Source organism: Pseudonaja textilis, chromosome 11 (genome assembly GCF_049901715.1).
Source record: "Pseudonaja textilis isolate UNSWEBS1 chromosome 11, rPseTex1.2, whole genome shotgun sequence".
NCBI lineage: Eukaryota > Metazoa > Chordata > Lepidosauria > Squamata > Elapidae > Pseudonaja > Pseudonaja textilis.
Window position 1 is genome coordinate 944,957 of NC_142000.1, and position 61,074 is coordinate 1,006,030.

Sequence of the window (61,074 nt, forward strand, 5' to 3'; positions counted from 1 at the left end):
AAGGATGACCAAGGCCTTCCCTCCAAGGTGGTTGAGGTCTTCCTACTCCCCGATTGCAAGGTGTAGTTGATGTTTTGATTGCAAACATCTGTGGGCTCTGGCTTGCTTGGTTTAGTGGCTGTCTGCGTGCTGTCCGCTGGCCTTACAAGAACCTAAAGTGCAGGGAAGAGCAAAAGCGGGGAAGCAGACGGCAGCTCCGGTGCCAGAGCCACCCAAGGAGGAATCTGGCGGTCGCCCCAAGGCTCAGCCCTTTCTCAAGACACCAGAAAAAGCGGAGGGTCCCCTCTGCCACGGAGAGCCGAGGCGTCTTCTCTGCTGCGCTAAAGCTTCCCTCCCGCTTCGGCTGAAGCATCTTCCTGACTCAGGTGTCGAGAGAACCTGGCCGCTTCCCTTCCTTGGCTTGGCAGGGCCCTCCAGTCCCCCGCAACGTCTCAGCCAGCGGTCGTCTTTGTGGGGTTGAGGGTCCCCCACTTCTGGGTGGGAAGCCGCCTGCAAGAAGGGCCGGGGTTTCTTCGCCCTGGCTTCATTGTCAAGGTCTTGAGGTGTTAGGCTTCTTACCCAACCGGTGATGGAAGGGAGGGCCAAAGGTAGCAGCCCTTTCTCACCTTGGAATGGGTGCAGCTTCCCCTGAACTAGAAACTTGAAGACGGAGTGAATAGTCCTCAGAATGTAGTACTGGCTGCGGGCTACTTCTGCTGCCTGCCGGCCGTTCGGCAGTTCAAACCTCACCGGCTCAAGGTTGACTCAGCCTTCCCGCTTAGAGGGGGCTGTGAAGCACTGAAGCGGTATGTCGATCTAGGCTATGGCTATTGCCTGGCTGAGACCCCCGTGTGAGGTTTCAGAAGGTCCCTGACAAGGCCGTAGGCTTTTTTTTGCGCATTGTCCACATGGCCACACCGGCATGCTGCGGACAGGCACTGCCAGCTTTGCCTGGTGACCAGGAGGCTGACCAGTCCTGGGGAGCTCCTGAGACTGAGGCGCATGGGTGGCCAAGGGGAGAGACCCGTGTCCAGCAGGCCTGCTTGTTCTCAAGTTATGTGAATTTGGATTGAAATGCGCTAATAAAAGGGGGGGGAGGGGTCTAAAGTGAAAATGCAGGTTGTTCAGAGTGTTGTATGTGCAGCCCCTGAGGCCATGGAGACGCTGACCTTGAAATGGCCTGAACTGGCATTTTCCCCTTAAGCCTTTTAGTAAGACTAACTGGTTTTGAGTTGTTCTCTCCCTCCACCCCACCCTGCCAGCCCCATGTTTTGTCAACAGCTCCTTAAGGGAGCACCTTGGCCAGCTGGAACAAGCCGGCCACCTGGAACAGAAGGGCACCTGAAGGTGAGCAGCCTGGCTGATATCCCAGGAAGCTCCCCGAGGCCTCGGATGTGATAGATTTGCTTGGGGCATGAGAGGCATTCGGCTTAAGTGGGCCTGGGTGTCGAGTTCTGTCAACAGGCCTGCTTCTTGCCTCTTGCTGGGGCAAAGATAGATTCTCTCATTGGCCCCAGATTGTTTTGTGAAACAGGTGCCTAGGCCAACCCTTCAAATCCTAGAAGAGTCACTGAGGCCATGGAGGCTCCCTCCACAGTAGCTGTTAAGGCTCTGCTTGACCTTACCCAATGAGGAAGAGTCCACCATGGTTTTGCCACTGTTGGCTGTTTTGCTGTGTTGTGCCCCCTGAAACAATGAATTTCTGGGTGATACAGAACCATCAAATGCTAAAGGAGATCTTAAAGGCAACTGGTCAACCATCTGTCCTGAGTAGCTTCTTCAGCAGATGGCCACATCTCCTGAGGCGGGTGGTTCTATTGCTGAAGAGACCTGATTGTTAGGGAATCCTTCTTGGTGTCTGACAGACGTGAATCCCTTGTCATCTGGGTACCATTCCTTGCCCCGATTGTTGGACCAACTTTAAACATTCCTTCCCTATCTTCTGACACACAAAGACACGTTTCCCCACGATTATCAAAACAAAAGCGAAGCCTATGCAATAACTCCAACTGTTCTTCACATGGATTTCCCTCTAGGTCCCTTGTCAGTTTGGTTGCTCTCCTCTGGACAAGCTCCATTTTGCCAATTGTCCTTGAAATGTGGTGCCCAGAATTGAATGCAATATCTCATGTGTGGTCCACCCAGTTCATAATGGAGAGGAATGATCACACTGGACCTGAGAGCGCTTGGAATTCATTCAACAGCAGAGCCATTAATGTACACTTGGTGGTGGGTACAGGGGTTCAGCCAGCCCAGTGTTTATTTAATGGTTCAGAGTCCAGCACATGTTCTGGTCTAGCATCTCAGGGGAGGCTTTATGAAATGCTGAAGTCAAAGTACTTCATGTCCAAGGCATTTCTGTGGTCAACCAAACTGGTCTCGATAGCAAGAAAATAGATCAGATTGGTTTGACATGACCCACTCTTGATAATCCCCTCCTGGGTCCTGTCAAAGTCCACAAACCAACTGCTTAATCATCTTTCTCGTAACTTTGCCTGGTATTTGTATCGGTCACACCACTGCAACACTGTGAGTGGTCCTGGGTGCTCCTTGTTGTGGCCTGGGGCTACTGCCACTATGCAATCTGCATTGGCTGTGGGGTCTCTACCTGGCTAGGGGCCAGGTTATTTGAAGGACCCTCTTCTCCCAACCAGACCCACCTGGCCCACCAGAGGGGAGGCAGGGAAGGTTACCATCAGGGGGGTGTTATAGGTGTCTTAAAATGAGGACTGATAGACTGAGAAACAGTTCCTTTTCCAAGGCAATCATGGTCTGGAACCAAACAGCACGTTTGTGATTTAGTCCTATGTATAAAGTGGCATTTTTAAACTAAATTAATATACGTTTTAAATTGGTTTTAGACTAAGTTTTTAATTATTACTATTATTTCTTTAATTATTTTAATTTTTAAATATTCTGTAGTGTGATTGTGATGTGGTGTCTGGGGCACTGTGCTGGAGTAGCTTTCAAATTTCATTGTATTTTGAATGCAATGACAATAAAGCCTATTCTATTCTATTCTATTTCTATTCTATTCTATTTCTATTCTATTTCTATTCTATTCTAAGGAGGTCCAAGGCGGGACCAAGAAGAAGAACCTTCTCTGTGGTGGCCCCCTTCCTCTGGAACATCCTCCCCAGGGAGATAGATTGACCCCAGTTGGACTCTTTTGCAAGGCCCCCAAGACCTGCCAACAGGCCCAGGGACCCCAGAACAAGTGAACTGCTTGCTTGTTGTCACCAGAAGGATGGAGGGTTATCGTTTTCTGTAATGGGATTTTATCCTTTATCCCAGAGTCACTGAGAGGGAGTTGGGGGGCTATATAAATGTTCTTAATATCTGAGGGACCACCTCTTTCCTTTGGTTCCTGCCCACCTGCATGCCACATTGTGGGACCCAGGAAGTGGCCATCTCTACTGCAGCCCCAGCCCTTTGGGATGATTTCCAGATATCTAAAGCCTGGATGTCCTCCCTCCCTCTCTGGCCCTCGATGGGCATCTGGCTGACCTTCCTGGGGCCTTTCCTGGAGATTGGCAGCATCATGGCTTCCTCCGCTCCAGGGCACAAGCTGGCACCCTCCTCTGGGCACGCCTCACAGCCTCCTCTTCCTCAGGCTGTGGCCACGTTTTTCTCTCATTACTTTAGCAACATCCTTAGGCTAAGGACTGGACTGGTGATGCCTCCTAAATAGCTTTCTTCAACCTGATTTGCAATTTTTGATCAGTTGCACTGAGGGTGTCTTTCAAGCCAACGAAATGTCCACTTAATTCTCATTCATCCTACTAGCTTATCAGCCAATCATGAGGAACTTTGTCAAATGCTTTGCTAAATCAGGAGGTCTTATGACTGCGGCTTCTCCACAATCCATCTAGGACAGCGGTATCAAACTCCATTTCATTGAGGGCTGGGTCAGGATTGTGTTTGACCTCGGGGAGCCAGGAGGGAGGCGTGGCCAGCCCAGCCTCACTCGTCGAGGCTCCATTTTCAGCCACAATGGCCTCCTGTATCCCTCTGCCAGCGAAAAGGGAGCCCGGGGGGGACCGCATGAGGCCTCCCCGAGCTCTGTTTTCTCAGGCAGAGGATTGCAGGAGGCCGTCGTGGCCGAAAACAGAGCCTGGGAGGGCCATGCACAGCCCCCCCCGCCCCGAGTTCTGTTTTCCCTGGCAGAGGCACTGCAGGCCAGTCCTTTGCTGTTTCCAGGGCAGCCGCGCAGGCTGGATCCAACCCACGGGCCTTGAGTTTGGCACCCCTGATCTAGGAAGTAATTAGTCAAACAACCTGGCAAGACTTGTTCTTGACAAAACCACACTGACTTCTTGTGCTCACAGGCTGATCTCTAGACTCTTCTACTTAGGTTGCTTGATGGAGCTCAGCTTAGCATCCTCCTTTCCCCACTTTTCAAATTTCCAGGCATTAAATCTCTGCTCCAGTCAAACTGCCACTTCTGCCTGTTTCCCAGGATTTTTCCATTAAATGCTTTGACCGGGACTTTAGCTCCTTTCTTCTTTTTCGTTTGCATGTGATTTTGCTCTGGAGATTTGAGCAGATTCATAGTAAAGTGCCATGACCCCGCCGCCTCTCTTTCTCCCATACAGTACATGCTTCAGCCCGGGGTGGGATTCAGCCAGTTCTGATCAGTTCTGGAGAACTGGCAGCAGAAATCTTGAGTAGTTTGGAGAACCAGCCAATCCCACCTCTGACTGGCCCCGCCAACCCCATCTCTGCCTCCCATTGAGTCCCACCTGATCGGCTGGGCATTTGGTTGCCCTGCACAGGAGAATGGAGCTGGAAAGCAGGTTAGTGTGAATGGAGATTTTGCTACTGCAAAACCTTCCCCTGCCACGCTCACCAAGCCATGCCCACCAAGCCACGCCCACAGAACTGGTAGTAAACATTTTTGAATCCCACCACTACTTCAGCCCCTTAGAGATTCCTCATGACACTTTCTCCCTTGGGACCCCAGATGGACAAGAGGAGGAGGAGGAGGAGGAGGAGAGAATAGAAAACAGAAAACAGAATACAATAGAACAGAGTAGACTTCTGAAGGCAAGCTGGTTAATTGTTGTCACTATTAGGAGAAGGAGAAGGAAGAGAAGGAGGAGAAGGAGGAACTGATGTTCTTGTCAGAAGGAATCCAGCCCACATCTAAGGGTTTTCCAGGAGCCTGCAAATGTTACACTGAAGCCCCTTTCATGGTTGTTTGAGAAATTAGGGATAGGCCATAACATTGGAGAAGGCCCCCCCAAAAGTGGGGGGGGGACCTAGGTCAGTTTGAGGGATCAGCTAGGCAAACTCCTGGAACAATTGGTTAAGCAGTCGGTTTGCGAGCAGTTAAAAAAGGAATGACTTGTTTGCAAGAACCAAGGACCCAGCAGGGTTTCCCAAGATATCAAATCTAATGGTTGTCCAGTCTAGTTCATGTATTGGCATCTTGGCCTTGAACTTCTAAGGTGGCTCTGTTGAATAAAGACGATCAGGTCGATTCTTCATTCAGCAGAGTCACCCTTGAAATTCAAGGCCCAAATGGCAATACCTTAGATTGATATGGAGCTAGTTGAATAGTTGTTAATCCCACTTGAAGTTAGAGGGAAGTGGTCAATATGGATCTCCACTACAGGCCTTGTGATGTTTAATATTGTTATAAATGACTTGAACAAGGGATTGGAAAATAAAATTATCAACCTTTCAGGTGACAAAAAATGTAGTGCACTCCTTAGATGAGAGCATCACGATTCAGGAGCACCTTGACAAGTTGAACTGATGTTAGAAACCAGCAGCACAAATTTCAGTGGGGATAAGTTCAAATGGACTGTGGACGGGATGTGGGGGGCAGTGCAAAGCAGCTCTACCTCTGAAAATATCTGGGGCAACTGGTGTGGACTGAAAGAGAAACTTGGGCCAAAAGTCTGATGCAGCTGCAAAAAGTTCTTTTTTTGTCTGACAGAAAGAAAAGAAAAGCAAATGCAAATTTGGGTTGCATCAACACAAGTAAAGCATTAAATCAAAACTCTACTTTGATCGGGCCGCACCTGGGTTGTCATGCCCTGTTTTGGGCACCACATTTTAGGAAAGACATTGACCAACTGGCATGTGCCCAAAGGAGAGCAAAGAGTCTGGAGAGGAACAACTTAAGGGGAAAGGAGGGAAGTGCTGGGCCTGTTACTCAGAGAGTCGTGTTTGTTGTTTGCAACTCTCTGAAGGGGAATCCGGTGCCATGCAGGGCAGAATTGTTTGCACTGGTTTGGCAAGACAGGACACAAAACAATGAGTTTCGATTTCAGTCCGAGCGAGGAAAAAAGCCAATCCCGGCTCAGCAATCACCCAGGCCGGGGGAATCTGCAAGAAGCTGGAGGGCCCCTGGCGGTTCCTGTGCCAGGCAAGGGTTCCATTGCAGCTCCCCTCTTGGCACAGAGAGGCTCTCTAGATGGGGCACCCCCAAAGCAACTGCAGCCCAAAGGAGGGTCCATACTGGACAAGGCAGCATGAAAATGAAATCAGCCTGATGTTAGAAATGACCTTGTTGAAAGACTTCAAGGGAGCCATTCTTTAGAATAGAAAGAGCCGAGTCTAGCTTCACTGTAAAACTAGAATTCATCCGTGCATTTAATGCTGCTTCTGGTTGCTCAAAGACAAGATTGTCACCTCCTCACCTGTCTTCATTGGCCCATAAGTGCAAGAATGCTCTTTCCTGCCAGAAACTCCTGTGTGAACGGGCGCTGCTTGTGACGTATTTCTCTCCATCTCTACTCCTCCATTTTGTTTCACTCTATCGTGTAATATACACACCCTTTGTACATTGGCTTGCATAATGGTTCTCTCGGTGTGCATCTAATGAAATCTAGAATGATTCTTGCTGTTATAAATGGGTTTCTACTGTGTAGGAAAGTCTGACCGTGGCCCAGTCTGAATGTGCAAGAGCCCCTTTGCAGACGACGGAAGACCTGGGGTGGATTGGGAGCAGCCTGTGTGGGAGTCTCAGGGGAGGGGTCTGGAATGGGAGGAAGCACCTTGGTGGTGGAGGATGGGTTGTGGGAAGATATGATAGGAGGCTGAGGGTGGGCTGCTTTCAAAAAAGAAGGTCTGGCAGTGTCCTTATTCTGCTTCTCCCCGCTTCTCAACCCCAGAAACTTCAGGTCAGCAGGTTTTCAGAGTCCCTGGCTTTCAGCTGCTGCTGCTGCCAGTCTACAATGAGGGGCAGCCTGGCCTGGGTTGCCAAGGCTGGGCTGGGTGCAAGGACGGGTTCCCTTTTCGGAAATGTGCCCAACTGGGTTTCGGGTGTGGCAGCAGCTGAGACTTCAGGGCAGGGGTGAGGGTGTGGCAGATGTCCTCAGCGAGTCTCTGATGGCTTTCAGGAGCACTGCCCCACAGTTGCTGGACGTGAGACCCTGTCCCTTAAGTTGGGCTCTGGTGATCAGCTGAGACTGTGGATGTCGTACCAGCCTCCCTGCCTCAGAGCAACCTCCCTACCCGAGTTCCTCAGCTCTCTTTCTGCTTGGTGGCCAGAAAGTTGCCCAGGCTTATGAAGGTCCTGGAGAATTTCAGTCGGCTCTTCCCAGGCGTTGGGTCTGAGATGGCTCCAGAGGTTTTGGCCTCCATGACGGTCATAGATCACTCCCGGCTCACCCAGAGCCCAATAGGGGACAATACCCAGACACCTGTTTTGCAATGGGCTATGGCAATATTAACATTAACAAATACAGCAATTTAAAAATAAAACAAAATTACCAGCACACCTTCTGCCATTTATACATGGGTCAAACAGATCTTTTGTGCAAGGAACGCTAACCAGCCTCCAGTCTGAGACACGATTGCATGAAAACCATGTTTTCTTTTTCCATTTAAACTGAGCTCAGGATTTCCATCTTTTTTCAATGTGTTTCTCGTGTACTGATAACTAGAAAGGGAAGAATAAGGACAACGTGAAAGATCCTCAATTCTCAGATTGAAGGACTAACTAGAAGGACAGAGTGTGTGTTCAAGAAGGATTCACTGACATCTACCTTCAGTTCCTTCTGTGGGCATAGTTTGCAAATTCACTGTAAATGTTTGGCAAGGTTTATAGATGTCATGAACAGCTAAATATTTAGCACTTTGGGGATCCAGTTTCAACCTGCCATACCAACGCAAGGACCTTTTCATCATTCTAAGGTTTTTATATGGAACTCCATCTACATGGAAGGAAACATGCCGTGGGATGGCACAAGATTTGGTCTTGGGCCCAGGACTCTTCAACATCTTCATAAATGATTCTAGATGAGGGGATAGAAGGGGAACTCAGCAAATTTACAGACGTCACCAAGCTTGGGAGAGTAGCTTTGGAGGATAGATTCAAGATACAGAAGGATCTTCACAGATTTGAGCATGGGGTCTTATTTGAGAAGATGCAGCTCAGTGGTGGGAAAAGCCAGGTCCTGCACTTAGGCAGGAAAGATCCAATGCATGGCTGCAGGAGGTAGCTGTCTCAATAGTAGTGACTGTGAGAGGAAGCGAGGAGCCCTACTGGAGCACCATGGTAGTATGAGCCAGAAATGTGCTGCAGTTGTCAAAAAAGCCGACGCAATCCTGGGCTGCATGATGAGAGGGATAGTGTCAAGACAACAAGAAGTGATAGTGCTACTTTACACCATACTGTGAAACAACAGTTTCACCATAATGCATCCAAATATGGTCACTGTGATATAAAAAAGATGCTGAGACCCTGAAAGGTGTGCAGAGAAAAGCAACAAAGATGGAGGCTAAATCATATGATGAATGGTTGACGGATGTACGTTTATCTAGTCTAATGAAGAGAAGGACTAGGGGTTATATGATAATTATCTTGAGGGGGTGTCACAGAGAAGAGGGGAACAACCAGTTCTCCAAAGCACCTGAAGGCTGGACCAGAAGCAATGGGTGCAAACCATTCAAGGAGAGACCCAACCTAGGAGGAGGAGGAATTTCCTGACAGGGAGGACAATTAACCAACAGAACAATTTTGATGGCCAGAGGTGTGGATGCTCCATCACCGGAAGGTTTCAAAAATAGACTGAGCAACCCTTGGACCAGGCTGGTATAAGGTCTCCTGAACAAGAGTTTAGACGTCCGAGATCCCAGGATTTTATGTTCTATGTTCTTATCCTTTTGAATTATAAATCAATTCTTGCTGTAACAAGTTCTAAAGAAATGATTGGTCTTGAGAAGCCATACTTATCCAATCATTCATGTAAGTCAGATTTCCAGCCATTCTGGTCGAGTAAGAAGCCCAAGCGTTGATTGACCAAGAATATAGGCTCTTTTAGGAAGAGACATTTGTAAAAGCTGAGGAGGACCTTTGTCAATGCCGGCCTTCCTTGAACATCAGCCCAATTCTGCTTGTTCTGCGGAAGACGACCAGAGGGACTTGAGGTGGAGGGGCAGGAGAGAGGCGGGACCTCAGCTCTAGGATTGGCAATCTCCTCATGGGTCACCAGAGCAAGGCGAGTGAACTAGGACCATGATGTCCAACCTTTCCACCTTGCAGACCAGGTGGAGGGGAGAGGAGATGATGGTCTGGTGTGAGCAGTGGGCCTGGCACTGCATTGTGGGCTGGGGAGCCCTGAACTAGAACACGACTGGTTGACTTTAAAAGCTTTGTTTTCTAATATAAGCACCCTACCTTTGCTCGCTTGGAATATAGAATAGAAATAGAAATAGAAATAGAAATAGAAATAGAAATAGGAATAGAATAGAATAGAATAGAATAGAATAGAATAGAATAGAATAGAATAGAATAGAATAGAATAGAATAGAATAGAAACAGAACAGAACATAGAAATTAGAATAGAATAGAATTCTTTATTGGCCAAGTGTGATTGGACACACAAGGAATTTGTCTCGGTGCAAATGCTCTCAGTGCACCTAAAAGAAAAGGGAAATTATTCTCTTGGGGAATCTGGAGTTAAAAATGACAAGGTTTCAACTTACTTCCCTCCTTTTATAGACAAGGCTGCATTCCCTCAGCTTGACTGTTGGATCACTTCAGGGCCACAGATCATGGCTAGCCATCCATCTGATCAAAAAGTTCATTTCTATGACCCTTCCATTACTGTAGAGCTTACAAGAATCTTATCAGAAAAAAATTCTACAAAATTACCCTACCCTTCATATCTAACCTCAAAACATCTTGGATCTTGATACAGCTTTGCAAAGCCTTCCTTTCAAGTTCCAGCTACAGTGCAACTTGTTAACTGTTTATTGTCTGGCTAATAACTCTTTTGGTAACAGCTGCTCTGCCTCAAGCCAATAGTTGTTTTATAAATACCTGGATCATTTTAAGAACTGCTGGTAAGTGGAAGGTTTAAGAAGGTGGAAGGTCCTGGTTCAAATCACCAGGACCAGATAAATTACACCCCAAGATTCTGAAGCAACTGGCAGACATGATCTCAGAACCACTGAACCATAATCTTTCAAAGATGCTGGAGCACTGGGTAACTGCCAGAGGATTGAAAAAGAGCGGATGTACTTCACATCTTCAAAAAAGGGAAAAAGTGGGTCCAGGAAACTACAGATCAATCAGCCTGACTTCAATACCTAAGAAGATCCTGGAAAAGATAATCAAGCAATGGATCTGCAAATACCTAGAGGCAAACAAAGTCGTAACCAGAAGCCAATATGGGTTTGTCAAAAACAGATCTCACTCGATAAATGTTATTGCATAGGTTGACAAAGTGACTAAGTTAGTGGATTAGAGATGCTGTGGATATAATTTATCTGGACTGCATTTGATAGAGTAGACCACAGCCTATTACTTGATAAGATAGAAAAATATGGGTTAGATAGCATCACTACCATAGATAAGATTCACAACTGGCTGACAAACCGTACTCAACGGGTAGTCTTTAATGGGTCTAAGTTTACATGGAAGGAAGTAAACAGCAGGGTACCTCAAGGTTCTCTCTTAGGCTCAGTACTCTTCAATTTCATAAACAATCTAGATGAGAGAATATAAGGGGAACTCATCAAATCTCTAGACAACATCAAGCTGGCAGGAATAGCCAACCTCCAGAAGATAGGCCCAAGATGCAGAAAGATCCTGACAAACTTGACACTGGACCTTATCTAATAAAATGAAACTCTATGTAGAGAAAAGTAAGATTTTACATTTAGGCAAGTAAAATCAAATGCACAGGTATAGAACTGGTGGTACCTGGCTCAACAGGTACCATCTGTAAGAGGGATCTTGGAGTCCTTGTGGATAAATGCTTAAATATGAACCAGCAGTATGCAGCAGCTGCCAAAAAAACAGTGCAATCCTAGACTGAATTAATAGAAGCAGAGAATGAATATAGAATGCAGAATATAGAATAATAGGGTTGGAAAGGACCTTGGAGATCTTCTAGTCCAGCCCCCCGCTCAAGCAGGCGGCCCTGCCATTTAAAATAAATGGCTGTCCAGTCTCTTCATAAAAGCCCACCATTTCTGAAGAGAAGCTGTTCTACTAGTTAATTGTTCTCACTGTCATGAAATTTCTCCTTAGTTCCAGGTTGCTTCTCCCCTTGATTACTTTCCATCCATTGCTTCTTGTCCTGCCTTCAGGGGCTTTGGAAATCAGGTTCCCCCAACTTTCTTGTTTAGGGCAGCCCCTCAAATATGGGAATACTGCCACCAAGTCACCCCTGGTCCTCTTACTCACTAGACTAGACATACCCAATTCCTGAAAACATTCTTTGTATGTTTTACTTCCAGCCCCCTAATAATCTTGGTTGCTCTTCTCTGTACTCTTTCCAGTTTCAACAACTTTTTACATTGCGGTGATCAAATCTGAATGCAATATTCTGTTATCTTAACCAAGGCATTATAAGGGTTATCCAGCACGAAGGAAGGGTCATTCATTAGTTCAGAGCGGGTAACATCAACGTGCTGGTGAGGGACATATATTAGCTGGCTCTCACCCAATCCTAGATGTTTTGCAGATTTGGAAGGAAAAAACAGACTGAAGCTGAATCTCAGCTGTCCAGAGAGGAGCTTTAAAGCCGGTGGCTCCCCTGTCTTTCCTGCAAAGCAACCATACCCTTCCCAGGCCTTCCCTTCCACCGGAGCCATGCTGGGCTTTGGGTTCCCGGCTCTTTAGTCCTCCAGGATGCCAAGACTGCAATTGGGCCTCCTCCCCGTCAGCTGCCCACCCAGCCTTTTGCTCCTCCTCCCAAGGGGGCCTTGAGCTGGCCCTTTCAGCCTTTGGCTCTCACCCCCCCCGCCCCCCGGTCCTGGCCTGTTCCCTTCAGATTTCTAGCCACCTCATTTCCCACTTGCGGTTCCCTTCCCCTCCCTGCTTGGGGGGGCCTTGGGCTGTTCCACTTGCAACCTATAAAGTTTATTTCCTTGTCTATGCAATTGGCATTTGGTCCGTATAAAATTACATTTTACAGTTTTCTTTTATTGCTAATAAAAAAGTAAATAATTTTGTTTCCTGTTGCTATTAAATACAGAAAGATTGCAATCTGGCTGGGGATGGCGGGGAGGCCAAAGGTGAACTCCTCCCAACTGATAATTGTGGGCAAGAGTGTGTGCATTGTGGAGCAATGAATGGCAGTGCCCCTCTTCACACACGACACACTGATCTGGGTCAAAGAGCAGGGGAATGTTCTGTGGGAACACCAGATGGGAGAGGAGATCCATCCCAAGAAGCCCCCCCCACCCCACCCCGCCCATCTACAGGAGTCAAATAACTCCACCCCGGTAGGCCTGCTGCCCCAGGAACAATCCTAGCCAGCCAACCAGCCCAACTCAAGTGGGAGAGGAACAGGCAGGGAAAAAGTTGGCATGTTGTCCCCAAGGTGCTTTTTCCCCAAAAGCAGCTGGACTTTCTTGGTTTTCTTCTTTGAAAATGTTTAGCTTCAGAACTGAAAAAGCTTCTTGGATGAAAAGCTAAATGCTTTCAAAGAAAAAAACCAAGAAAGTCCAAGTGCCTTTTTGAAAAAGCACTTTTGGGACAACCAGGAGGATTGAGAAGGTCCTTAGACAAGTGGGCTGGTTCTTGGCAGAACTCGTGGCATCTCTGAAGTGGCCGAGCCCAATGCATGGCAAAGAGACTTGCTGTCCTTATGTGCCCTGGAGAGAAGTCCGTTCCTTCTTCCCTGCGACAGCCCTTCCAATCGCTTGGGATGCCTCTGTGCTTTCACTCAGCTGGCACCCATTTCCTCTTCTTGGGGTTTCACCTCCAAGCTGGTCACTTGTTCCAGTTTCTCAGCATCCATCTTGCAAGCCAAACCGGACACAATAGCCAACATAGATATCACTTTCTGTGAACTTGACACTGTCTCTCTGTTGCTGCATCCAAACCTGCATTGGCTCTTTTGCTGCGACAACACACCACCGCTATTAGGACACCCAGGGCTCTCACAGGTAACACCGCCAATGTCCCAATTGTTTTTGTTATCTGTGCATCCAGAGTTTTCTATCCTACACGGGGCCCAGAAGAGAAATTCACAGAATGCCAGTGCATAGTTTCCTCCACATGGAAACAATGGTAAAGGACCACATGTTGACCATGGTGTTCAGCCCAACTGTAAATTTATCGGGTGGTGAGACCATTCATCCCATATTATTCCACTTTATCAAGATGAAGGCTGTGGTCTACTTTATCAGATGCCTTACTGAAACCCATCCTCAGTATTCTCTTGGTCTGCTAAACCAGTCACACTGTCAGAGAAAGCAATGATGTTTTTTTAAAGAATTCCAATAATGACACCAGCCAGTTCCTTTAACTCCATTTGGTCAGCAGGATTTGATTCAGGACAGCTAAGCGTTCTCTCACTTCCTCAACAATATTGACTTCGATTTCTCTTTTGCAACCCCCTCCCCGAGTTCATGCTGGTGTAATTATTTTTAAATTCAAGAGGTCTTCCGATTATCTGCTTTTGCTAGTCTGCTCTCTGCTCTCCATTTTTTAACTTATCCCTTTTGTTTCTGTTTCTTAGTGAATTCTTTACAAACAATAATGCCAGTTTCATCAGCTGTCTCCCATTTTTTCTCTTTGATATTATTTGGATCTTAATTTTTATCTTATTTTTTAGAATTTCCAACCCTGCTGAACTATTTATCACTTCAAAGTTTCCATCCATGAAATCCTTCCTACTGTTTTTCATTTACCACTAACCTGACTACCTTTCAGTGTTCTCACTGCTTGCAATATGTTGAATTCTAAAATTACATAAAATAACGTAGAAACACAGAGTTGGAAGTCTTCTAGTCTGACCTCTGCTCCAAGGATATCATTTCAGGCAAATCTCTTCTTGCAACCCTCCAGTGTTAGAGCATCCACAACTTCTGGAGGCAAGTTGTTCCACTGATTAATTGTTCTCCCTGTCAGGAAATGTCTCCTTAGTTCTAGGCTGGATCTCTCCCTGATAATTTTCCATCCATTGCTTCTTCTCCTGCACTCGGGTGCTTTGGAGAATAGCTCGACCTCCTCTTCTCTGTGACATCCCTCAAATATTGGAACACTGCTATCAAGTCAGCCCTCTTTGTAAGCCGAGACATGTGGCTGGGAAAACAGCTGTAGCAATGTGGTGGCACACTGTGGTCCATTTTAAGGTCCTAATTTCATGGCAGCAAGGATGGTAGAGGAGCCATTTTCTTCTCCACCCCTTTAACATCTCAGCAGGCAGGTCAGAGCTTCTCTGGATACAGCAGTAAATCATTCTAGGAACATAAAACACACATTGTGTGACTCAAGGGGGAGGCTCTGATAAATTGCTTTTATTGTAGATGTAAATCAGCTGATGATAAGATCAGCTACCACAGAATATACTAATCTCATCCTATTTATGTGTCATCTCCAGGGCTTCCACCCATGCGTATTTCCTGTTCTTACATAGCAAGTCGTAAGAAATTGCGGCCTACATTTTGGATGCGTCTGCAGCATTTTGATTGTAGTCTTGAGGGCTCCAGCCTTCACCATTAGTGGTGGACCTTCTTTGAGTAGTCGGGAACTGCCTTTATCTGGAGACAGTTTGGGTGAACCCTTTGTTCATTTTGACTTGAATTCTAGACTGAGCCAGCTTGGATCATGTTTCAGCCTTTTCAAAAAGGCTTGTTTGACTTCTACAGTCAGTGGCACCTGACAATCTTCGGAAAGGCAAAACTTGGGTTGTGGAGCCCTCTGCTCCCAAACTTCTCTATGTGGTCAGAGCCAGGGAGTTTCCATGGCTTTTCCTAGAATAGGTTGCTCCACAGGCTTCAATGAGAATGGTGAAGTCGACCTTAAAGAACTGTATTGTGCAGATTTGGAATAGTTAGCGGTAAAAGGAAATCAGCCGCCGAAGAACATGGTGGCTGGACACTATCAAAGCTGACACCGGCCAGAGCACAGAACAACTCCAAGAAGCAGGGCAAGGTGGGAAGATGTGCAGATACTGGGCCCATAGAATTGCCAAGAGTCGGACATGACTGAATGGATAACGTCATCATCATTATGCAGATGGCACTGAGCCAGCACCCAATGTTCCGTTCTTAAGGAGAAGTACATCAATCCTCTTTCCCTCCAAGATGACACAGAGTCTACTACCTAAATTTCTGTGGAAATGGCGCTATTAGCCCTGAGAATTTTCAGCACATACTTATCACCGCATTATTCTGGACCACCTGGACAAGAAGTGCGCAGATGGTCCTGTTTTGTGGCCATTCCAAGAGGAAGACTGGTTGTCCTCTGGCATCTTAGACTGTTGTTTCACCTCCCACATTGTTATAAGAAACCACTGGAGAGATGTAGCTACCTCAGAAAGTTGCTTCTCAGACTTCAAAGGGGCCAGATAGAAGAAGCTACAAACCCCCATTACTAGCTAGTAACAAGGTAAACTTTCAAATGCTGGTTAAGATCTACAAACTAGAAAGCAGTTTGGGGATCCATGAGCAGAAGAGCCCCCATTTCTTGCAAGTGCTGGATTTTCTGGGGAAACCCTTCTCTGTGATGTGATGTGCAATTGGTGAAACTCGGAGCCTTCTCGTTGCCCACTCTTGCTGGAGCTTCTTCCAGGGTAACTTTCCCGGCCCTGGCATCAGGCCCCCTTCAGGGAGGAGCCTCCTCACGCAAGTTGTTTGGTCCTAACAACTGACAACAGGCCAACACTTTTATTTATTGAATGTTGATTTTAAGCATTCCCTTAAAGGAAAGAATAGACGTCAGTGATGACGTGACGATAAAGATCTCCCCTTCGGGCTATTTGGCACAGCAGTTGGAGTGTTTACTCCAGGACTCATTGGACTCAGACTCCACCTCAAACTACGGATGAAATTAGGGAACATTTCTTTGCAGAAAATTGTTTCTGTCTGATGTCGGTAGCAGGAGATACAACATTTCATAAGCAGCACCCCTTCTCTGAAGCTTCCAACACAGCCAAGTGGCATTTTAGGCCAGGGGGGTAACTTTGGCTTCCACTTTGCTGAAATACTCAGGTTGGGCTGGGCAGCTGCCAAGGGTCTATCAATGCCAGATGCCACCGGGGCAGGAGGCGCAAAGATTACTATCAAGGGGCTGTGTGGGGAGAAAGCATAGAAGTTGATCGGCTTGACAAGGTGCAAGTGGTCCTCTCCCCATCTTGGCTATCCAGAGGAACCGGCTCCATGAAGGCTGGAGAGGAGGGGGAAGAGGCAAGATCCAGTTGGGGAGGGGAGCGCAGGTGCCAGGGGTGATCTCAGGCTGTCATGTTGTGCAATTGTCACTGGATCATCCTTCTGCAATATTTTAATATTTACCTGTTAATGACTATCCCAGGATGTTCTTCTCTGGACAGATCTAACTAGAGAGCAGAGCACAGGCTGCGTTTCCCCCTCGTGCCTCTTCGTTCACAGCACGGAGGAGGAGGAGGCCAGCGGGGATCGCTCCCCTGGGAGCTGAGCTGCCTGTGTCTTGGGAGGCCCGGAGCCCTGGTCGTGGGAAGGCCGCAGCTGTGCAGGAGGGGCCAAGAGTGCAGCTGCGGGACAAAGGGGTCCCTCCAGCCCCCCAACCCGGCTCAGATCGGACTGGGAATGCTGGAGGGGGGAAAAGATTTGGAGGGCAGCCCACCGGAGGCCCCGTGCCAAGGCTGGGGAAGAAGCGCCGCAAGACACCCGGCGGGGACGCAGGGAAGGCATCCCCAGGGGGCTTAAGCCACCAGCCTCCCCCCGCCCGCGCGCCCATTTCCGCAGGGCAGAGGAGCTGCTGCCCCTTCCGGAGCGGCCTCCCCCCCGCCTTCTCCGCCCGGGCTGCTCTTCTCCCTCCCCAGAAAGCCTCCTTCGCCCCTCCCCCGCGCCTCACTTCAGGCCGCTCGGCCCGGCGGGGGGACGAGGGGGGACAGGGCCCCCTTCAGCAACTCCCCGCCGCCCGCAAGGGCTGCAGAGGAGGCGAAGGCCCCGCTGGCTCGGCCGGCCCTCCCGCGCTCCTTGCGGCTCCTGAGGCGCAGCGCTTCCCGGGCGGCGGGGGCTCCGGAGGGCGGCGGCGGCGGAGCCCGGCCCCTCGGCGTCCCCACCCAGAGCGGCCTCCGGCTTCTCCCATTGGCAGCAGGGCGGGACAGCTCCGCCCTCCGCCCCTTTTTGACAACTCCGGGGCCGCTTCCCTCCTCACTCCGTCGGCCGAGGCGCGCTCGGGACAGCCCGGCGCGGCCGCCGCCTGCCTTTTGTTCGCCGCCGCCCGAGCCTCTGCCTTGTCGCGCAGCCCCGGCCTCCCGCTCCCTCCCCCCGGCCGGCTCCCCGCCCTGCCCCGCATGGAGCTGGGCTGGGCGTGCAGCCTCTCGGTGTGGCTGCTCTTCCTGGGCAGCCTGGCGCTGCGGCTCCTCCGCTCCGACCTGTTGCTCAGCCGGCTGCTGCTGCTGCGCGTCGGGCTGCTGGCCGTCCTGCAGGCGCTGGGCCAGGCCGTCCTGCCGCCGCCCCTCAGCGCCGCCCTCACGGGGGCTGCCTGCTGGCTCGTCTCGGCCAGCACCGCCCGGCGGAAGCGGATCCCCACGCGGGGGAAAGCGGTGGTGGTGACAGGTGAGTCCGGCGCGCCCGAGGCGGACCCTTCGGGGCAAGAGCCGGGGGGCGGGCTCGGCTGCGCGCTCGGAATGCGCGGGGCGGCCCGGCCAGGGCGCGGGGGTGGGAGCAGGGGGCCCCGGGCCCTTTCCCTCCTTCACGCTCCCCGGGGCCGGCCGCAGCGGGAGCCAGCCTGGTCTCCGCGCTCTCCGGAACGGGAAGGAGGATGCTGGCACCGGCGAGACGCGCTCGCTGCCCAGAAAGGCGCGCTTCTCTCCTGCCGGCCCAGACGGGGCCCCGAGAGCAGCGGGGAGCTGCAGGCAAGACCCGGCGCCCCAGACCCGGCGCCCCTTCCGACGGGTAGCTCGCCCGCCCCGCGCTGGCTCGCCCCTCGGTCCGGCGGGGTTGCAACGCGGCCCTCCGGCCCCGGCTCCCTGCCGGCCTCGCGGAGAGACGGCGCTTCCGAGCCTCCTGCCGGGCGGACGGCGGAGACGAGGGCGGAGGGCAGCGCCGCCCCACTCGGAGCCCCCGGCCACGCGCTGAGGGTCTGGCGGGGCCCGAGGGGGCCTCGCCCCAGGAGATCGGGTCAGGCGCCGCCGCGGCGGAGCAGCAGCCGGGACGTGGCCGGGGGAAGCCGGATCCTGCGCGGCTCCTTCGGGCGCGCCCCGGGGCCAGGCTGGACGAACGCGGGAGCGAGGAACGGCCGGCCGGCTCGGAGGCTCCACGAAGGCCCAGAAGCCGGCTGGAGGAGGCGCAGCGCCCGGGCTGCCCTGGCGGCGGATGCGCGCGAGTCTCTGGGGCTGGAAGCAGCCGCGGAGTCCTTTCCAGGAGGGCGGCCCGGCCCAGCTTTCGCGAGCAGAGGCTGCCTTAAGGGCCCTCGGGGGGCGGGCGGGGGGAACCGGCGGCTGATGCTGCGGGGCTGCCTTGACTTCCCCAGTGAGGATCCACCCACCTGGGCTGGAAGGGACCGTCGGGAGCCGATGGGTCAGGCTTGGCTTGGCAGGGCCTTTTCCTCTCTGCCTGGTGACATGCCTGGCGTTGCCCCTTCTTGGCCCCCTCAAACGGGCCTCTCCTCCCGGAAACCGGCCTGGAACAGGCACCACCCAAGGAGGGACCCCGGCTTGACCTCCCTGGGGCGTGGGGGTTGGGGGGGGCAGGTGGTTTTGGTGGTGGCATCAGCCGGTGGGGGACCCCAGTCTCAGGGGCAGCCTTTCTGAATGAGAACAAGGCTGGGGTGGTGACCAAGCTGAGGAACAGTTTGGTTGGTGGGAAAATTACAGTTACTAACTCTGCTGAAAAATTACTACCAACTCTGTAAAAAAATGTGGGTTAGACTGGGGGTCGCCAACCTTTTGGACCTCAGGGACCACCAAACTCATAATTTTAAATCCTGCAGACCGGAGATCCTGGGAAAGTCCCCAAAAAAGTCTTCAGGAAAATTCTCCACCCCATTTTCCTACCAATCAATTGTTCTTTATTTGGGATCGCAGGATACCGTCTCCAGCTCCAGTACTCTTCAACATCTTCATCAATGATTTGGATGAGGGGATAGATGAGGAACTCATCAAATTTGCAGATGAAAGCAAGCTGGCAGGAATAGCCAAATACTCCAGACCAGTGGTCGCCAACCAGTGGGCCGGGGACCATTGGTGGTTCACGAGAAAATTTTGGTGGTCCGCAGAGAAATGTCACCCCCAACAAAGCAATTAATCCAGGCTGCGTGGGAACACAAGGCTGCGCCACCCACATGGCCTGCAGGAACTCAAGGCTTGCGTCGCTTGCATTGCAAGCAACATGAGGCAGTGAGGGGAGGGAGGGGGAAAAGGGTGGAGGGGGGAACTTGCCCCACTCACCCCACGTGCCTGGCCTGGCCACCGGGCTGCTTCTTTCCACTTCTTTCTTCTTCTGCTTTTGGCTGCATGCAAGGAAAGCAGCAAAAGTCTCTCTTTCTCTCCCCCAAACTCCACCAGAAATGAGTCTTTGGGACCCTGCAAGGCCTCCTGCTCCAAGAGGCTGCACCAGCACGGCAAGTCTCACAAAAACTTATTTCTGGCTGAGTTTGGGAAAGAAAGAAAGGCTTCTGCTGCTTCTGCTGCTTTCCTTGCATGAAGCCCAAAGTCTCTCTCTCTCTCTCTCTCTCCCCCTGAGAACAGAACTGGAGATGGTATCCTGTGATCCCAAATAAAAAATGATTGATCGGTAGGAAAATGGGGTGAGGAATTTTCCTGCAGACTTTTTGGGGGGTTTTCCCAGGTTTTCTGGGCCGTGGGAGTTTGGTGGTCCCTGAGGTCCGAAAGGTCTCCAGACGATAGGCTTAAGATACAGAAGGATCTTAACCAACTTGAACATTGAAATTCAATGGGAAAAAAGGTAAGATTCTATATTTAGGCAAGAAAAACCAAATGCACAGGTATAGCATAGGTGGTACCTGTACAATAGTACTGAGTGTGAGAGGGATTTTGGAGTCCAAGACAACCACTTAAATATGAGCCAGCCATGTGTTGCAACTGCCCAAAAGGCCAATGCAATCCTAGGCTGCATTAACAGAGGGATAGAATCAAGATCAGACGAAGTGTTAGTACTTTCTAAGGCCATACCTGGAAATACTGCATCCAGTTCTGGTCACCACAGTGTAAAAAGGATGCTGAGGCCTTTTAGAAAGAGTACAGAGAAGGGCAACAAAGATGATTAGGGGACTGGAGGCTAAAACCTATAAAGAGTGATTGCCGGAAAGGGCTTAATTCTAGCTGAATGAAAAAGAAGGACTGGGAGGACGTGATAACAGTCTTCCAGTACTTGAGGGGCAGCCACAAAAGAGAGGGAGTCAACCTATTTTCCAAAGCACCTGAAGGCAGGACTGGAAGCAATGGACGGAACCTCTTGAAGGAGAGAAACAACCTAGAATTAAGGAGAAATTTCCTGACAGAACAGTTAGAAAAAGAAATTAGTGGAACAACTTGAGTTCAGAAGTTGTGACTGCTCCAACACTGGAAGATTTTAAGAAGAGATTGGACAACCTATTGTCTGAAACGATATAGTGTTTCCTGCCTGAGGATCTCCAAGGCCCCTTCCAACTCTCTTATTCTGTTATTCTCTTCTATTATTCTGCACTTAGAGTGGGAAGTTTCTGGTGCAAAGACCGTCAAAAGGAAAATGTGGAATACTTTTCAAGGCGATGCACTGCCAGCCAACGTACTACTCTTCCTGTGTTTTCTGATGGGGTCATTTGGGGGTTTTTGAACTGTATCTTAGAGCCGTGCGTTAGTCTGGAAGCTAATAAGCTTGCTTGGTTTGAAAGCCTTGGGTCAGCGGTCGGTTGGACCGCAGGGAGCATCCAAAGGACACTTCTCTGGTGCTGTTTGCGGCTGGGTTCAGGAGAGGCTCCGCCCAAGCCAGACCATTTCTCAGCTGGGAGAGATGCTCGGAGGGGGCCGTTCGCTGATCTTCGCTTTTACAGCCATCCAGCTCTGGTTTTCCCGTGAAAAAAGCAAGTTGAGCTCTAAGGAGACACATCTGGCCCTGCGGTACATTAGCTGCTTCTGGTACAATCTGTTGCACAGCCTGTTCCCAGGTCAAATGGCCCAGGCTCCAAATACGCCCAAGTGCTACTGCAGACTCTTTTAGGGATTCTGGCAGGGTCTTCGTCTCCAGGAACAGCTTCTGGCCAACTGGGTGAAGCCCATTTGCTTGGGGCTGCTGCTTTAGCTGCGCTGCTCCAAGTCGTAGCACTTGCCAAGGACTGGATTACATTTGGTTTTAATTAAGAATAGAAATCTGTAGGCCTCAGGTTTGCAACCATTAGCTAGTCTCTACTTAGATCAGATTCTAATGTGATTGTTGGAGTGGGAGGAGGGAATAGATTGGATTCCTTTGGTTAATAAGGAAATGATTGGGCTAGTGTTATGTGTGCCTTGAACTCTCAAATCTTTCACGATTGTCATTCTCTGGATTGTTTTGTTGGTGGGTGCAGGGTTGGGATGGTTCCAGAAATTCAGTCACAGAAATTGGGGTCCTGCTTGAAAAAGAATTATTCAAATAAAGGAACCCTGGATTTAAGCTCAGGGAAGCCCTGGTTGGAGCCTTCCAGGTGGATGGCTGCTCAGCCTTGCTTGGGCCAAGAGAATCGCGTGTGACCGTGACTTACGATGGTTTTTGCTGGAAACTGGCCTTTGCTTCTGGCTTCCAGGCAAAAGCAGCCATTGTGACCAGTGGGTTTGCTTTGCGGCCACGATGCAGGATTCGCTTAACAACCACTGCAAAAGACGTCACCAAATCGGGCCAGTCACCTGGGTACCTCGACTTATAGAGGATTATGTGCTGCAACAATTATTTCCTGTGATTTGGAAATTACACTTCAGTTCATGTAGCCTAAAATTGTATTTTTTTAAAAATCACATCCCTAGGCTGGCTCATTTTCAGCAATTAACTACAATTCCAACATGATTTTCACAAATATTATGATCTGCCTAGTAGAGAAACCCAGCTTCCCTTCCGTAAACATCAGTTACTTCCTGTTGAAAGGTTGCCCTGCAGTTCTATCTGCTTATAGCTGGTAAGACAGTTATCGAAGGTCTCTGATGGAGGAATCACGCTGTCATCACAGCTGCAGATGACTCCTCTTACTGCCAGTTTTGGTGAACTTTAAAAGAGTTTATTTATTTTATTAAATTTTTATGCCACCCATCTTCCCTATAGGGATACTCTGGGTGATTTACAGATTATAATTATTATTTTTGCTGTGACAGATTAGCAATAATGTACCAATAATCTACAGGTTCTTATTGCTGCTGGCCGTGGGCATAGCAATCCCCGAATCAGGAGGTGTTACCTATTGCTTAGGGATGCTTCCGGTCCTTGATATTTGGAGGATATTTTGGAATTGCCAGATTGAACTTTCCTAGTTAAAGGGACATGATCAAGACTGAAGGATTGCCCACGTCCTTGTGGGGAACAGAATCAAACTTAAAAATCATAGAATCAGAGGCCTGGAAGGGACTTTGGAGGTCTTCTAGTCCAACCCTCAGCCCAAGGCAGGAGTCCTTATTCCATCCCAGACAAATGGTTGCTCAATCTTTTCTTGAAGACCTCCAAAGAGGGTGCACCCACAATTCCAGGAGGCAAGCTGTTCTATTGGTTCATTGTTCTCAGTGTTATGATATTTCTCCTTAGTTCTAGGTTGGTTCTCTCCTTGATCCTATTGCATCTTATCTTGCTCTCAGATTCTTTGGAGAACAGGATTCTTTCTAACGGCCGCTCAAGTATTGGAAGACAGCTATCATGTCACTCTAATCCTTCTCTTTGTTAGACATGCCCAGTTCCCTTAACTGTTCTTCAAGTGTTTTAAGCCTCCAGCCCCCTAATCACCTTCGTTGCTCTTCTCTGGACTACTTTTTGTATCGTGATGACTGATATAGATCAGTATTCTAAGTGTGGTGCAATGTAGAGCAAGGCTATCCCTCCCCGTGATCTTGATGTTGTCCCTTTGTTGATGCAGCCCAAGACTGCATTGGCCTTTGGGGCAGCTGATATCAGATAAATTTATTCCAGAATACTTAAGACTGGAAGAAAAAAGCAGTTCAATTCTACAAATAAAACTAGATTGCTCACTGGAAGTACTTCATAATGCAGCTCAACTATTCTGAACATATAATGCAAAGCAAGTCTTGGAGAAAGCTCTGAAGCAAATCAACACTGAGGCTGGCTAGATACCTCCTGCCACCGATGACACAAGCAGTACTTTACAAGAACTTAGAGAAATAGTTGTAGGCAGACAATCCTGGCAAAACATTGTCTGTCCAGTCACAAAGAGTTGCAAAACTAACAACCTCCTCCCCCATCATGACCAAAGAATAAAGAGCCAAGAGCAAAAAGATGCTTTCCTGAAAACCTTCCTCCCTCCCTCCCCTCTGGGGCTGTCAAGGGCACTTTGGAGCTAAAAGGGTTCCACAAGATTTAGTGCAGAGGAGAAATTTAGAGGGTGGTGCGTCCCTTTGGCTCAAGGTTCCCTGCCTCTGTGCCAGGATTATGTCTTCTGCCTGCAACCTCTTGCTTTTGTCACTATAGATCTGTGATGGCGAACCTGTGGCACACGTGCCGGAAGTGACACGCAGAGCCATCTCTCCAGGCACGCCAGCCATCACCCATTGCTCTACCGGGTTCCAGCATACATATGCGCACCAGGAACCGGAAGACCAGGTGGCCAATGCGCATGCGTGTGATGGAAACTGGGAGCTCAGCTTCCCAGTGTGTGCATGCATGCCAGGAAATTGGTTTTCCGGTTTCCGGTGCTCCCCCGTGTGCACACGCACTCCCATTTCTGCACTCGGTGCCAAAAAGGCTCCCCAACACTGCTATAGATGGTGCTCGCTTAATTTCTACATCACTTTCTAGATCCCTGTATGAGGAGGAGGAAATCAGGAATGACTTCAGTCATCCTTAGATGAAATTATTTTAGGCGACTGAGATTGCTCTTCTTTCGTTTTATCTTTTTTAAAAAAAAAACAGTTTTATTAATTTTAACAACAAACAAAAACACATAAAACATAAAAACATCATCCTTTCCTTCATGAGTTTACGATACACTTTTGTTTTATCTTTAATGTTGCTTCTAATGTGAAAATTCACATTCTTAGGTTTCATTGAGGAGATTGGAGCTATCCTGGTCTGGGGCAGGAGCTCTTCCCTCCTGTGTCGTGTGGGAAATTTTAGCGGAGAGCAGCATCACCAGCCCACCCCCCCCAGGGCTCTCCCATTCAAGCCCATCGCAGGTGCCTTGCTTAAAATGTGGCAGAGGAGTCTCAAGAGTTTCTAGGACTTTAGGTGTGTGATCAAACATGCACCTTCCAAAGTGGCCTCTTAAAATGTGGAACTGAAGGTCTGATCGTTGTCTGACTGCTGAGTCGCTTTGCCCTCTTGGTGTGCCATTTGCCCTGCCTTCCCTTGCTCCGGAGGAGAGGCATCCCAGGGGTGGGTGCAGGAAAATCAGGAATGCCTGTGCGAGGGAGCGAGGATTCAGCCCTCCCTCAGGAAGCCCCGCTGCCCTTCTGGTGGCGGGAAGGGAATTCCCTGCCCTCCCTCCTCGGCAAGGAGGGGCTGAAGGAGCAGCCGTGCCTTTCAGCACCAAGGAGAGCTGCAGCCCGTTCCAGCAAAGGGAGGGGGCCGCGGCGGAGCCTTCGGGGAGCCCTTCTGGGCACCCCCGCCCCCACCTAAGGTCAAGGTCCATTCTCCTAGGGGAGGGGTCTCTGTTGAGCAGCAGATAGTGGAGCAGGAGGGAGCGGGGCCCCTGTCTGAGCTGAGAAGTTCGCTTCATGAGACGTGGTTGCCATAGGCTCCTTGCCCTATTTGGGGTGACCGCCACTCCTCCGTCTCTGGCCAGGAGTCCGAGTCCCAGAGAGTTTCCTCAGGCAACAACTGGGATGCAGCAGAGATTTGCCTGCTGGGAATCCTTTCAGCTGCGAGGCTTCCCTCCTCAGTCCCTCACCACATCTTCACGAAATCAGTTGAAGTTGCAGCAAAAGAGAAGTCTCTTGCAGCTTTGGGAGGATTGAAATAGCACATATGTTTTATCTGGTAAAACACTCCTAATTATGTCTTCTCTTATGTCTTCTGATTTTCTGAATGAATCCTTGCAGAATTTGTCTTTTTTCCCTGCAATTTCCAGGCAAAGCAGAATCACCAAATGTCAAAACAACATAAAACACATCTTGAATTGGGACCACAGCTTAGAGTGTAACCTCATGGTTCCTGGGAGAGGAATCTCAGAGAATGGGAGAACATCTCAGGTTCCCTCCTACCAGGTTTCCCTGAAATAAGACCTAGTCTTATTTTCTTTTGGGCTCCAAAATAAGCACTAGGGCTTATCTTCAGGGATGTCTTATTCCCTGCCCCCATGTACTCTCAGAGTACTCTCAGAGTACATGGGAGGCTCACTGCTGCTTGCTTGCAGCGGGGTAGGAGGCTGTGCGGTGTGCCACTGCTGCTGCCACGAGGCAGGGGGTGCAGCTGCCCCTCAAGACTGCACTGGCTTACCTCAGGGCCCCCGCAGCCAGGCCATCTATGCCCCAACACCTGCCTTGCCTCATGGCAGCACCTCCAGCAACTCCGTCCAGCAGGAGCTTGCATGGCCGCCAGCCCACTACTTCTGCTGGCTTTCATGGCCTCAACAGAGCAGGAGGCCGAGTAATCTTGTGGTGATGCGGCGGTGAGGTGAGGTGGGGCATGGAGCTGTCCCATGTGCCCCGCACTGGCTTACCTCAGGGCCCGCAGCCGGGCATATCCATGCCCAGACACCTGCCTCACCTTGGAGCCACAGCAGCATCACATCTCTCGGCCTCCTGCTCTGTTGCAGCCATGTGAGCAAGCAGAAGTAGGTCGGCAGCCCCACAAGGTCCTGCAGGGTCTTCTTGGAGCCGCCTTCCTGAGGCAGCCACTCCATGTTGGGACGCGGAGGGCCTGGCTGCAGAGGCCCCGAGGTAAACTGGTGTATGGTGTGGAGCAGCTCCACCCCCCCCCTTGCTTTGTGGTTGTGGCACTGTGAGCAACCGCATGTAGTGGGCAGGTGGGTGGCTGCGCAGGCGCTCAAGTAGGGCTTATTTTGGGAGTAGGGGTTATATTGCGTGCAGGCACAAAAACACAGTAGGTCTTATTTTCATGGAAACACAATAATACAGCTGAAGAAGGGCCTGACAGGAAACCCCTCTGCCCTCATCCTGGTCCATCTATGCAGCTGGTGTTTTTTAAGAGTGCCAAATACGTCCTTTCCAGTTTCAGCCAGGGATGATGGTGGTGGCGATGATTTCCAAACCAGTGAGTGTTCAGAAAGAAAGAAAAAGAAAGAAAGAAAGAAAGAAAGAAAGAGAAAGAAAGGAAGGAAGGAAGGAAGGAAGGAAGGAAGAAAGAAAGAAAGAAAGAAAGAAAGAAAGAAAGAAAGAAAGAAAGAAAGAAAGAAAGAAAGAAAGAAAGAAAGAAAGAAAAGAAAAGAAAAGAAAAGAAAAGAAAAGAAATTTGGCATGGTAGGGGAAACACAAAAGGGGAAAAAATGCTCAAAAATGGGCCAGAGTCAGTCTGGGAGTGCAGGAAAAACGATTTTCAGAAACTACCTGAGGCCGAATGGGCCTCTGACTGTCCCAGCTCAAGCCTCCATCCCAATCCCCACGGCCCCAGAGCAGCCCCACACCCCTCTTTTCTATAGGGACATCAATCCTGCGTGCACACAAACACCCCCAGAGATGCCAGATATACTTTGTTCCAGAGGAGAAAATGAGCAAGACCGCTGCCCGCCAAGTGGTTGACACCTATTTTCTTGTTCTCCCTACTTTGCTTCTATGGGGTCCCCCCTTCTTAAAAGGCGAGCCCAGAACTGGATACCAAAGATCCACTGACTGGTGACCAGAGAGGAAAGGTGATTCTCTTCGACTTGATCCATTTGCTTTGTTTGGATCCATTTGCATCACAGCCTTGGCCCACATTTGGCTAGGACTATGGTGCCCCGAGCCCTGGGCACACGTGTATGGTGGTGCACTGGCCCCACCTTACTTTTCCAATTTAAATGTAATACACAGATTGGCCAAAATTACCAAAATACATGGTCTTATACCATTTAGAGGTTGACGGTGATAAAGAGTGCTTTGGTTTTTGTTATTATTTTACATTGATGGCAAAATTCCCTAAGGACTGTTGGCAGACCGCAAGACAAAATGCTCTAGAAACAGCATACAATAAAAGTGCACAAATGAAAGAGAGTTAAAGTAACAAATCCTGAAATGCTGAGCAGGTTGGAATCAAGGCCAGGCATCTCTGGGAGCGCTGAGCACCTTCCACCAGGGTGGAAACTGTGCCTAAGGACCAGGGGAGCTGCTGAAAGTCAGGGCCTCCCACATCGGCTGCCCGTTGCTTTTGATCCCATCAGTCCTGACCTCCTGGGTGGCTCAGGGGATGCGGAGGCCCTTAGGAGCTCAGTGTGGCTCTGCCGAAGGCATCAAGTGGCTGTTTCACCTTTTCCTCCAGGACGGTTAGGAAAAAAGATGAACAAAACTGTGGGGAAAATATGGGAAGTTGCTGTTGGAAAACAACATTGTTTTCCGTGCAGAACCATTGTATGATTTGTGCCTCACTAGAAAATTCTATGACACACCGTTTTTCTTTTCTGGATACATCGACTGGATTCACAAAATATGGCAAATTATACCCAGGTGAACAAAATGCAACTGCTGACTCCATATTCTGGGATGTTCCCAAACAAAGCAACCATCATTGACAGACGGTGTCAGTCAAGACAAAGGCTGTGTTTCCACAACATGCTGAGTCAAGAATTGCCAGGCGCATTTCAGTTGGGTCAAGCACACAGCGGTGGGATGGAGTCCTCGGTGGGCAGAGGGGGCCCGCAGGGGGTCTTCCCAGCCACCCAGAGAGCAGCTGAGAGGGGTGCTGGAGGCCATGCGGGCCCTGGCTCTCCCGTGGCTCTGATGATGGCCTGGAGGGAGAAGGGATGGTGGTCAGATGGGTAAGCGACACGTGTACTGTAGAGAAATGGTTAAGAGAGAACGAGGAGATTCAGATCTGGACATGCTTGAACAATGAGCCAAAATGAGCAAGAAGAAATTTAACTGGAGGGGAGGCATCTGGGGAAGCCATTAGAAGGCATGAAAGGAGGAGGAGGGGGTGGGGGGGGTGGAAGATTGGCCTAGTAGTAGCACCTGTGTGAAAAAGATCTGGGTGTCCTTGGCAGCCACAGGTAGGCCATGGCTCAGTAGTCTGAGCTGCAGCTGCTAGAAAGGCAAAAGTACTTCGGTGGCCCCTCAGGATGACAGTCCAAGGACGGGCACTGCGGTGTAAAACAACAGAGACACACGGGTGTCGGGGCAGAAGAGGCCAGCGAGACAGCAAGGGGCCTGGAGGCGAAGGATGGAACAATGAAAGGACCGGATGCGTTTGGTGGAGGAAGAGAAAGTGGAAGGAGGCGGCTTCGGATGTCTCAAGGCCGGGGGAATGGACTTGGCCTCAGGAAAAGGCCACCCCCGTCACTGGGGGAGGAGGAGTACCCCAAAGGCTCTTGCAGATTTGCACCAAGCAGCAGGTGGAACTAGGTGACTTCTGATGCGAAGCTTGAAACTGCAATATAAGCATTATTTTACAACCTCATTTCCAACAAACTAACAGAACAATTAATATATGCACAGGCATGTTAATGCAATTAATATATGCATATGCACACACTGGAAATGTGATGCAATATTAAAATTTAATAGAAAAAGGACCTAGAAACGTCTATATCCCAAGTGAAGAAGCTCCAGAAAGAACAATGGCCAAATTAAGATCATCTCTTTTTTGTCAGAGAAAGGATGACAGATGGGGACAGATATGCCGGAATCTAAAGCATCTGCCTGTCTAGCAGCCTCTTTAGAAACGCCCCAGCAGCAGAGGAATCCTTTGGCATTGGAAGGCTGCCCTGGGGTTACCCACCCTCCTCAGAAGCAGCCGGGGCACTTGAAGGAGCAGCCTTGGGGCCTGGATAACGTCCACCATCAGCCGGGTGAACTCACGTGCTTCGTTACCCAAGGCCACCAGACTGACCTTCCAGAGAAAAACCAGTTAAAATGCAGAGATGACCCAGGTGGGTTCAGGGATTAGATGGCCTGTGGCTCCAGGTTCTGTGAAGGAACCGAGAGCTGACGAAACTGGATAAGGGAAGAATCGAGAGTCTGGAGGAGCCCCAAAGTTTTCAGGCGTATCTCCTTTGCCGTAAAGGGATCATGGGGCCCAGTGAGCTCTGACTCTGCCACACATGGAGGATGGGATGAAGAAAACCTGGAGGGAGACGGCATCATCTGTGCAAAGTGGCTCAGAAATCCGGCCAGAAGGGAATCCTGCTAGAAAACAGGACCCCCCGCCCCCTGTTTAGGCATGCATGTTTATTGATAACATTGGTTTGGATGGCCCCAGTTTGGCCAAGGAGAGAAAAGGTCCCCTGGGCTGGCTGGGCTGGTTCTGTGCCCTTTGGGTGGAAATGTGGGCCGAGGGAGTGGCAGCCGGTGTGCACACAAGCCCGCAGCAGCCTCCGCTTGACGTGCTGGCAGCTGGCCGGCAGCTGTTAATGGTTAATGTTGCCATAAATCTGCTGGAGAGGGAAGTTCTATCACCATACCTATCAGAGGGGGAAAGAACATCCTGTTCCTTGCTTGCCCCAGATTGTTTTCATTCTTCCCCTTTCTCTCCCACTTGGCGTGAGAAAGTCGAGTCCTCCCCTCCTCGCCCCTCTTGCCATTTTCTCCACTCCTGGGAGCCAGCCTCGTCTCTCCTGCTGCTGGGGAGGGGGGCGGTTGGAGGCCAAGAGCTGCTGCTTGGAGCCCAGGAGAAAGGACGGGCGGCTCTCAGGGTCACACAGGCCTGGGGCTGCCCCCCCCCCTCCGCTGATACATCAGGGTGCGCCCTTCAGGGTTTCCTGACCTGAAACCCAGCCGTTTCTGCTTTTTTCGCTGCCCGCCCCCTTTCTGAAATGGGGCTGGTCATAACTTAAGAAAGAAAGTGTGACGGGCGCATTTGGGGGGCTCTGCCTTTCTCCCCAGAAAGAGGCAACCCAGGGCACCGGGACGGGCCTCTGCATGGCACTATTAAGACACTGGTTGCTGTATGCCACACTCCGGTTTCATGAAGTGGCTGGTTTTCTGGGCGGGCTCAGTAATACCCTCCTGTATCGTACAACTAATGCATGCTTGCACCTTCCAAGCAAGCTGTAAGAGCGATGTGATATTAGCACGTTGATTAGACAGGTGGAGAGAACTTCCGCACTCCCTCAGCTTTGGACCGCACACAAGCTGTTCTTTAGGCTCCATGGTTGGTGAGAAACCTCAGTTCCATGCTTGATCTGCTGCCATGGTTCACAAAAGCTGCCGAGCTTTGAATGAGGGGAAAGGCAGGCCAAGGCCCAAAGTCCCTGTGGTCAGAGGGGACTGCAAACCCCTCGAGCTCCCAGCATAGGGGAGAGGGGTGCAGCCAGCCTGGGCAAGGCCCAACCCACAGGCGTGAAGGCCTTGGTGCCAGAAAGGGTCTTTCACCAGCTTGGCTGAGCGGGAATTGAAAAATCAGAAAGTTGTCAAAATAAAGAACCTCGTTGATATTGTTTAAGGTCTCTTGTCATACTTTCACTTCCAAGGCTCAGGTGCTCATTTAATTTTTTTTCTCCTCCTCCCCTCTGTGCCACTGTTTACAGCAAAGGTCTTCCTCCACTGCAGAGTCCCAGCTGTTCTGAAAACTTGGGTTTTTTTCTGGGTTCTGCATGTTCCTCCCACCTTGTGTTTCCCAGGGCCCAACAAGCAGGACCTCTGGCATTCAGGGCTACTATACAAGTACATCCCATGGGGGGACCTTGTACCTCACCCAAATAGGGTTTTTAAATCCCCATCATTATGGGAACGTTAAGCATATAATTAATTCTGTTGAAATTAATTTCCAACAAGATTTTTATGGTGACTACCTATTCAGTGCATTTAAATGTTGCCCCCATTTGACTAAAATTGTGAAAAACAGCAGGTTCTTGGGTAATGCATAATTGTCCCATAATTAAATGCTTCCTGCCCCCCCGTCCCCTTCCACCTATTCCGACATGACTCACCTTTGTGCCTTCCTCATTTCCATCTTCAAAACAACTCTGGAAGAAGGCCACGGCTCTGAGAGCCTCTTGTCCAGCTCTCCCACCTCTCTCTTTACACCCCCACCCAGGATGCGACTCAGGCTTTGGGAAGGCAGCTGCCCAGCATTTGGACAGGCTGGGACTCACTGTCTATGCCAGTGTGCTGGACCTGAAGAGCTCCGGGGCAGAAGAGCTTCGGCAGACGTGCTCGCCACGGCTGACCCTCCTGGAAATGGACCTCACGAAAGCAGAGGACATTCGGCGAGCGCTGCAGTTCATCAAGGCACGGACCGGAAGGACAGGTAATCTGCCCTCAGCGCCTCTCAGGTCCATAGAAGACGCTGCCTCCATCTATTCAGAAGGAGCCCTCCCTCTTTCCTAAGATGCTGAGGGGACGAGGACCACGGAGACTTCCCCACGTGGGAAGATGAAGGGGTGTCCAGGCACTGGCCTACAGATGCCAAAGGGAGAGTGCTCCTGTGTCCATTGGCCTAAAACCATCTCCCTCCCCCAAGGTCCTGATTTCCAAGGTCTCTGCCCCTCTTTCCTCTTGGTCTTCTGCTGTCTCCAGCCCTGGCCAGCGTGTCCCCCTGTGTGGGGAGTTGAGCTGAGGACAGCTCTTCTGCCCATAGAAGCAGCGATTAGAAAACAGCCACTGTCTGGCATTAATAGTTTCCGTGGGCCAGGCTTCATGCGTGGCTTAATTTGTGCCCCCCCTTCCTCCTCCTCCTCCTCCTCCTCCTCCTCCTCCTCCTCCTCCTCCTCCTTTCGTGCCCTCTCGCATGCTGCAGTGAACATTTCCACGTTTCCCTCTTCTGTTCCAACGGGCAGGTCTCTGGGGCCTCGTGAATAACGCTGGGTTCAACGACACCATTGCTAATGCGGAGCTGACGCCGCTGCCCCACTTCCGCACCTGCATGGAGGTGAACTTCTTTGGGCCCCTGGAGCTGACCAAAGGGCTGCTGCCTCTGCTCCGCTCGTCCCGTGGCAGGATTGTCACAGTCAGCAGCCCGGCTGGTAAGGAGCCCCTTGCTCAGGCTGAGCCCACGGGAGAGTGTTGGGCCTGCGATGGAAGCGGCCTCTCAACCCCCGGGGAGAGCAATTTAGTTTCCTGGGTCTGTTTCGTTAGCAGATCCTTCTGAATCTGAGGGCTTTTATCTGCACCTTCATTTGCTAGAGATAGGTGTGTGTCCTCCCCATCCCTGGACTACGACCGGTTGCCACAGCAACCCGTTGTTTTGTTCAGTGACTCATCGGTAACAGGTGATTCTTCTTTGGCCCATTAACAGATCAACCCACCCTGGCTTTACCTAGCACAATAGCTGGTCTGGTGCATTGTGTGAACCGAGGCCCTTGTGCCAAGCTTTGCCCCCTATGCAACTGCAGTTGAAGTTGCTGGCCATTTCGGTCTGATCCATTCACAGGTGCTCCCCAATAACAGTGACCCGTGGAGTCCTCTGGGGAGGAGGCACTGCTGCTGGGGGCGCTTGAAGCCGTGGAGAGGGCCGAGGAGAGGCGCAGTAGTAAGGCTTGTTTGTGTTCCCTCAGGCAATATGCCCTACCCCTGCTTGGCCAGCTACGGGACCTCCAAAGCAGCTCTCAGCCTTCTGATGGACACCTTCCACTGCGAACTTGCTCCCTGGGGGATCAGAGTGAGCGTGATTTTTCCAGGGTACTTCAAAACAGGTGAGGCTGAAAATACTTGGATAGTGCTGTGCTGGTTCCTCCTCTTCCTTCTTCTAGCCATGGTTTATCCACTGCAGGATGAAGGCCCCTTCTGCATGTTTCCAACCAGTATACGGTCCTGAGCTTCCTTTTTGCCACTTGGGCCCACCATATTTGCTGATGTCGTTGATCCGTCTTGTTTTAGGTCTCTCTTGTGGGCACTTTTTAATCAAGCGGGATCCATTTTGTGACTGCCTTGGTCCACCTGCCCTCCGTTCTTCTTGCTCTGTGAGCAGCCCATTTCTATTTCCATTCTTTTTCTCTCTTGATGGCATCGTATATTTTCATTTGTTCTCTGTGCAGGTTTTCCTATCTTGGTCTTGTGATGCCGAGCTTGTATCTTTCTGTGGCTCTTTGTGCCACTTCTAGCTTTTGCATCCCTTGTGAGGTTCGTGTCCATGTTTCACTGACATAGGTTAGAGCAGGTGGCACCCGCTGGTCGAAAGCTTTTCAAGCACAGGGGGAACTTGTTCCTGCAAACGACACTTCGCTTGCCAAATGCCTCCCAACCACATTTAAGAGTTTCCTTTATTGTTCCACCTTCCATTGAGATCTGCTGGTCAAAGTATATAGCCTGCAGTGGTCTACTATATCTAATTCCTCACCAGATATACCTTTTTCCCCTTTCTTTGGTGAATTTATTAAACAGAACCTGGCTCTTTTTCAGGTTTATTTGTAAGCCGAATTGTTCTCCTGCTTTGTGCAGCTCTTGTAGGTGTCTTTGTGGCTCTTCTGGGTCTTGTGAGAAGAGAACAACATCATCTGCAAATCTTTGATTTAACTAAGTAGCATTGATTTTTATTCCATATTTTGCCCAGTCTAGTTTGCGAAATACTTCTGCAAGGCAGGCTGAGAAAAAGGTAGATGATATTGTATCACTTTCTCATTCTTTGATTTCCACTTTAAAATCATTAAGGCAAATTAGTGATAGCTGAGCTCTAAGTATGGATACGTGCATTTCTCCCACCTACAGCAACTCCACATATACTTTAAGATCTCTGCTGCTTTCCAGTGAGATTTTTCTCTGTGGTCTTCTGAGCTCAGCAATTTCCCTGGAAAGTCAGCGCATCTCAGGAATTGATCCAAGCCAAGAGGTCCTTATCAGTGGACGTTTCCCTGTAGGTTGCGTGTCTTAGCTCCACTCCTTCCAGGGGAGGCTCACCTTCCCGGGTGTCCTTGCTTCCCTTCCTTCTTGAAGGCCTGCAGCAGAGCTGGAACAGGGGACCCTCATTGGTGTGGAATCTGCAGCAAGGACTCCGAAGGTCTAAACGATTGTGAAAATGTCGCATGCTGCGTGGAGCAAAGAGAGCAGGCAAGCAATCCTCTGCTCTCATTTAAAAATACAAAGCGAGATTCTTGGAAGACCAGGCTTTACATTACTAGCAACCGTCCCTGTTTCGCAGACCCCAGCCTTCTCTGATGCCTTATGGAAGAGTATGAAAGCTCCCCTCCTCTCTCCCTTACTACAGGTGGCAGCTGTAACCCCGAGTACTGGAAGGAGAGGAAGGACCAGCTCCTTGCAGCTTTACCCAACGACCTTCTGGAAGCCTATGGAGAGGAGTACCTTGAGGAAATCAACAGGCAGTTTGTGGATTTCATGAAGGTGGCTGTGGAGGACCTCAGCTCGGTGGTGGACAGCATCACGGACGGCCTCCTTTCCCCCAAGCCTCTGCTCAAATATTACCCAGGGAGAGGCCTGTGGCTCATGTACTTCATCCACCATTACCTCCCTCACACAGTCCGGGACCTTTTCCTAAAAACCTTTTTTATCAACCCCAAACTGCCACAGGGGTTGTGTCCCAAGGCCTGCCATACCCCAACACCATCGTGAGAGCTGCTTGGGTTCTCTTGCACACACACACACCCCCAGAGAATCTCTGGAGAAAGTTTCCTTTTATTCCACCTGTATCCAGATCCAGATGGCTAGAAGAGGAATTTGTTCCTATAGAAACAGGCCAGTGCCATTTTGTCAGCCCCTGCCCACACCACCGGGGGGGGGCAATCCTGGGTTGCCTTCCTCATTTCCTTGGGGGTGGGGGGAACACACCTGCCCTGGCCGTGGATAGAAGCTGCGTCCTTTCTAAACAAAGCCTGCCCGGGACTCCCCCCGTGTGCCAAAGGAGAGGGCAGAAGCTGCTGCTAGCCGAAACAAAGAGCTTCTGCCCACCTCTCTCATATACCTCCTTAAAAGCTGCCTCAGGCAAACCAAGCTACCTTCTCCTGCCCCTTGCTGGACAGGGACTGACCTCAACGTCGTGGCCTTTGGCCTCTGTGGCTCGGGCCACTCCTCCTCCACGGCAGCCCCCACCATTGTGCAGGGAAAGCATTAAGGGGGCCTCACCGGTGAGCCTTTTTTTTCCTTCTTCAAAGGGAGCACAATTATATTGTTACTTAGTTAAATAAAAAAATACTTCATTATTGGATTGGGTATTGTGTTTTACTGGGAGCCATCCAGATACTGTTGGGTTTCAATGCCAGCAGCTCCTGGCTGCAACCCCCCCTCCCCCAAAAGGCTGGCTCCCCAGAACAAGGCGGCCCCTGCCAGGCCGAAAGGGAGAGCGGGAGAAGCGTGGGAGGAGGGGCCCTTGGCGCTGGCCTTGGCTCTTCTGCCAATGGGCACCTAGGGCGGGACTGATCACCCGCCACGCCCCTCTTCAGCTTTCCTTATTTGCTGCTGTTCTGCTGCTTCAAGTTCTATTCCCTGAGACAGCAGAGCAAATTGAAGGAATTTTCATGGTTTTTATAGGTCAAACAATTTCAGATTAACTGGGAAGTAACAAGAGTTGGAATGGACTTTGGAGGCTTTGTAGTGCAACCTCTCCTCAGACAGGAGACCCCACACCACTCCGGACAAATGGCTGTCTAACCTCTTCTTGAAAGCCTCCAGGGATGGAACACGGTTAGGAAGTTAGCAGCAGAGTTTTAGTCCCATATAAATCACTTTTATGTTCATTGAAAGTCAAGCCACCTGGCCCACCCAGAGCCAGCAAACCTTGCTGGGTTCCCTCAAAGCCCACCAGCCTGTTCCCTCTGCACGGCACCCGCCAAGTCAGCCGGGTCTCCTCCTGGAACGGGCCTCTGGTTGGAGACAGGAGCAGAGAGGCGGCTCGGGGCATGCAGAGGAACACAAGCCCTTCTGGGGAGGGAAACAGAGCAATGGCCACATTCAACTGTTTGAAGGGCTGTAAACAAACCGGGTGCATCAGCCGTTTCTCCAGAGGAGGAATAAAGGCCCAGAGGCTGAACTACAGCTGTTGGCTAGGACTGCGGGAACCCAGAGCCCCAGACCACCTGGTGGGTCAAAGTGACCCAGCCCAGCCTCAGGAAGCGGGATCGGTTGTCCTCCAAGGGTCAGGGAGCTTGGGCCGTTTCCACCTGGTCCCTGAGCTCCTCTTTCGGGGGGTGGGGGGGGGGTGTTGCGTGGCAGCTTCAGGGAACTCTGGATGAAGCAGATTAGTCTCAGTTGGGGTGCAGACCAGGATTGGGGTCGGAGACGGCACTGACTGCACCACGGAGGGCCTCTGGCACTCCCTCCTCCAGGGCCAGTTGAGAGCCAGGTTGTGGGCCCTCCTCCGTGGGGTGCCTGTGTTCTCTCTCCCGAGCTTTAACATGGACAGGAGGCTGCTGAGTGAAGGGATCCATCCTTTGGGGTGAGACATCATCCGTATGCAGAAGACACCCCGTTTTAAGTCTTTCCCCCGCTTTGAGCGATGCCTGGGATACCCTGTCCCAGCGCCTAGGGGTTGCTGGGGACGGACGGCTGCAAAAGAAGCTCCAACTTTTGCATCCATACTTGTCCTGGGAGGCCCTACTCACAGCAACCCATGCCCTTGTAACCTCCAGGTCAGACTACTGTTACACACTCTACATGGGGCTGCCCTTGAAGACCCTTGGGAAACTTCAACTGGTGTAGAATGCAGCCATGTGGGTAGTATCTGGTGCCAGATACACAGCACTTGTAACACCATTCCTGCATGAGCTGCACTGGCCACCAGTGTTTCCAGGTGTAAATCAGGGTGCAAAATTTTAATATATTTTATGAACTGTAAGCTGCTCAGTCATTGACTGAAATTGGTTTGCTTGTTGGTTTATTAAAGAGAACCGCCCACTTGCGAGAATTGAGTGGAAGCCTTGGTGGGGATGATCCTTGGATCCTTCCGCTCACGGTTCAGACCAAACCCCGCAAGAAGCCCGAGCTCTGCGGTCTGCCAGAGGTGCAAGAGGCCGGAAGACAGAAAGAGCGATTCAGTGGTTCATCACTATGGTTTAAGAGGAAGATACACAAACACACTGGGAACAGCACAATCACTGAGCACACACGGAGGCCGACTGGGCTGACTTCTCACCCACAAAATCCAGGGAAAGGCAGCCTTGGACAAGGACCGGGGACTCTGCCCACCGGGGGGGAGGGGGCAGGCGGAGCCCATTTTCTCAAGGGTGGTGCAAACAGATGGACGCCTGTCGTTTGTTGCTGCTCAAGGGTAGCAAGCCTGGCAACAAAGACCCCCACACACACTCACACACACACACCTCCCCAGGGGCCATCTCAATAGAAAGGTGGGACTTTCGGCAAGAGCTCTGGGCCGGCTCCGAGGGAAGCTTTTTCGATTACCGCTGGTGGGAGAAAAGTTGGTGACGAGGTCAAAAGCACCAGCCTCACCTGCTCAGGTAAACGGGCTGGTGCAGGTGCCCAGTCAGGCCTTACGGATGCCCCAGAGACGGAGCAGTGGGGAGAGCTCAGAGCCATCCCGGGCAGGGAGATCCTCGCCTGAACTTGGGGCTGAGACCCCCCAGGGCCCTTGCAAGGAGCGACCCCCGACCATCCTGGCAGGGGGGAAGGGAGGGCTGGAGCTGCTGCTGCTGCTGCTGCTCAGGGCCAGAGCCGCCATCTGCAGGAGACAGGAGGCCACCCAGGGAGGGAGAAGCAGGCAGGCCCCCAGGAGGGTGGGACTCCGGGCAGAGGGCCACTTGGCTGCCCTGACCGAGGCCGAGAAGCCCCCGAGGGTGGTGGCAACAGGCAGCCCATGCTAAGAGGGGCCACTGAAGCGAACTGGCCACTCAGTGTGTCCCAAATGGGGGCACCAGGACGGCTGCGGGGGTGAAGCCTTCTGATGCGCCCAGCCAGAGGCCTTCTCAACAGCACAACGAGTTGGTACAGATACAGCACAACTGGGCCGGTCCAATTCTGGCAGGCAGGCAGGAGGAGTCCAAGAGGAAAGGGGGTTGTGGGTGGAAAGCCTCCTGCCTCGGCCTCCCCAGGCGGGGCTGGAGGGGCCACCCAGACATCTACGGGCTTTGCCGGGTGAAGGGAAACACTCAGAAGATGGGAATGTAGTTGTCGATCTTTGCTCGGTGGCGCTGCGCAATGCACTCTGCGATCCACACAATGTTGCGACATTCTTGCTCCTTCAGCTTCACAAAAGCGTAAAACACACCGAAATGGAACTGGTTCAGGAAGGCCAGTTTGTTCAGCTTCACCTGCCGGGAAGAGACACACCTGAGCAGGCATCCTGCAGTCCCGGGAAGCCCCAGCTGACCAGGGGAAGAACCACCTTCTCCCATGGGCTTGGCAGGGAGGTTTTTGCAGCCCCCTCCCCCCGTGACCTCTGCTGTGGTGGCCACCCCCGCCCCACTGATACCTGGTCCAGGCTGAACGTTGGCGTTCAAAGCACGGCTATCCCCCTGCTGAAGCCAGGCAGCTGCCCTTGAGGGCCCAGCTCACCACTGCCCTACTCTGGGCCAAGGGAGCCTGCTGGGGGGCAGCAGGGAAGGGGGGGGACTCTCCTCCTTTGCAGAAAGTCTAGCTGGGGCACAATGGTAGGGAGGGTGACAAGGCTGAAGCAGGGGGCCTTCGTCCAACGGCCCCACAAACACTGCAGAGGGCAGCCAAGGGGGGCTTTGGATTTCTCTGCTGCCCCCCCCCCGCCCCCTCTGAGGCTCCTCACCATCACCATTCACAGAGGGCAGCCTTGGGAGAGGGTCCCGAGGGACAGCCCCTCCGTCTCCCTTCCACAGCCCGGGTGGGGCCCTCCCCTTCGCCATGAGGAGCCCCCCGCCGCTCACCTCGTGCTCAAAGAATCGGTCTTCGAGGGTTTTGTCACCAGGGTTGCTCCCAGCTCCTTCAAAGAGCAACTTGTACTCCTGCAGGAGAGAGGGAAATGAGGGGAGAACGGGGAAGCGCCCCCACCCACCCACCCGGGGGCACTTTTCCTCAAGCGGTCAATGGGCTAGGATTTGGCTGAGAGGCTGTAAAAGAGCCAGCAGGGCAAGAAAAGGCGCCAGTCAGGCGGCCTCGATGGATGAGCGCCAGAACTTCCCCTCTGAGACAGGGGAGGGTGGGGGTGGCCAAGGGGCTGCTGGCCTCGAAAGCAGAAGCCCCTAAGCCCTGATCCTGCTCCACGCCCTGGCCAGTCCTCCCCCTGCCCAGCTCTCGGGAGGAGGAAACCTGAGCTGCCCAATATAAAGGAAGGGTAAACTACAAGCCAGACTCTTTTTCGCTGGACCGGCACCAGAGGAAAGCAAGAAGAAATGTCCAAACTTCTCTCGGCAAATGCTACCCCCTGTACTGGGAGCAGCGCCACACGCAGAAGAACTCCAGCCCAAAACTCCGGGGCAGGCCAGGCTGGGAAATGCCTGCGCTCAGAAAAAGAGTCACCCCAAAAGACACCGACAAAACGAATGCAAAACTCAAAGTTCAGAAGGATCCACCAACGCAGGCGACGCTGGTCACTGGGCAAGCTGGACTGGCTGTGCGGCTCCCTCGCACTGACCGGCCCTACGACACCCGGGTGCCCTGGAGCCTCACCGGGTAGTAGTTGGCCACGGTTTTGACTTGCTCGTAGTCATCCGCCCGGGCGAGCTGAGCCAGGCCCTCGGGGTGGAGCTTGCCGCAGTGGGGGAAGAGCTTGGCTCGGTCCTCCTTGGACAGCTCGGTGCCAAAGGAATTGATGGTGATGATGAAGGCTCTGCGATCCGCTTCAAACTGGAGGGAAAGAAGGCGAGGTCAGCCGGGGGGGCAGCCGTGGGGGGGACGGGGGGGCAGGATCAGAGACAGCATGGTGGGGTGCAGCCCGTTCAAAAGCATAGGAGAGACCAAAGATAAAAATTGTGAAAAGCTAGAAGACACAACAATATATAAACTATTATGTAGATATAAAAAAACAAAGAGTACAAAAGAATCTAAACAATGATGAAATTGCTAAAATGTGTAAACTTTTGTTGAGATTTTAAAGAGAAAAGGATCAGCTTAACGAATGAACCATAAAGTGGGCTTTTTTGTTGCAATGCAGGTCGTCCTCAACTTATGATCCCAGCTGGGATGAGAACTTCATCACTAAGCAAAGTGACTCACACCCAATTTTGTGACCCAATTAAGTGAAACACTGTGGTCATTAAGTGAATTGTGGTTAAGTGAATCTGCTTTCATCCATTGATTTTGCTTGTCAGAAGTAATGTTGTGGTACGTATAAAGACACTTCAAATGTTTGTTTGAAAAAGAAACAACATGAAGTGACATTTTAATCATGCTCTGTGTAAAAAAACTTTAAAAATGGGTTCAAATACATACAGGTAGTCCTCGAGTTACGAATGGAATAGAGCCTGCCCAGTCCATTCGGAACCCGAGGATTCGTGGGGGTGAAGCTCATACTTTGAACGGGATCACTCCCTCCTTTCGCCCACGCATTTGCTAATCAAATGTGAGGCTCGTTAAGTGCACATGAGGTATTTGGGGGAGGGGAAAGCTGGGGGGGGAGCTACTGATGCCGAAGATGACCAGTGGCCTCCCCTGAAATATCTCATGCTCCCCATAATTGCTTCCCCCACCCCCAACCTGCCATGCCAGGTCAATTTACCTTGTGAAGATCTAGCAAGCAGTCTCCTCTCCAGCCTCTCAGCTACCTGCGCTCCCCTGCAGTTCCGTTCGGCCCTCCGTGGGCCTCCCCCAACCTGTTGCAGGGTTGCTTCGGGTGGGGGGAGCTTCGGGCCCCCCAACACTCCATTCCACCTGCAACAGGTCAGGGGAGGCCCACGGGGGCCCAAACGGAGCATCAGAGGGCTGGATTCACCCCTCAGAAGCTCCATTTCAGATGGCAACCTGTCAGGTGAAGCCCACAGGGGGCCAAACGGAGCATCAGAGAGGTGCAGGCAGCTGAGAGGCTGGAGAGGAGACTGTTTGCTAGATCTTCACAAGATAAGTGACCCAGCACGGCTGGTTGGGGGAGGGAGCAGTTGTGGGGAGCATGAGGCCCTGCAATGTTCTGGACGAAAGCTGCAAAGCCGCTGCAGTTGTTCGTAAGGCTAAACAATTGCCACGGTGCTGCAAGATTCGTAGTTCCAGCCTTGTTCACAGTGGGCACTTATCATGTAACCTCAAATGTTTGCTAAGGGAATGCTCAAAACCTGTAGTTTTATACAGAGGATTTTAAAGGTTAATATTTAATTTAAGCTAGAACTTTTCCTTTTAGGACTAATGGTAAACAGCAAAAAATCACAGAAGTTTATTTAAAGATAAGATTACTGCAACAAAATTATTATATGCACAGAGATGGAAAAAGGAAACTACCCTCTGTGGAGGAGTGCTTGATGAAATTTGACAGATCTCACAGAGATGGTCAAATTAACTTATCTGATTAGAGAAAAAGACTGTCTGCATTTACTGGACCTAATTCTTATTAGCAGAGAACAAGTGATAGAGGGAGTTGAAGTTGCCAGAGCTTTGGGTAGAGTGACCATGTCATATTGAAATTCAATATAATGCAAACACAAGCAATAGAACATAATCCAGGCAGTGTCTTAAATTTTAAAACAGCTGATTTCAACAAACTCAAGAGAGCCTAAAAAAAATTCCATGGACGAAAATCCTACAAACAACTCAAGGAAACTCTGAAAAATCTGATCATAAAAGCCCAGTCCAACACAAAACCACTGAAGAAAATAAAACAAGAAATCAGCATGATTGCACAAAGGTCTCTCTGCTAAACTGAAAGCAAAATGGAAAAGTACAAAAATTGAAAGAGGGACTAACTAAAGCAGAGAATCAGCAGATAGCCTGAATCTGCAAAGGTAAAGTCAGGCAAGCAAAGGCTCAGAATGAACAAAGACTTACAACAAAGTCAAAAATAATAAAAACAAGTGTCTTTCAACATTTAAATAGCAAGAAAAAAATCAGGGAAACAGTAGGTCCACAAGAGAGAAGATGGCAAGGAAATAAACGGGCAGCAGAGAGAAAGGAGAGCTACTTTGCATCAGTCTTCATGCAAAAAGAAACTATAGCAAAACCTACCAAAACCTAATTGTAAAAGACAGACTAGAAATAAAAATTAAAATAAGCAAAAAAATGATTAGAGAACCCCTGCCTGATGAGTACCAAGATCAGACAGATTACATACCAGAGTTCTGAAGGAACTGGTAGATGTTATCTCAAAATCATTGTACCATATCTTACAAAAATCCTGAGGGAACTATTGGAGGATTGGAAAAAAACTTATGTGGGTCCCATCTTTAAAAAAGGAGAAGAAAACAGACCCAGGAAACTACTACAGATCAATCAGTCTAACATCAATACCTGGGAAGATACTGGAAAAGATAATCAAAAAATAGATCTGCAAACATCTAGAATCAAAGTTATAACTAATAGCCAGCGCAGATTTGTTAAAAACAGATCTTGCCAAGCCAATCTTATTTCATTCTTTGGCAAAGTGACTATATTAGAAAAACAGCGAAATGCTGTGGACATAGAATATTTAGTGTATTCATCAAGGCATTGGGCAAAGTAGATCACAACCTACTTCTCATTAAGCTAGAAAAAAGTGGGATTGACAGCATCGCCACCAGATGGATTCGCAACTGGCTGACAAACCAGACTTAGTATAATAGTCCTTGATGGTACTATGTGTACATGGAGGGAAGTAAGCAGTGCAGTTCAAACTTAGGCCCAGGACTCTTCAATATCTTCATACATGACTTAGATGAGGGGAACTCATCAAATTTGCAGATGGCACTAAGCTGGCAGGAATAGTCAACCTTCTTCAGAAGACGAGCTCAGGATCCGAAGAGATTTTGACAGCCTTGAACAAGGGGCCCTACCCTACAACATGGAGGTTAATGTGGGGAAAAGCGAGGTTTTACATCTGGGCAGGAAAAACCAAATGTACAAGTAAAGATTAGACAAAATCTAGTTCAAAAACTAACTCTGAGAGGGACCTTGGAGTCCCAGTAGACGATCACTTAAATATGAGCCAGCAGTAGCCAAAAAAAGCTAATATAATCCTTGGCTGTATAAACAGAGGCATAGAATCAAAATCAGTATTAGTACCACTTTATAAAGCCTGCATCCAATTTTGGTTAACACATTACAAAAAACATATAGAGACTTTGGAAAAAAATGCAAAGAAGAGCAATAAGATTATTAAAGGCCTGGAGACTAAAACATATGAATAACAGCTGCAGGATTTGGGTTTGGCTTCTCTAGAGAAAAGAAGGACTTGGGGTGACCGGATAGCAGCATTCCAGTATTTGAGGGGCTGCCACAAAGAAGAGGGAGTCAAATTATTTTCCAAAGCACCAGAAAGCAGGACAGGAAACAATGGATGGAAACTAATCAAGGGGAGAAGCAACCAGGAATTAAGGAGAAACTTCCAAGCAGGGAGGACAATTAACCAATGGAACAGCTTTGCCTTCAGAAGTTGTGGGTGCTTCATCACTGGAAGTCTTTAAGAAGAGACTGGACAGTCCAAAATGGTATAGGGTCTCCTGCTTGAACAGGGGGCTAGACTAGAAGACCTCCAAGGTCCCTTGCACACAGACTAGTGTCTAAACTTCTGGACCTTGGGCTTTCAAATTCAATCTGCCTTTGGATTATGGATTTCCTGTCTGGCCGCTTACAGAGGGTCAGATTAGGTAATCATACCTCTCCAGCCCTTATTCTTAACATTAGTACACCACAGGGTTGTATGTTGAGTCCCTTACTCTATACTCCTTATGTGCATGACTGCATTCCCACTCACGCTAGTAATACTATGGCTAAATTTGCAGATGATACAACAGTGGTGGGACTTATCTCCGGGGGGAAGGAGTCTGCCTATCGAGATGAGGTGGACCAGTTGCTTTTGTGGTGTGAAGACAATAACTTGGCCCTAAACACCAATAAGACCAAGGAGCTTATAGTGGATTATAGAAGGAACAGCCCTTGCTTATCAATGGAGACCGAGGGGAGCAAGTGGCCAGTTTTAAGTTTCTGGGTGTTACCCTAAAAGAGGACCTGACCTGGGGTGCCCTGGTTAAAGAGATTATACTACTTGAGACTCCTCAGAAAACAACAACTGAAAAACTGCTGGTGACCTTCTCCCACTGTACCATAGAGAGCATTTTAACATACTGCACCCCTGTAGGGTTTGCCAATTGCCCAGAGGCAGATAAGAAAACACTCCAGAGGGTTAACGTCATTGCACAGAGCATCATGGGTTGTCCTCTCCCCTCTTTGGAAGAGCTTTAGAGCTCCCGCTGCTTTAAGAAAGTTCAAAACATCCTCAAAGATCCATCTCATCCTGGGCCTCCTTATTTTTGAACTATTACCATCTGGCAGACGGTACAGGATAATAAAAACAAGGACAAATAGGCTGAAAAACAGCTTCTCTCCCAGGGCAGCAGCTCTTTTGAATTCTGCTGTATAGTGGTGTGGTATCAAGAGTTTTGGTTCAATGTGTGGAGGGTGAAGGATGTGTGTTTGTATTTATTTTCATGGTCATGATGTGCACTGAAGATGGTGTTTGATTTCGTTGTACGAGGTGCAATGACAATAAACTAAACAAGCTCTATTCTGATCGATTGACTGGTATGATTGGAAACCTCTTATGGACATTTTTGTGCAGAAAATAAGAAATGAATTCTGTGATTTAAGGTTTTGATGATAAGAAAAGTCAGGTTATGGAAAGAAAAGTATCATGATGCCACATTAGAGAGAATGGTTAAAATATAGTTGCACTTATAACTGCTGTGAATAAGATTGGAAGACACTGTTATAATTTTTTCATTCCTTTCTATTTTTCTTTCATCCTTTTTTCTTGCACATTTTGCTTTCTTTTTCTCTTTTCTTCTTTATAGTACTTTGCATTAATTTTGAACTATTTAATACAATACATTATCTAAAAAGAAGGGTAGGAGGAGCATTAGATAGGCAGGAGGAAGCAGAAAACGTAGTATGTGAAGATCGCATCTATCAAGTGACCTGCATTCTGGTACTGTCTACTTTCTGGCAAAGGTCCCATCTGGTGAACTTTTAAGTGCTGCTGTGCAGAACCAGGCAACCCCGTACGTTGCAGCAGGGCTGACATGGGACAGCAGCAGGGAGTTTAGGATTGTCCTGCGCTCCCTCTGTGTGCATGCAATAATGGCAGGGGAGGCTTAACCACTCTGGTATCAGCACTGGAGCACACACGCACTGCTCTTCCCTCTCCGGGGAAGTCCTTGTCATGCCCCTGTCGGAATCTGATTCGGAGGGGGAGGCCGAGCAGCTGACAGGGAGTGGGAGTGGGGCTCCTTGGCTGTGGAAGAAACTGGGGGAAGGGCACAGTCTGGCTGGGCAGAGCAAGGCAGAGGGAATTCGGAGGAAGACCCAGGCCCACCCCCCCTTCATCCTAGGGCATGCAGGGAGGAATGGAGAAGGAAGCAATGTGAGTTGCATGGCTTACGGGGGGAGGAAAGGGCCCTGATTCCCTTCATTAGCTGCAGCTGGGAACAGAGTGTTTAAAAAAGGGAAGCTGCCACAGCAAAGTTGTTGGGAGCAAATCGTGAATGATCTGGTATCATCTAGGCTTATCTGGGTTCCTGGCATCTTCCCAACTGTGTGTCTTTTGCTGGGCTTTCAAGTCTGCAATTCCTTCTCCTGCCCTGTCAAGTAATTACTGCAGCATGGTTTGTTTGGATTTTTAGTTACAGTCTGCATATACTTTGTTTTTGGACTGAATTTCCTCCACTTAAATGCTGTTCCTGGGAGAGTTTTTCTCCAGCCAAAGGTAACTGGACATTGGGGGCAAAGTTGGAGGTATTAATTAAAGGGACATTTCTTGCTTATTTGACTGCGTTGCCTTTGTGCCACACCCCGGGTCACCACTGTCCTCTTCCCATATCCGCCTCCCAGGGCAGCTGAGGGGAGGACCAACGGGGTAGGCCAAGTGGCAGGACCCCCCACCCATCCACAAAGGCCCCCCTGCTCTCAAAAGCAACAGGGCTCCTAGCTCTTGGTTATCAGAAATAGGAAAACTAACTGTGGTGTTGAATTTCAGACAAAAGGCAGCATGAGTCAGCAACTACCTGCACGCCAATATTTTCTGCAACGAAACTGTCTAATTTCTATCTTGGGAAAATCAGATGCAATTTTTTAAAAAAAGTTTGTAGTACAGGAAGTCCTCGAGTTACAATGGCTCCATTTCTAAGCGCCCCTTTTGCAAGGAAACGAAGCTTTCAGCCTGTGTCAGTTCTCCATTCGGGTGAAAAGTGTTTGAAGGCCTCTGAGCAGCTTACAAATGGAGCCATCTGCTCCGTTTCTGGGGGTGGGGATGGAGAATATGGTGAACGGTGCAGACCTCTGCCGTCGTTTGTAAGGGTGAACAATTGCTGTGGTGCTGCAACATTCACCACTTGGGACTTGCTCGTAGGCACTAGGGGGTATTTATCTCGTAACTCTGAATGGGCACTAAATGAAAACCTGGGGATTACCTGTACATTTTTTTAGCCTGAGAGAAACTAAAAAACCAATGGATGTCCAATACCTTGTGACACATTTTAAGTGTTTCCAGAAACTGCTTGGCCTTGAGCAAAGACAAAGGATGCCCCGAAGGAACAGAGCTGCCCTCTTACAGTTGTGACCAGCACAGGCAGAGACCCTCCTCGCCCGCCAAGCAAGCAGGAAGCTGGACACCCCCCACCCCACGAGCAGGTGCTCAGCTGGCTCCTACCTCCAAAATCGGGCACATGGCATCTGCTGTTGTGCCTCCCAGGCTCTTGCAGAACTTGTAGAAGGACTCTAGGTAAGCCTAGGGGGAAAGCAGCCCAGAGTGAGGACCTGGCCCAGCAAGGCCAACAAGAGCAACCCACGCACGCTACCAAACGGCCCTCAGAGTTTGGAGCTGGCAGCCTGTTGCCCTCCAAGGAGGTGGGGAGGGGGCACCCGGTTTGGCGGAACAGGGAGAAGCTTTGGGACAGGTGAGAATCTTCAGACAGGGACTCTACATATGTTTGGGAACATACAACAGCCACATCCAAGTAGGCAGCTGAAGTGGTGGGCAAATTGCAGGCTACTTTGGACATCAGCCCTCAACGCCTCCTTGCTCTGCTCCCCACCTGAAATCTCTGAAGGCCTTTTCCTTTCAGAAGATTCAACCAGCCAAGGCGGACTGTGAAGCCACACCAGGAGGAAGCAGGAGGCATCCTTGGCCAAACCTGTCCAGCAGCCTCTATGCCCAACTCTCTGCCCAGGCAGCTTGGCAGACCCCTCCCCGCTGCTTCCCACGTTCCTTTTTTGCTTTCATGTCCACTGGGAGCCGCCTGCTTATGACCTCTGGCTCACGGGAATCCGCCTGATCAAGGGAAGGAGGTATGACAGCATCCTGTGTTTTGCCAGGCACAAAATGAACCAGGAACCTGGAGCAACCAAGTGCCTGGAGGCTGAGGGAGTGGCAACAGCTTCCCTCAGCACACTTGACATTCCCACCTCCTCACCCTCCCTCGCCTCCCAAAGGGCCCAACCCTCTTTCAGCAGCACTACCAGCTGTGATACCAGGGCAAAGGGATTGTTACACTGAGCTCCTCAAGGACAAACCCGTGAGGTCTTCCATCAAGTGCTGCAAGTGGTCCAATTCACCGTTTGCCCTAGAAATCCAAATGGGTGCTCAACCTCCATATTTACTTCTCAAATGTAACGGGAGTGTTAATTTAATTCTGAGAGTTCTCCTACGCAAGCAAGACGGTCACATTAGCTCTCCCTCTGCTGCCATCCAGACACAAGAGCCGGACCTGGTGGTTCTCAACCTTTGCCTCACCATCTGGGCCACAGGCCACGGCCAGGGGCCACCAAGACTTGAGATTTAAACTGTAACACTTCTTCAAGCAAGCCTTTGCGAGGACACTGCAGCTCCCCAGGGGTCTGTGGGCTACGTGTTGAGAGCCACCGGGCTTACACGTCCTTAGAAAAACAGGGCTTCACGTTGGCCTCTACTGTTCACTTTGCAGCTCCTCTGGGGGACTGAAGGAGATCAAAAGGGGAGCTCCAGGGGGCAGGAGGCTGAGGCCCCCCCAACACGGCTCCTGCCCCCTCCCCCCCTCCCCCCCTCAGGAAGAGAGGGGCTTGCCCTGGTCCTTCCGGCTCCAGGTTGTCCTGCAGACCCAGCCACGTGGCACAGAGGGGAGAAGCTCTGTAGCACCACATTTATTCGTCTCTAAGCACTAACCTTATACAAAGTGTTTCGTATAATTTCTATGTTCATCTCATCCAGGTCCTGCTCAGATATGCAATCCTGGAAAAAGGCGGCTGAAAGAGGAGAAAAAGGGGTGAGCAGGAGAAGAGAGACCCCCCTGGACCCCCGCTCAGGCCTGCAGCCGCCCCTGCTTTGTGGAGGAGGAGACCCCTCACTAGCAGGCCCTGGTGCTTTCCACAAATGACCAAGCTTGGCAAGGCCACCAGTTTTCCTGCCCACCTAGGATCGAGGCCCCACCTCATAGCTGCCCTCTTATCTTACCGAGAGGAGTGTCCACCAGGATGGCATTGTACAGCTCAGCTGGTGTCTGGGCAATGTTCACAGCCTCCATCTGCTCAAAGCTGCCCAAGGGGTGGCATTTGGGTACCAGTTCTGCGATGGAGCGTTGATGGAGCGTCCCGGTAATCAGCAGAATGACGTTGTCAATCATGTAGCTGTAGCTGAAAGGAAGCAGCGACAGCTAGGACAGCAAGCAACCCCATCCTCCCTCGCTCCGGTGGAGGCCCGTCGCCATCTGCAGGGCCCCATCAATTCATATGTACATCCCCTCTCAACAGCAATGCCGCACAAGTGTGGAGCAGACCATGGACTGGGACTTTGGCTATTTGGGAAAGTTACGACTTCAAACCTCAACCACATCTCAGCGGGGGCCTCGTGGCAAAAGCACTGAATCAGAACTACAAAGGCAGGCCCAGATCCAAGCCTGTCCTTCCGGGGGGCCCTGGGTCAGTCGCTTTCAGCCCAGCCACCGCAAACCCAAGAAAAGGCCCGGTCCTCTCCAGGCAGGGCCTCCCCTGCGTGCTCAGAAGCACAGCACACGCCGGCACCAGGAGGGCCTGAAAGCCCCTGCCAGCAAGCGGGGGGAGTAACCCCGGCTGCTTTACTCCAAGGGGATCCTCAGAAGGCTGTGAAGAGCAGGCGCAAGAGAGTGTGGACCCAAAAGACTGGGGGGCAGGAAAGCAGCCCGAGTTCTCTGCTGTTTCCCACGCAGCCCTTTTCTTTTAAATTAAAAGTTTTTAATTTTATTTTTACACATCTCTTCACGTGAGCAACATGATTCCAGATTATAACACTTGGACATAGTCATACTTTCACTTCCATTAATCTTATATAATATCATCTCATCTCATTATACATTTCATCTTTAAATAAATTTGCATTTCATATTTCAATTCATTAGTTCAATATCAATATCATTTCATCCACACATAGCTTTTCAATTCTCTATCCCCTATTATTTCCGTTTTTCAGCCTACCACCTATGTTATTTTACATTACCCATCATTATTAGCGTTAATTTTCTCTAAGCGGATATATAATAAACTATCTGAAAAGAGTAAAAGTAAAATAAAGCCAATGTATTTAGGATCCACATGGTGTTTTCCATTCCCTTACTTTAATCATAATAAAATACTCTCATTATACACTTCTAATATCCATTAAATAATCAACTGTATATTTTAAAATGTATATATTTTAAGATATTCCCCCCAGAAAATCACTAGAGTAACTTCTTAACATGTCTCATTTTATCTTCACTTTACTTGTAATATTAATAATCATGTTTTTTCTTCCTTTCCCCTTAGCCAAAGTTTGTCCATATATTTTAATTCATTTCCATTCCCATTTTTAATCCTCCAAAGGGTTCATAACAGCACAATTCATATACAATTTATGTTTATATATGTATATGTATACACATATACACATATATATACATATATATAAAAATACAGTCCTAAAATATTTCCCAGCAAGTTTTAAACTAAGTACAAATATACATTCCCATGTAGTATACCCCTTCTAAAACCCCTAACCTTTATCTCTAAATTTCTCGGCTTTATTATTTCTTTTCATTTTAGCCAGCTTTCCCTTTTCTAAGTTTCCCCGGACTTTCTTCTTTTTTCCTTCTGGTATTATTTTTATTCCCCTCTGCCTGTCAGCTATGTTTTCCCTCACCCGTTTCAGTTCTCTTTTGGGGGGGGGGGTTTCTTCTTATATAATTCCTTCTTCTTAGTCTTGGGAGCCTTATCTCTTTTATTTGTTGTCTCTGTTGTCAGTGTCTCTATTTTAAATCCTTTTATATCCTTTGGCAACGGTCTTTGTTCTCCATATTCTTCTAGGCTGTTGTTTTCCTCTTCCGACTCATTATCTCTGAATTTTCTTTGTTTTTCTACAAGCTGTAATGCCATTACTTTTCTAATCATTGTGTCCAGCAATTTCATTCTTTCTTTTAACATACCTCTGCAGCCCCGACTTAAATTATTTGCTTATTTCTTTCATTTCTTTATTAAAGATCAAATTTTTCTATTATAGTCCTTGCCAAAAGTCTCCGTTTCTCTCACTTTCTCTTTCTTCTGTTTTTTGTCATAGTCAACCTCCAGCAGTCCCAAAATATTGTATTCCTTTATATTTTACTGTAGTCTCCACTTTTTAAAAAAAAGCTTCCAGGGTTCTTGTTGTATTAATATTATTCCATTTCTTCTTTCTTTCAAATATTTATATGACCAGTAATTTCTCATAAAAGCATAAAAGAGGAAAATCTTTAACCATTAGGTGGTGCTCTATATCACTTTCTTTTCAAAGGTTTTTTAATTTTTATTTCTCTTTTCTGTAGTATTAACGTTAAATGAAGGAGCACTTCCATCATCCAGCAATCATCTCAAATCATCCAGATGTTTAGATAACAGATTTTCAAAGAACTGCTACACTAGGGGTAGGGAACCAGCACACTGCTATTTTCCCAGGTTTTTTTTTTTGGTCACCTTGATGCCACGCAAAATCACGTTGCTGAACCACAGTACATGCATAAATACATATATTGTGATATAATATTCTGGAATTTAATTGTAAACAATATCTATGTATTTATGCATGTATTTTGGAGGCCAATCTCACAAGAAATTACTCTGGGTGGTGCACAATAATCATCCACTATTTTTGTATCCATTTTCCTGGGACCCCCAGAACTGATAGCATCACCAGGTCTTGAGCGACTTCTGGAACTTCCAAAGAGAGGAGGGAGCTGATCCTGTCTGGGGGCAGAATCTTCCACACGATGAGAGCTCTGGCAGAGAAGGCCCAGAGAAGCCGAGAGGGGCACCTGAATGTACTCATGGGCCTGAGAAGAAATGACCTGCAGATCAGGCTTCCATTTTGGGCATAAATACTTGGAAAAATTATTTCTGAAGAATTGAATTAGGGCTATGGCAAAGCCAGGTTCACAGTGCTTTGCACCTGGCCTCAGATTTTAGTAGCCTGTTGTATAACTACACAGCCACACTCTTAAAAAATAAAACCAGTGGGGCCATGCTGCAACGGCATCTACCTTCCAGATGGGCTGTGCAAAATCCTACAATTCTGGTTCTCACCCCGAGGAAGTTTCTTCTTATGGACCTTACCAAATACGTTTGTGCGCACAGACCTTCAAGTCGGCGTTTGTCTCCTGGGGACTGCCGGGACAATCTCCAGCAAGACTTCAGGAATGGTTTGTCATTCTCTCCTTCCTAGGTGGCCCAAGGCCACTGGGCTAGACTAGAACTCACAGCCTGCCCATTTCTAGCCTGGTGCCTTAATCACTAGACCAAACCTAAACATGGGATTTCTCATTGTTGTCACGACACCTAAGTGGCTCCCAAAGACAATCTGTCTGAGTTGACTTCCATACGGCTGTGACCTCTAGATGACCTGACCTGAGGTCAGGAACCAAGGGGGGACAACTCCAGGCTCTTGGCCAGGCAGGTCAGTAAAACCACCACCCGGGAATGAAGCCTCTGCAACACCGCCATGACCATCGCAGGGATGCAACCATCAGGAACAGAGCTTCATTGGAAAGATGGTCCCTTTTTAAACACTTATTATACATTAATGCCGTTCTGTTCTTAGAAAGCTTCTTCCTAAGCTGCTGCTCACGTTGGGAGTTCATTCATGGGCTTTGGCTGAACTGCCCCCTCCAGCAACTCCTCATATATGTCCGAAAAGGGTCTACCACGACTTAAAGGTACATCACCAATGCAAGTCATTCAATGACCACCTTGAAGATCGGCCAATATTATCTGGTTGCCGCCACAGAAAAACCAACCCAACATTTCTCTGCCTGGGGCCGGTGGCCATTTTGCACTCACCGGCTTCCCCAGGGAACCTGAAATTCCCTTAGGAGGCGCATCAAAGAAGCCACCTTCTTGGACCAGGCCACCCAGCGCAGCAGATCCAAAGGGGCTCTAGCGGAAGACACCAAGAGAACACCAACCTTTCCCTCTGCACAGGAATGTGCGGACTGGGGACGAGAGACGATGTGCCCTGTGGCAGTTTCAACCTTCTACACACAAATAAGGAGGGGGCTTTTGGAGTACAAGGGGGTTACGGAGGCTCTCAAGGGGAATCCTTGCTCAGTGCAGGAATCGTATTAGCCAAGAGACGGTTCTCTAGCTTCCACTTCAACCCTGGGTGACTTTAAGCTGTAGAGGCCTGGACTCCCGGCATGCTGGCTGGGGAATTCTGGGAGTTCAAATTCATGATTGTAACTGAGATGGGCAACTTTACCATTAAGCAAAGTGGTTGCTAACTGGGGAATCACAATTGCAACAGCAAAGTGACTAGTCATTTTCATGCTTTTCTTTTGTTTGCCTCCTAAATGGAAAGAAGGGAGAGACTGCCTACCGAAATTACGTACTTGCGCCCCCACCCCCCCACCCCCCAAAAGAGCAGAGACCGGAGAGGGAGAGATTTCAAGAGAGTAAGCTATTTGCTCTTCCACACATTGAGAAAAATGTGGTTGTGCTGGCTTACTTTCTTGCCATCTCTTTCTCCCCAATTAGCAGGACTCCCTCTAGATGTTGTAAGAGCTACTAAGAGTTCAGGGCAGTAGTGGATTCTTTTTGCAGGATGATCTGTCAGGAACAGCGTAGCGGATTCCTGAAGTGAACACAAAATTAAACCTATAACGTCCCTTCCAACTCATACATCCTACGTCAATTCCCCGGAGTCTCCTTTTCTCAAGACTAAAAAAGCCAGCATTTTCAACCCTGTCCACAAGATTTAATATTTGGTCTCATCATCCCAACGTCCTTTTGTTCATTTCTTACTTTGCAGAACATTGAGTAATTACCAAATACTCTGTTTTGGACTGCTTAAGCCCCCCTTAATCCAGAATTGTTACAAGAACCCCCTCTTTAAATTAAATTCTCTTCAATTTCTAGTGAATTCAACACAGAAATTCAAGGCTAGCATAAGGGGTTGTGATCTTAGGACACAAGGCATAAACAATTTGTAAGCGTGAGTTAAGACAGACTCTAGAAGTCCTTTGAATCATCGCTCAAAGCTTTCCCTATTTATGTGATAGCAAAGCGTGTTGTGTTTCCACATAACCCACCCAGTGGACTCTCTGCCGGCCAGATTCCCAGGGATTTTTTTCAGCACTTACGTGATGAAATCCAGGAAACTGGCCAAAGGCTCGTAAGCGTGATTCCGCATGTGGCGGAACTCCACAACCATCTTCTCCTTCAGCTTGTCATCAATGACAGAGACAGTGAGAGGGGAGGCCTCGTTGGCCAGGAAGTTCCCATAGTCCGTACTCTGGAGATGAAGCTTCAGATCTGAAAAATTGAAAACAAATTTCAGGCAGGAAAACTGATGGAAGACAGACCTGGCAATCAATCTCCCCTGTAGGCTGGAGCTTGGTATTTTTACTTGCCTAATGAACAAAGTATGTCAGCGGCCACCTTAGGCTGGCTTGGGCTTCACCGCTAGGCAGCGAAAGACTGCCGTGGACTGTGGGCAGCGGGAAGGAAGGGGGGAAATGCCTCGGGGAAACGAAAGGGCTGCCTCTCCCTGGGACACTGCCTCAACACTGTCACCCAGCTGGAAGAAGAAGGGGCGGCATACCAAACGACTGGACTGTGAGACTATGCTTGGATGTTAGGAAAGCATCTTGACTGAACTGGTTGCACTGGGGGCAGCAATGAGAGACAGTTAAGGGAGGGGAAAGCAGAACTTTGGCGTGCAATTTTCAATTTTGCCTTCGCACTACTGCAATACACTTGATTTCTAACAAATTATACCTTTCTCAACAAATGGAGCCAAGGATTGTTTCTATTTACAAGTTTAAGTTGCGGCAGGTCTGAGAAAGTGTACCAAGTGTCTTTCTAGGGATCTAGAAGCATCAGTCCCTTGGGACAAATCTCTGACAAAACAGGCACCTCCTTCAGGTGCCTTTTCCTGTCTAGTAGCTAAGCCAGCTTCTGGCAGGTGTAGCTTCTAGGGAGACTTGAGTGGCCCTGCAAATCCAGGTCACTGCTGAATCCTACTTGAGAACACAGAAGGAAATACAGTATACCATTTGCCTTCAAGCAAGAACTGGTCAAAGTACAAAATAGACAAAGTAATAGAAAATGTAGAAGCTAAAGTGCTCCAGAACTTTAGAATTCAAATAGACAGGCACTTGCCACATCTACAACTTGCCCCTGTCTACAACTGTCAATAAGAAAGACAAAACCTGTCTGAACTGTGGAGGTGCCAGTACCTGGAGAAAGCAGAAGAGGAGAGAAGATAACAAAACAAAACACAAAAACCTCAAATAGAAATGGAATGACTTCGGCAAAAGAAAGCAATCATCAATAGGTGCAATCCCCAAACAGCTGGAGCACTACTTTGAACAGCATGGGCATTGACCAATTTACCATTGATCAGTCAACTGCAAAAGGCAGCTTGACTCAGAACAGCTGATACCCTGTGATGAGATATAAGCATCAACATCTGCCTATCCAAGGTCCTTGGGAAGGACTCGCAGGTATATAAAAATGCCAAATCCAGTCTGAACATCTGCTTTTCTATGTGACGAACAATAATAATCAAGGTCTTTAATTTTTAGCCAAAGAAATGAAGTACAAAGCACTAGGTATATAGAAGTGGGCCATTGTTCCACTCCTACTCCATACAAGACCCAAATTAAGCACCTTTGAAACATGGCAGATTATTTTTTTCTACTTCGCGAGAGACCCGTCTCTCCAGCTTCTCGGCATCCCAATGACGACTCCTGCTGAAAAAGGACTACTGCCCCGTCCGTCCCAGCTCGTGCAAACGTTCTTCACATAGCAAATGTTCCCTACGAAGAACAGTCTTTTCTTGCTGTTCAAATCCAGTCCCTGCCCCAACAGACTGAGCCAAGCCAGCTAGGATAAACACTAGTTGAGCTCCTCACAGAGCGACTGGCAGCCTTAATCTCCCTTTGACCTTTTCAATGGTTCAATCTGACACTTTTTAGCCAGCCAAAGGTCTCAAGTCTTGGGGTAAGGGTGAGGGGACAGAGAGCGTGAGAGAGAAACGGATTGGAACCAGATAGAACTGATATGCTTGCAAAGACTGCTCAGATTTGGGGGATCTGGAAGAGTTCAAGGCACTCTCTGCCTTCAGAGAATCCACGAATTGCAGAATCACTTTTCAGTTCAATATCAAAAAGGCAGAACAGAGAAGACGGGGGGATTACATGCTAAATCAGGAGGCCCAGAGCACCACTTTCTTGGTGAGTTGCAGAGAGATGGAATGGAGGCACTCCAAACAGGAGTGAGGCCACGTATGAAGCAGTCTAGAAAACGTTGATTTTCAGCTTCTGGGTGAGGTGTTACGGTATACTAGATGTGTCCAAAATAGCAGAAAGAGTGAGAGAAATGAACAATGGCCAGTGACGATTCCTGGCCAGTTAAAGTCCTTCTGGGCAATGGACAGAAGGAGAGATCACCCTCTTGTGCCTCGGACAGGTGTTCCTTGCAAGGAGATTGCAGGATGGAAGAAGTCTTGTGGTCTCGTGAATACAGAGGCTGGGTGGCTGGGTTAAAGAAAAGAACAACTTGCTTGCACTTGTCATGCCCGACTTTTAAAAGAATTAAGTTCGACCCTTTACTTTCTTCATCGGTCGAGATACAATCAATTTACAGTTGAAAACAAGAGCACAAAATAAACTTCTTGGACAGTCAACTTTCCTTCCAAATTACAAAAAGCGATTGTACTTCAATCACTTCCAAATAGAATACTGCAAAGAGATAAATGAAAAGGAGTGATGTTCACTTTTAAGCAATAGAGGTTCAGATTGAACTTGGTGCGGAAAGTGAGAGAATTGTTAGACATGTTTAAAGGTGATCTGCACTGAAAATGACAAAGATCCTTAGCACTTTGGATTCCGAATAGCTACAACAAGAATCTAAGGGAGAGATCACCATATAGGGTATTAGAAATCCTACGGTTTTGGTAGAAATTTGGAATATAATTTCGTAATGTGGAATATAAATGGGACAAGTGATCCGCAAAAAAGAAAATTATTTCACTATTTAAAAAATTGAAACAGGATATATGGTCTTGTTTACAAAAAGCATATACACTGCTCAAAAAATAAAGGGAACACAAAAATAAGACATCCTAGATCTGAATGAATGAAATATTCTTATTACTTTGTTCATTACATAGTTGAATGTGCTGACAACAAAATCACACAAAAATTATCAATGGAAATCAAATTCAGCAACCCATGGAGGTCTGGATTAGGAGTTACACTCAAAATTAAAGTAGAAAAAAAAACTACAGGCTGATCCAACTTTGATATAATGTCCTGAAAACAAGTCAAAATGAGGCTCAGTAGTGTGTGTGGCCTCCACGTGCCTGTATGATCTCCCTACAAGGCCTGGGCATGCTCCTGATGAGGTGGCGGATGGTCTCCTGAGGGATCTCCTCCCACACCTGGACTAAAGCATCCCCCAACTCCTGGACAGTCTGTGGTGCAACTGTTGGTGGATGGAGCGAGATATGATGTCCCAGATGTGCTCAATTGGATTCAGGTCTGGGGAACGGGCGGGCCAGTCAATAGCATCAATGCCTTCGTCTTGCAGGAACTGCTGACACACTCCAGCCACATGAGGTCTAGCATTGTCTTGTATTAGGAGGAACCCAGGGCCAACCGCACCAGCATATGGTCTCACAAGGGGTCTGAGGATCTCATCTCGGTACCTAATGGCAGTCAGGCTACCTCTGGCGAGCGCATGGAGGGCTGTGCGGCCCCCTAAAGAAATGCCACCCCACACCATTACTGACCCACTGCCAAACCGGTCATGCTGGAGGATGTTGCAGGCAGCAGAACGTTCTCTATGGTGTCTCCAGACCCTGTCACGTCTGTCACATGTGCTCAGTGTGAACCTGCTTTCATCTGGGAAGAGCACAGGGCGCCAGTGGTGAATTTGCCAATCTTGGTGTTCTCTGGCAAATGCCAAACGTCCTGCACGGTGATGGGCTATAAGCACAACCCCTACCTGTCGATGTTGGGCCCTCATACCACCCTCATGGAGTCTGTTTCTGACCGTTTGAGCAGCCACATGCACATTTGTGGCCCTCTGGAGGTCATTTTGCAGGGCTCTGGCAGTGCTCCTCCTGTCCCTCCTTGCACAAAGGCAGAGGTAGCGGTCCTGATGCTGGGTTGTTGCCCTCCTACGGCCTCCTCCACGTCTCCTGATGTACTGGCCTGTCTCCCGGTAGCACCTCCATGCTCTGGACACTACGCTGACAGACACAGCAAACCTTCTTGCCACAGCTCGCATTGATATGCCATCCTGGATAAGCTGCACTACCTGAGCCACTTGTGTGGGTTGTAGACTCATAGCATAGGAACTGAGAAGTGGGCTGTGGTCACCACCTGCAGAACCACTCCTTTCTTGGGGGTGTCTTGCTAACTGCCTCTGCTTTCCACCTGTTCTATTCCATTTGCACAACAGCATGTGAAATTGAGTGTCAATCAGTGTTGCTACCTAAGTGGACAGTTTGATTTCACAGAAGTGTGACTGACCTGGAGTTACATTGTGTTGTTTAAGTGTTCCCTTTATTTTTTTGAGCAGTGTATTTTTAAAAAGGATTTAAAATTTGACCCATTACCTTGATACCTGGGATAACATCAAGGATGAGGAAAAATCAGAAAGGTATTGGCTTTTATCTTGTACCGACCATGAGGAACGGGCCTGGCACACCACGTCTGCAAGTGCACACATAATTCCTGATGCAGCAATGGAAAACAGCGCCCAGGAGTGAAAGGGCAGCCTGGCGGAGGTTCTGGTTCTGAGATGCTCCGGATGGGGTTCTTCTATGCCCCAGAAAGCCTGGTTGCTGTCTGGGATGCTCAGCTGTGGCTGGATTCCAAAAAGTTCCTACAATTGCAGCCAGACTGGCAGCCGTGAACTTAGCGGGGGTTCCCTCTGCTTTGGCTACCAGCCCTGAAAGGCCCTTTGCCCTTCTCTCTCGGGTAGCGTCCAGAAAGCACAGCGGGCACGGAATGGGAGGACCAGCCAGCCAGGCCGCTGACCCCAGCCAGGGGGACCCTCTCCCTGCCCCGCTGGAGCGTTAAAAGAAAGGAAAGGACCAACGAACCGCTGCCCGCAAAGGCCCTGCAAAGGCGGCTGGCCACCGTTGGGGAGGCAGGCAGGGGCTCCTGCGCCCCAGGGACCGGCTTCCCTCCCACAATGCCCGAAGGTGCCAAGAGCGCTTCTCCTTCACGCCTTTGAAGGTCTCAACTTCCCCCAATTCTAAGCCCGCCGTTCCGTGTTTTTAAACCTCACGAGCTGCTTCGGGCGGGGAAGGAAACGGACAGGCGGGGAATGAATTCAGGGCAAAGGACGCGAGCAAGCAAAGGCGGATTCCACCCATGAGGCCCAAGGCAAGCGGGACCCTTCCCCGGCGGGGTCACCCAAAGGCCCTTTCCCGCAGGCAAAGCAAAGCAAAGCACAGCCGCGCCGGACGCCGCTTCCTCTTTTTTCGGCCCCGGCACCAGACGCCGCATCCCCGCTGGCCCACGCAGGTCGGCCGAGACGGCCCGGCGCCGCCCAGCCCGCCCCTCCCCGAGGCCACCCCCAAAGCGGCACCGGCAGAAACCGGAGAGGCGGCCGCGGTGCCCCTCCCCGGGCCCGGCAGCCGAAGGGCGGAGGGAGGCCCGCCGCTGCGCCACCGACCTTCCAGGCTCTCGCACTGGACCAGGTTGAGGTAGTCGGCCTGGCTGAGCACCCCGGCCTTGAAGCCGCGCACCAGGCCCTCCAGGTAGCCGCTGTCCACGTTGAAGTAGAGCTCTGGGAAGCAGGAGAGCAGCATGATGGCGGCGGCGGCGGAGCCCGGTCTGTCCCGTGACGCCCAGCACTTCCGCCGCCGCAGAGGCCATAGAGACACACAGAGGAGCGGCTTCCGGCGCCGCCAGGGCTTCCCGTCTTCGGGAGAGCGCCTCCACCTGGGCTGGGCCAGAAATACTCCGCTGGAGGGACGGGAGCGGGGCTGGAACGCGAGGGAGACGCCGAGGGAGTCCGGCAGCTGGAAGGGAGCCTGGAAGGCGGGCGGGAGGCCCGGTGCCTCCGCGCCCGGCTGCCCGCCTCCTTTCCCAGCCTCTGCTGGCCAGGCTCCTTCCGAGGGCCCTGAGCGGCAACAGAGCCCAGCCGCCGGGAAAGCTTCCAAGAGCGGGCAAAGGCGGGCGGGAGGGAGCGGGGATCTTTCCCGAGGGCAGGCGGAGGCCCAGAACCGAAGCCTCGGTGGGTGGCAGCTGCGGGCGAGGCCGAGAGTCAGGCTTCCGGGGGGGGGGGCGGCGTTGTGGGGCCCGGCCCTTCCCTGAGGCAGCTGCGACTAGGAGAGCCCGGGGGGGTCGTGGCTGGGCCCGCAGGGCGGCTGTTGGGCGCCCCGGGGCTCCCGGCTCTCCAGGAGCCGCTGCAGAATCGCCCCTGGCGGGACTGGCCCTCGGGGGGATACAAAGCCCCGCCTGGCCGTTGCCGGGCCTCCCTCCCGAGGGCTTCAGAGGGTTGTTCCAGAACATTCCCTCGCTGGAAAGGGGCCTTTCACCCTTTGGGGACCCGAGGCCGCCCCTGGGAGGAGGCGCGCTGGGCACCCCCTGCTATCCCCGGTGCTGCCAGACAGACAAACGTCCGGCTGGTCTTTTCATGGAAGGTGTTCAACCTAAAACATTTTTTGCAGCCCAGACTCTGCTGCGCTGTTCTTCCCTCCCAAATCCTTTATTTCTGCAACCTGAAAGACAAAAGGTTTTGGAGCAACCTGGCCTGGCGGAAACGGGTAGTCCTCCAGTTCACTTAGTGACTGTTCAAACTTACAACTGAAAAAAAGTGACTTACGACCATTTTTCACACTTATGACCATTGCAGCATTCCCCCAAGGTCACGTGATTTGCATTCAGATGCTGGATAACTGGTTCATATTTATGACGGTTGTAGTGTCTTGGGATCATGGGATCATTTTTTGTGACCTGGCAAGCAAAGTCAACTTAGAAAGCCAGATTCACTTAACGATGCTGTTACTAATTTAACAACTGCA

General features: G+C 49.9%; 2 protein-coding genes across 2 annotated transcripts; one reads left to right on the forward strand and one right to left on the reverse strand.

Moving 5' to 3' along the window:
* Positions 1-17,575: 17,575 nt before the first annotated feature.
* Positions 17,576-35,692, forward strand: HSD11B2 (hydroxysteroid 11-beta dehydrogenase 2). The gene is made up of 5 exons (XM_026714405.2): positions 17,576-17,940; positions 31,636-31,848; positions 32,378-32,563; positions 33,095-33,232; positions 34,741-35,692. The coding sequence occupies exons 1-5, from the start codon at positions 17,676-17,678 to the stop codon at positions 35,100-35,102; spliced, it is 1,164 nt and encodes a 387-aa protein (XP_026570190.1). The 5' UTR covers positions 17,576-17,675; the 3' UTR covers positions 35,103-35,692.
* Positions 35,693-37,523: 1,831 nt separating this feature from the next.
* On the reverse strand, positions 37,524-60,139 carry ATP6V0D1 (ATPase H+ transporting V0 subunit d1). Its single transcript, XM_026714346.2, has 8 exons — positions 59,721-60,139; positions 54,167-54,338; positions 49,006-49,184; positions 48,718-48,797; positions 47,227-47,304; positions 40,077-40,253; positions 39,335-39,412; positions 37,524-38,749 (listed from the first exon to the last, which is right to left on the reverse strand). The coding sequence occupies exons 1-8, from the start codon at positions 59,854-59,856 to the stop codon at positions 38,588-38,590; spliced, it is 1,062 nt and encodes a 353-aa protein (XP_026570131.1). The 5' UTR covers positions 59,857-60,139; the 3' UTR covers positions 37,524-38,587.
* Between the last annotated feature and the right edge of the window lie 935 nt (positions 60,140-61,074).

What these genes read in the sequence shown, in the direction of transcription:
- HSD11B2 (XM_026714405.2), top strand. Translation starts at nt 17,676, where the DNA reads ATGGAGCTGGGCTGGGCGTGCAGCCTCTCGGTGTGGCTGCTCTTCCTG. An exon ending in CACAGTCAGCAGCCCGGCTG is followed by an intron (nt 32,564 to 33,094) that starts GTAAGGAGCCCC and finishes GTGTTCCCTCAG; the next exon opens with GCAATATGCCCTACCCCTGC. An exon ending in TCCAGGGTACTTCAAAACAG is followed by an intron (nt 33,233 to 34,740) that starts GTGAGGCTGAAA and finishes CCCTTACTACAG; the next exon opens with GTGGCAGCTGTAACCCCGAG.
- ATP6V0D1 (XM_026714346.2), bottom strand. Translation starts at nt 59,856, where the DNA reads ATGCTGCTCTCCTGCTTCCCAGAGCTCTACTTCAACGTGGACAGCGGC. An exon ending in CCATGTGCCCGATTTTGGAG is followed by an intron (nt 40,254 to 47,226) that starts GTAGGAGCCAGC and finishes CTTTCCCTCCAG; the next exon opens with TTTGAAGCGGATCGCAGAGC. An exon ending in CCGTGGCCAACTACTACCCG is followed by an intron (nt 39,413 to 40,076) that starts GTGAGGCTCCAG and finishes TCTCTCCTGCAG; the next exon opens with GAGTACAAGTTGCTCTTTGA.